The sequence below is a fragment of the Dipodomys spectabilis genome, unplaced genomic scaffold (genome assembly GCF_019054845.1).
Source record: "Dipodomys spectabilis isolate Male_0828 unplaced genomic scaffold, ASM1905484v1 ptg000241l, whole genome shotgun sequence".
NCBI lineage: Eukaryota > Metazoa > Chordata > Mammalia > Rodentia > Heteromyidae > Dipodomys > Dipodomys spectabilis.
Window position 1 is genome coordinate 2,320,476 of NW_024870918.1, and position 72,089 is coordinate 2,392,564.

A 72,089-nucleotide genomic window follows, 5' to 3' on the forward strand; every position below is an offset into this window, starting at 1 on the left:
AAAATGTCTGCAAAAGTCCCTGACATTTATAGGTGCCCAGTTTTCACTTTCGATGCTTTGTCCCTCTGGTCATTTCGTACCGTGGTTGTTGTAACTGTTTGTTCTGCTGTTGAACATTCCATTCCAGCCCCTAATGGTTTAAGTAGTAGCTATTTGTCATTTTCCCAAGTCAACACTTCATGAGGCAATTCTGCAGATCTGGGCTCTTCTCTGGGCTTACTCCTACCTCTATAGTCAGCCTGTGAGCAGGCTAGGGCTCACTGGCCCAGCCTGGCCTTGAATGGGATGACTCATCTCTATTTCATGTGTCTGTCATGTCCTGCTAGCATGCTAGCCTGAGAGATTATTATTGTAGTGGCATGGGTTTAAGACAGGGAATGGAATCATCCGGGCAAGTACTTTTCCACATTTCTGCTTGCATCCTGGTTGCTACCATTCTGATGACTTGGGTAAGCTCTGAGTCAAAGGGGGTCTAAGGTTTCACGGGGGGGAGGGGACCAAAAAGTCACAGAGCCAAGACTGATGATATAAGGTGCCATTATTTGAGGCCACTGGTGATATTCATCTAGCACAATTTTGGTAAAGGCAAATCAGGGAAATAGTGCCAGAATGGTTGCCTCAAACAACCACAACAGTAACAAAAGAAACCACTTTTATTTTCTTACTGTTAAGAGTCTAGAAGACTAAAAGTAGGGAGGGAGGGTTGGGTTCTGATTCGACATCTCTTCCTCCTTTGCAAATAGCTGCTTTCTCTTCGCTCATGTTTCTACAAGCTCTTTTTTTTTTTGGATATTCACAGGGAAAGAGGAAGGAAGATAGGAGAGAGAAAGAAAGAGAGAGTTTAACCCCTTTTTTATAGCAATGAGTTGATCTACCCTAATGTCTTCATTTAATCTCAATCATCATTAATGGCTGTATCTCTGAATTCATTCCCATGGGGTAAGGGCTTCCACTTATGAATTTTGGAGGGGGACACTCTTTAGTCCTTATTGGGAACCATTGTACTGGACTATTGCTGAACATAATGAAATACCCTTCTCACTTCTGGCTGCTAGTATGGTTAATCGTCCAGGTATGACCGGGCCCCAGGAACTTCCCTTGCTCATTCCTTCAGCGTGGCAGCTCTGTAACTACGCTAGGTGGTTCAAACAGACCCTTGGCTCTCTTACCTCATGTGTTCTGAATATGTGAATTAAATGCTTATGTTGAAATGATGACCTTAAAGGTGGAAAGATTTTTGCAGCCTGTTATTTGGGGATATCAACTTCAAGAATCAAACAATCTGTGCTCACTTTGATTTTTATGTTATGATTAAAGGCAAAAAGCAAGCCAGTTTTCTCATGTCATCAAGAAATGCATTTCTACAGAGGCATGTATTTCTTATCTTCTTTACCAATAAGTGCATAGCTGATTAAGATTTGAACTACAATGCTTTTTTTGGTCTTAGTACAGCTATGAACTAAAACCTGCACTCTCCTAACTTGCATGTGTACTGTGACTTCTAGAACAGGCCATGTGAACTGAGGCCCACAAGCCAAATCCTGCCTACTTCCTGTTTTTGTTGATAAAGTTTTATTGGAACACAGCCCTGGGCATTTGCATATGCAATGTCTATAACTGCTTTGGGGCTACACACAGTGGAATTGAATAGAAACCATAAACTCTCCAAAGTCCCAAATATTTAGGAAACATTTGCTGACACCTAATCCATTGAAATCTATAAGTTTAAATCCTAGCTCTGCCATGTCCAGCTGGGTGATCTTAGGCAAGTTATCTGTTTTCTCTATGCCCAAAACCTTGCCAATACAAATTAACTGTGGTGAAGGCTCTCTCCTCAGTTTCTTTTCTAGGATTTGCAGCAATTGTATTGCTATGAGGAGCATGCTCAATGGGAGATACTAAACACTGGCCAGTGTCCCTTGGCAATAACCCATTTTAGAAAAATGTAGAAGAAACTCATGGTAAACTCTGGCAACATGTTTGACTTAATTTATAAACAACACTGGCAGATAATACTCCGCATAGGATTTACCAGTGTACTTTCTGTTCCTAAAAACAGAAGCCAAAGGAATTAAGTTTTATTTTTACGTCCAGTCATAGCCTACCAGGTTTTCACTTTACAGTGATCTACCCTTATCCCTTGTCTGACTGAGTCCCGAAGGGCTGTCTGGTTCATGGAGTCCAAACACAGCTAACTCATGGATTCAATTCCTGGTTTTATGGTCAACATGATTCTCTCCTGAAGTCACTGACTGTACCTTTTTGCCCTGGTCAGCTGTGGTGAATAGGCCCCAGGGGAGGATTAAGTAGTATTACACGTGGTTGGGAAATCATAAATAGTACAACCCAGTGGAAAATTTATCTGGGTGATGAGTGGTACATCAGTAGCATCATGTTCTAGGGGAAGTTTCTAATCCAAAAGAGAAGGGCAGTGCAGGTTACTCCTTGGTCTTCCTAGAGTTTATGTGAGGTCACTGGCAGTACCTCCTAAAGCAGTTAAGTCGTACAGTTATACAGCTAACCCTGAGAATAGTAGTCATAAAGCATAAACTAGGTGTTGAATGAGGAGTAGCAAGTGTGAATAGAGAAGTCCTTGTCTCCTCTGGTGGCCGTTAGAAGCCTCTTCACAGAATTTCAAAATGAAATACAAATAACCTTTGAGCATGTTTGGAAAGAATCACCAAGGATGGTCACCCAGGGACAGGGAAAGATTCCTTTGCCACAGTAAATCTGAACTCTATTTTCTTGTTTAGATATATAGTACTATTAGATTTTTTTGGAGCAGAGGAGTTGTATGTTCTTAGGAAAACTGAGTAGATATGACGATGATTTCCCCTTTATCGCTATGTTTATTCATGTATAGTATCCTCCATTATTCTGTCAGTCTAAGCTGATGTTTTTTTGTTTTTTGAAACTGATAAACCTCCTTTGACACATTATTGTCACTCAGAGTCGTCCATATTTTACCTTAGGATTCATTCTTGAGATGTGCATTCTATGAGTTTGGATAATTAAATATGATATCATGATATATAACCATCATTATAGTATCTAATGATAAATATTCCTTCTTTTCCTTTATCCCATGAAACCACTGATATTTTTGCCATCTCTATCATTTTACTTTTCCAGAAGGTCATAAAGCTGGAATCAGATGGATGTTCAGACTGGCTTCTTTCATTTAGTAATATTCATTTGAATATCCTCTCCGTCATTTCATAGATGGATAGATCATTTCTTTTCAGTGCTGAAGAATACTCTATTTTCTGGGTATATGGCAGTTGATTTATGTATTTACCTACTAAATGATACTGCAATTGCCTTGAAACATTGGTAATTGTGAAGAAAGTGGCTATCAATGTCGATGTGCATATTTCTATGTGGACAAATAAGTTTACAATTGCTTTGGGTAACTTGCAAGACACATAACTGCTGGATTTTATAATGTTATTATGTTTAATTCTGTAAGAAATGGCTAAACTGTCTTCTGAAGTTCTACTAGTGCATTCCCACCATCAATGAATGAGAGTTCCTGTTGCTTCATAGCCTTGATAGACCATTGACTATTTTTAATGCTCTAATAGGTATGCACTATTACTCATTTCAATTTATATTCATTTAATAATACATGGTTTGAAGAATTTTTAAATTAATTTCCATTTCCTGGAGTTCATTTCAATAAATATTATTTTATATGACCAGAAGCATGTAGGAATTATGTTCCTACCTTATGAGTGTTTTCCTTTGGTCTCACTTTGTGTGAATGCCTAGAATCTTCAAGAATTTTTTTCCCTATGCTTATTCACCATATGTTTATCTTCTCTGGTAAGGTGCTAAGGTATTTAAATCATTTAATAATTAAGTAGTTGCTGGTGCTGGTAACTCACGCTGTAATCCTAGCTACTCAGGAAGCCAAGATCTGAGGAGCATGGTTTGAAGCCTAGGCGGGGAAAGTCCCTGAGACTCTTATCTCCAATTAATACTAGAAAACCAGAAGTGGTGCTATGGCTCAAAGTGGTAGAATGCTAGCCTTGAGCAAAAAAGCTCAGGGACAGCACCCAGGCCCTGAGTTTGAGTCCCATACCACCCCCTTGCTCCCCCCAAAAATTAAGTTGTTTTTCATTGTTGAATTTTAAGATTTCTTTGTGTATTTTAGATAGTAGTTTTTATCACATATGCCTTTAGTAAGCATTTTTCTTTTGGCTTATACTTTACAATTTTACATTTTTGACACTATCTCACAGAGCAGAAATGCTTAGTTGTAATGAAGTTTGTCTTGTTAATTTTTTGGGGGGGGGGTCCGGTCATGGTGCCTGAGCTCTGGGCCTGGGCACTGTCCCTCAGCTCTTTAGCTCAAGGCTAGCACGCTACCACTTGAGCCATAGCACCATTCCCGGCTTTTTTTTTCTGCTTATAAGGTGCTGAGGAATCGAACCTAGGGCTTCTTGCATGCAAAGCAAGAGCTCTACCACTGAGCCACCTTCCCAGCCCTTATTTTTTTTATTGTGAAAATACAGTACAGAGGGGTTACAATTACAGGAGCAAGGTAATGAATACATTTCTTATCCATTATTTAATAGCTTATGCCTTTGGCATTTTAACTAAGAAGTTATTTCTAAACCTAAGGCTACACAGACTTTCTCCCATGTTATCCTGGAGGTGTTTTCTAGTTCTCCATCTTATTTAGTTTCCTGATTTGTTTGATTATTTTGGTGGTACTGGCAATCAAATAATAGTCTCACATATATTAGGCAAGTACCTTATCACTGAGCCACTTCTTTAGACCTTGAGTTCATTTTTATAAGAGAATAATTCTATGTGTAGACACAATTTTTTTCTTTTACTTTTTGCCTTTAAATTTCCACTTGCTCAGGCACAATTTATTGAAAAGTCTGTCTTTCTTCCACTGTGTTCACTTGGCTTCTTTCTCCAAGATACTTGTCTCTATGGACATGAATCTATTTTCAGATGCCTTTACTGCCTCTTTGATCTCTTTCTCTATTCTTTGCTAACATTACATTATCTTAAATCGTAGTAGGTTTTAACGTTAATAGTGTCAGGCCTTCAACTTTCTTCTGCTGCTTTTAATATTGTTATAAATATTAACTATACCTGTCTGAGATCAATATTAATGTTTAATATTGGTTATCCTTTTGTGTGTGTGCAGATAGTAGGGCTTGAAATCAAGGCCTTATGCTTTAACACAGCTTTCTTGCTCATGACTGGCCTTCTACTACTTGAACCATATCTCCATTCCAATTTTTTTTTTATTTTTGGTGATTAATTCGAGACTCAAACTTTTCTTCCTAGGCTGGCCTTGAATGACATTCCTCCAGGTCTCTTTTCTAGAACAGGTAGGATTATGTATGTGAACCACCAACACCTGGCTTCTTGTATCAATTATTCTTGGTCTTTCATTTCTTCATATAAACTTCAGAAACATTGGGTTTGTACTCACAAAATATCTCGCTGGTTTGATTAAAATTATGTTGATGTCATAGATGAATTTAGGAAGCATTTATAATTTGAAAGTATTGGGTCTAACTATCCATGGAACATCTTTCCAATGAATGAATTCTCTCTGATAATCATTGTGAGAAGATCTCTGGGAAGTACACATAGCTAAAGTACGAGGTACTTTAGAAAAATCCTCCTGGAGTTTTGTACAATTAAGCTACCTCCTCCCATACTCATTTTCATAAAGGTTTCTGCTGGTAGAGTTCTGCTCGGTTAAGATTGATTCTCAGTAGCCACATCCCTGTTCCCTCCTGTATGCTATGTGTGGTCACACTTCCTTGATAAATTTAAGAAGAGTTCTTGATTTGTCAGTTGGTTCAGTGTTTTATTTGCTAATAGAATGAAATGTCTGCTTCCAAGCTCCTTACATAATCAGCCAGAGCACAAGTGTCCAGTAGATTTTTAAAGAATTCCTATGGGTGGTTCTTGCACAAAATCCTCTAGTTATAACCATTTTGGGTTCCATCTTTGGATACTCTATTGGCAGCCCCTCTTTATTCTGTGAGAATTCTGTCAGTCCTCCCTTGCTAAGTTCTTGCAGTGTCTTTTACCTTTTGCTAGTTTTGTCCACATCTAGAGATCCTATTTTTTTTTGTTTGTCCCTCTTTTTTCTTTCTTCTTCTTTTTTTATTATTAATGTTTTTTTATTGTGAAAATACCATACAGAGGGGTTACGATTACATGAGCAATGAGTCTTATCTTAAGCATTGAGGCAACAATGCCTCCTCCTTTGTTTCCCCTTACATGTCCCTCTTTTTTCTATGAATTTTTTAAAATCATTAAAAAGCTTCTGTTCATGAAGTTCAAGTGAAGATGAGCTGGTTTTCCATTCCTGTCTTTTTTTTGCCTGATGACAAATGACTAGATAATGTGTCTTTTGAAAGGAAAAGGAGATGTAAAAGAACTCGTGTTTGTAGTTCTTGCTTACCTTGTCAGTATTATGATGATAACAACATATATTTTCATATGAAAGAACTATTTATCTATTGTTGGAAGTTTAGCAGAAGCAAGAAATATAATAAAGGGAAATGTAATTAGCATAGTCCTGCTACCAAGAATTATCTATCATTAATATTTCATTATATTTCTTTCTAGGTTCTTAATTCTCTTATTAACACGAGTGCACACATACAAGTTGTCTGTTGAAAGTTCTGTAATATTAAACTGTCCTCATCTAGAGAGCACTTAATAGATATTGTGCTAAGCATTTAATGGGCGCAAATTAATTTGATCATTACTAAAATACTATATGTCATGATATATAATTTCTCATGGTAAAAATAATGAAATAGGACCTAGAAAATAAAGTTACTTCACCAACATTAGTAGGAATAAAAACCCAAAGATAAGAATCTGCAATGTTCACTCTACACTAATTTGGCTAGTAAATTGTTCTATTAATGTTGAATTTTACCATTCAAATTGAGTTTATTAGTGAGCAGAGTGCTTTTAAAAATCTAATAAGTCACTAGATTCTGCTCAAATAATTAAATGTACACTAATTATTATTTAAGATGAGGAAACCTAAATTTCTTTACAAAGAGACTTTCTGCCTCACCCAAAATGAGACAGAGACCTATGACTTAGGCAACAGATAGAATTCTGTATCTTTGGTTCTCATTTTTTTAAATGTTCCAAAGGAATCAATAAACTTGTCACATAAGAAAGGGAGGTATCTAATTATGGACAAAGGATTCACATTGAACTTCCCTTTTCATCAAAAAGGGTGTTAGCTCCATTGCTATGTTTCTTCCTTCAACTTTCCCCAAGTTTTCTGAATGGTATAAAATGAACAGAAATTAAAGTTTGCAGCTGACTTGGCACCATCTGACCAATTCCACTTTTCCTTATAATATAAAGATGATTAAATGAATAAAGTGTTTTATTATTAGTCTAAATGTTACATTTAATCAGCATACCCTGTGTATATTTCTTCTTATGTCAGTGACTATATCTCTTAAAATAATATTCTACCAGTGCATTATCACAAACTCTATTGCCTATCCAACTAAAAAAATTAGTTTGCATGTCAAAATGTTCATCTTTGATCATTATAGATGTGTGGTTTTATTGGCTGTTTTTCCATGTAATGTAGCTTATATTTTTTAAAACCGCTCATAATTCTTGATGTTTGAGATGTGTTGACATTGGTTGTAAGCATGTAAATTCTGGTTTGTTGGTGAGCTTCAGGTAACACTGCTGCAGAATTTCTTCAAATCAAGGTGATTTGTTTCATGGGTTGCTGTAAAATGTCAATACTGAGGGCAGAAATAAATAAGCATCTGAATAGTCACCCTTTGAACAATAAGATAGCCAGCCTTTCTCTCAAATTCCATCTGACATCTGTCTCCTGAATCCTCATGTCATTCATTTTCTTTACTCTTCTTCACACATTCAACACTTTCTTCATTGAATTCATTCACTAAAACCTATTATGTAATAAGAGTTAAAGAGAAAAATCACATGCAGGTCTACTATGGAACTTACCCACTTAGCTATCATACTACTTAGAAATCAACAAACACTCATTCTTAATTCTGCTTCCCCCAACCAGAAATTAGTGATTCAGTGCTCAGATTTGGGCTCAGGTTCACAATGAACATAATAAACTTAATTATGTACATTGCTTTATGAATGAAATAGTTACCTTTGGATCAGAAGCCCAAGTGCTTCTTTTCGAGATAAACATAACATCTATACATCTAGGTTTACAACTTGATAGCTATAGTCCTTACAATGAACATTTCCTTATGTGTAAAGTGGGCTTGCATGCATAGCAGTTCTGGGGTTGTTGGAAGGACTGAATAAGCCAAAAACATATAAAAGGTGTGGTAGGCTTAATATCAGTTAATTATCATGACACATGTAAGAATGGAAAAGATAATAGTTTCTTATTGTAAGTAGAGGTAAATCAATGGTTCTCAACCAAGAGTGATTTCTTACTCTGCCACTCCCTAGAGGATATCTGGAAACATTTTTGTCATTGTATCAGTGATGATAGATTGTTGCTACTAGAATCTTGTAGGTAGAGACGGAGCTAAGTTTTCTATGTCTCTGTGTGAAGAATTATCCTTCTCAAAATATCAATAGGACCCAAACTACTTTTTTTAAAAGCACATGTTGCACTGTCATAGCTAAAGGGGAATTTGCCCTCTGAGCCATGCAAAGTTAAAGTAGCCTTCCTAATCATCGATGTAGTCTGAAAAAGGGAATAAGAATGTTCAGTTCACTTGACTTTGTGGCGATTAAATGAAAGACTATTCAATTTTTAGGATACACATAGCCCTGGATCAGTGGCCCATAGCTGTAATCCTAGCTACTCAGGGGGCTGAGATTGGAGGATTGCAGCTTAAAATCAGCTCAGACAAGAAAATCCAGGAGATGCTTATCTCCAATTAACCACCAAAAAGCTGGAAATGGAGCTATAGCTCAAAGTGGTAGAGCACTAATCCTGAGCATAAGCTCAGGGATAGTGCGAGGCCCTGAGTTCAAGCCCCAGGAATGGGGAGAGGAATGTCAGGAAACACACCATGTGATTACAGATTCTAAATCTGTTTTCTTCATTCTGTTTATTTTTTTCATCAAGTCCCTACTAATGAAGTTTTAGACACTCTACCTAATTGTTTCTGTCCCCCTATGAAAATTTTATGGAGTAACTATGTTGTCTGTTTATGTTGTTGGCTAAGGTGGTAATGATTTGAAGGGTGACAAATCACCTTGATAGATAAAATTTTGGCCCTCCAAGGATCATTTTTTTGTCCCTTTGTAGACATATGGCCAACATTGAAAATGCATATTTTACATAAGAGTGGACTGAACATAAACATTTCTTAAATTACTTATTCAGTTAAACATAGCTTTATATCCCCTATTTTACATTTGAAACCATATTGATACAGGAATAGGAGGTGCCAGAATACTGCTGTTGATATAAAGTGCTTGAACAAATGAAGGCCGATTTGCTGAAATTTGAAAATGCAAAAATAAAATATGACTGTGGTCAGTGAGGGTGGAAGTCTTCTCGAGAGGCAGCAAATCTGAATGTGGAGTTACCATCAGGAGAAGACGAAAGAAAAGGTTTGTATAAGGCATTAAGGCAGAAAAGTAACTGCTGAATAAGAAGCTAAAGGTGGTAATAGGAACTTTTTTTAATGGGTCAAGTGACTACAATAATCTTGGTAACTTCTGTGTTTGAAAATAAAAGCCTACATACAAGAAAATGTACAAAATTATAAAGCATGTCACCATACAACTCAGTGCCCATTGGAAACACAGAGCCTGTAGGTTAACTACTGGTGATCAAAGCACAAGTCTGGAATCTTTTCAAATTTATGTGTCCATTCTCTTTGTTCAATGCCCCCCCCCCACTTTATAATTATTATGAATCCTCAGCAGAAGGCTCCTATCTGAAATCTCCACCTTATCCTTTGGTGACACATCTTATCAGCTCAGCGTCCCAAACTCCTACCCGCTCTGGTGGCTTCTACTTCCTTGATTTCATTTCATGATTTGCACATCGATTTGATCTACCTACCCAGTGCACCATTGGCTATCTTTATACTTCTAATCCCTGTTAAATTCTTACTTCCCCACACAGACAATAAAGGGGTAGGACCCTTTATGGGTGAGGCTCAGGAGAGGTACCCACCAGCCCCTGTGGTCACAGTATAAGTAAGGCCAAGATCTAGGTCTTCAGACTCAAATTTTGATGTACTACCTACTCCTGAGGTCTGGGACTGTGTAAAACCGTCACCAATACATTATAGATCCTCAAGGGATCATCTTTCTTTTCCTTCTTTCTTCTTCTTGTTCCTCTTCCTCCTCCTCCTCCTCCTCCTCTTCCTCCTCCTCCTCCTCCTCCTCCCCCTCCACCTTCTCCCCTTCTTCCTCCTCTTCCTCCTCCTCCTTTCCCCCCTCCTTCTCCTTTTCCTCCCCTTCTTCCTCCTCTTTCTCCTCCTCCTCCATTTCTTCTTCCTCCTCTTCCTCCTCCGCCTTCCTCTTTTCCTTCCTTTTCTTTGTCGATGGATGGATCATGTCAAATAGATTTAAAACTTATCTACATCGAAATTTATATTTTGTTTATCTACATCAAAATTTATATTTTGTTTCCTGATTGTTAATATCTGAGACAGCTGGGAATACACCTTTTAATGTTTGACATTCTTTCTGAAAATGTTTTCTTATAGCTCTAAATGAGAGTTAATGTTGACTCCATACTGTTAATGTAACACATGTTGTTCCTAGATAGGACTATGAGATTTTAAGCATACGCTCTATGTGCAAAGGATTATCTATAAATAGAGATTTAGGCATCATGCTGATTGTTATACTTCCTAAAGGTAGAATGCTTTGCACCTTTTTTGATATTCATGACCCTTCCTGGCTCAGGAGCATGGTGGGCTCTTAACACATGCACACTGAAGCAAAGGAACCATTATTTCTATCCTTCTTCATGTGTTTCCTGCCAAGTACACAGCAATTTGCCTTTCTCTGGAAAGTAAGAATTGTGCTGGCTTGCTGCTCCTTGAACTCCTGTACCCTCTCACTCTGACTTGCAGATAATTGACCATGGTTGAACACCTGGCTGTCTCTGCACTGACTTTCTATTTTTAAGACCAAGCGACTAAGGACTCCTCTCTATGTGATCATATAAACACAAGAGCTGTTAGTTACAGAGCCATCTTGTGAATTCAAGAGTGGAAAAAGGCAGTCTTGCAAGACAAAAAGTTGAAGCCACTACACAGAGAAGAGATGAGAGAAAACGGAGAGAGAATTTCAAGGGATTTCAACCCACTCCCCAGTCTTGGTTGGATTTCTGTAGTTGATTCCACCAGACACCCTCATATGCTTTTTATAAATTTTATTTTATTGTAAAGATGCTGTACAGAGGGGTTACATTTACCTGAGTAAGGTAATGAGTACATTTCTTGTTGAGCACTGATATGCTCATATTCTTACAATCAATTCCCTTTAGGGTAGAAAGTCACTGAAGTTAGTTTTTCCACCAGTATATAAAATGTTCAGATTTCTCATTTTGTTGAAGGAAATTTTACAAGGCCAAAAAATTATATAAGGAGAAATAACCAGTGGTTCTTTAAAAATTATAAGCAGAACTGGGTGCTGGTGACTCATGCTTGTAATTCTAGCTACCTCAGAAGGCTGAGATCTGAAGATCTCAGTTCAAAGCTAGCTCAAGCAGGAATACCTGTGAAACTCTTATCTTCAATTAATCACTAAAAATACCAGAAGTGGAGCTATGGATCAAGTGGTAGAGTGCTAGCCTTGAGCAAAAAAACCCCCAAAAAACAAAAAACTCAGACAGTGCTCAGTTCCAGAATTCAAGCGCCAGGACTGGCTCAAAAAGATATAAAGAGTTGTTTCTTCCCACCCCCCACCCCCATCCCGTGCACAGTTTGTGACCTATGCATAGGTCCTTAGTTTGACCCTTAGTGTCAGTAAAAATATATATATATATATGAATATATATATGAATAATTTGGGAATCTTGCAGTATTAAGAATGGATTTTTAGGATTGCAGAATAATGCTGAGGGCTTCTGTACATGGTTGGTTTTGAATCTATACAAGTTCATTTGTCCTTGAAGATGAAATGGGAGCACAAAGAGAGAAAAGAAAGTATTTAAAGTTCGTTTTTCGACATAGCTTCTTGTACATCTCATTGTTGCAACGGGTCAATCTGTATCCCTATTTAAACAATTTGTTTTTTCCCTTCCGCTCCCCAAATTATACCAACATCAAATACAGTGAAAGCAGGGTTTATACTATGGGGGAGGGACATACAAAGCAACAAAAAAATCACGTGGTACCTTATAAATACGTTAGAAACAATAGCAAGAAGCTTATGTGTAACCCCTCTGTACAGTATTTTCACAATAAAAAACTTATTTAAAAAAAAGATAGGAAAATGCCAATACTTGTGTGAAAACCCTTTGACACACATCAACATACATTAAAAATTGAAACTAACTCGAATGCCATGTTCTTCGGATGAGAGAGGTCTATTTATATATAATGGCATCACTTAGGCCAAGACCTTCAAATAAATTCTGCTTCAAAACTGAAAAAGAAAAAAGAAAAAGAAAGAAAGTATTTAAAAGCCATTGACAACAGCCAACAATAAAGCAAACCCCCAAATAGTTAAAATAGGATAGATGGAAAAAGTTAAGTCATCATTTGGTGTGTCCTGAGGCTCACATTTGCTGTAGAACCCTTTGCCACACCCTGTATAGTTTTCCCTCTCATGGTCTTTTGAGTCTGGCTCCATTCACTCTAATAGCTCTGGAGCCATTATTCCTCATTATTCCTCATGTAACATTGGCTTTCTGTAAGTAGACTACTCTTACCTACTCTTGCCACCAGTGATTTTCTTCACTGTGTCTAGCATGACCCTCTGAAATTCCTAGCTGGTTCTATCATCCCTTCTAAATAAAACTTTCAGTGGCTTACTTTGTTTTTGACAGAATGGTCTGTAAATTAAAAAAAAAAAGTCTAAAACCCAGAAAATAGCAAATCATGCAAATCATGTCATTACCATGAGTTATTCACACAAAATCAACTAGTAACTTAGTACTTTGAAAAACTTTGTTGAATATTTCAGTGAAGAAAATTGCCTGAATTAAAATCCAGTTTATTTCCAAAGAGTTTTGCAAATGCCGTCCGTGCAGCAAGAACAAACAAGAATTCCAATAACACATTTTTCAAGAATTCATTTCCATCTCCCCTTTCACTCTGGAGGTGGCCTTTTATTTGCAGCTGTTGGATGTAACTAGTGAACCGAATACTTGAAACCAATTTGCTGGTTTGTGAGGAGGTTATTGATTCTCACAGCATGCACACACTTAGAAAATTTCATTGTTTAAGTCTATATGTGAGTGATTCTTGCCTCATAATACTTTAAGTTCGGGCAGACTGGATAAAGTATATGGACTCTGCTAGCTTTATTTAGACAAACTGAAAGATATTTAACTGGTCTGAGCATTGCTTTGAGTTAAAAAATAAACACATGTGTTCAGTTCTCAGGAAATGTCTAGCTATGTAAAGGATGTTTTCAAAAAATAAACCTGGGCTTTGCTTTGACAAAGAGTGTTGGGAAAGGAATTTTTGTGCATCTTGAACAGCACGAAGGGAGATAATGAAGATGATTGATAAAACACTAAATTAAGGAGATATATTCTGGATCCTGTTTAAAATGATCACTGCTTGACATTTTGGTGATTCATGGTTTTTAGAATTGCAAATGTATTCTTTGACTATTAGCATTATGATTTTATGACCCAAATTTGTAATCCTGAAGTAAAAGGCAGCTTCCACTACTGCAGAAGAAAAGGATAATAGAAAAGGATTCAAGTCACATACATTCACTGAAGGATCTTCTGCATTTGTAATTTTACTTTTTACTAAATAATAAAAGTCCCACTAAATAATTAATGTTCAAGTTTTTGGTGGATATAAATAAACAAAAACTCAACACATGTGGGGGGGGTCAATAATTTTCCTGAGTATTGTTTAAGAATATATGTAAGATGAAGCTGGGCACCAATGGCTCATCACTGTAACCCTAGCCACTCAGGAGACTGAGATCTGAGGATCATGGTTTGAAGCCAGCTGGTGAAGGAAAGTCCATGAGACTCTTCTCTCCAATTCCCAAGCAAAAAGCCAAAGTAAAGATGTGGCTCTAGTTGTAGAGTGCTAACCTTGAGAAGAAAAGCTAAAGGACAGAACTCAAGTTCAAGTTCTAGTATTGGTGCATGCGTGTGCACGTGTGCACACATGCACTCACACACACACACAGAAATATATGTTAGATGATGGCTGAGCATGTAGTTCAGTGCTAGAAGGGAGAGTGCTCCCTAACTATGTCCATGTGTCAGGCCCTGGGTTTGATCTCTAACACCAACAAGCTAGAAAAGAAAGAAAATATGCTAGGTGATGAAAGAATATATCATTTATTCTCTTTTCAGACTTGGAAATGTGGGTCCCACTCCACTCTAACTGATCACCTCCTCACTCTTTCCATAGAAATATTATTATTAGTCCTGGGAAGGTTCACTCCAGCAGGAAGTCTTCCATTTTGAACCAATTTGAGCAATATGGTTAATGGGAGGAAATCATTTATTGTTCCCAATGACTGTTCATAAAACGATCATTTTGAGTGAGTTGGCTAATAAATCCACATCTCAAGAGAGGACTTTAATTTGTGACAAGCAGAGTTTCTTTTTGCTTAATGGGGAGAAATATCCCCTACCCATACCTAGATTGGTTCATGGTAGGAAATAGGCTCTGTGGGCATACATTTACTATACAGAGAGGCATTTTTTAAAAAGGAAATAAAACTCCTTAGGGTCTCATCTTAGAAGTAATCATTGGGGAAGAGAATCAAGGTACTGTTTTACTTAAACATCTGCATCACTTGCTCTTGTTTATGTTTAAATTTTTATTACTTTTTGACAAATAAATTATTTGTATTTCAGGTCTCATAGTTAAGAGGAAAAAAAAAAACTATCATATGAACCAAGAGAAAGTTAACTGGAAAACAGATGACTCCAGAATCACTCCAAAGGCATATATAAGAGATGGGAATGAACAAATGTCTTAGTGCACAGGGCAAGAGGCAAACAAGCCTTGCATAGCCAGGTAGCTAGCAGTATAAGAAATGTCTGATTTTCTATTACAAATATGGGCACGAGGAAACCTCCCAAGCACAGAAGTCCAGATTACAAATTATGTGTTATCGTTGTCAGAGCTTGTGTCAGTCCCTCTAGCTGAATAAATCATGAAGTTAATTGTCATATCTCCAAAGTGTTCTTGTGTTAGTTATTTGAAGTTTGAGATCCTTTGGTTGAATTTCTTGAGGAAAACTTCAGAGTCAACAGTAACACAAAGCCTGAGACATTGAGAGTTCTCCCTCCTTCTCTCCCCCTCCCCTCTTAAATGCCAGTCCTGGGGCTTGAACTCAAGGGCCTATATACTGTCCCTGAGCTTTTGTGCTCAAAGCTAGTCATCTACCACTTGAGCCACAGCTTTACTTCTGGCTTCTCTCTCTCTCTCTCTCTCTCTCTCTCTCTCTCTCTCTCTTTCTCTCTCTCTCTCTGTAGTTAATTGGAGGTAAGAGTCTTACAGACTTTCCCATCAGGGCTGGCTTTGAACTGAGATCTTTACCTTTCAATCTCCTGAGTAGCTAAGATTACAGGCATGAGTTACTAGTTCCCAGGTGAGAGTTCTCATCTTCAATGTCAGGGTCACCTCAGAATTTGACCTTAAGCTCTACAGTCTAGAGCATGTTACCTGAAAATGAAACTCTGAGATATAAGAATAAGAATTATTACTATGCTGAATAGTCATTACTCTGAAGGAAGATAGGGATTATGCCCCCTCCCCCCTCCCCAACACACACACACACACACACACACAGAGGGGAGGAACTCAATTGAGTGGGGGTGAGGGCAACCCGGTCACAGATATTTCTACCATGTTAACTGATACTCTACACCCCTGCAGCTACTGTTGGCTCTGCTTCTCCCCATAGCCCCATGGAGTATCATTGATTGTATCAGGAGGAGAGAAGACTCATCAGAGATCAGGGGAAAGTGGCTTCCAGCCCTCGCCGAATAAGAGATGTGTGAGGTGAAGGCTGGATTGAAGGGAGAAAAGAGGGCAGCCAGTGGTGGTGAAGAGGAGGGAGGGGGAGACAGAGGGCTCCGATGCTGGTGGTCCTTCTCTCTCTCAGAAAGATTCTACACCTCACTGCCCAGGTGGGACTGTGATCGATCACAGAAAGCCCGTGGGCTTGGGGTTACCACTGCTTCCAGGCAGAGCCCAAAGTGACTGCTAAACCTAGAAGGAAAGTTTCTGAGAGAGACACACGGGGGATCCAGCACTGCGTGCAAGTGTTAGAGTCTTCTATGTTCCAAAGTGCCACATGAGAAGAAATGATGAAAGGTGACCTGCCAGGTTTGCTGGGAGCCTTATGGCTGAAAAGCCTGGTCATCTAACCTCTGGTGCCAACAGATATGAAAGAGGTTGTCAGGATTGAATGAGTCTGGAGCTCCAGAGTCGAGACCATTTAGGAGGAAAGACATCTCAGTCAAGTCTGGGGAAGAGATAGCATGACACAAGGGAATGAGATTGGCCTCTCTCCCCTGGTCCTGGTATTATGTAAACTAGGGGCAAAGAAAAGAAGAAGAATGCAGAATGGGGTGCCAGATACTATGATTCTGACACTGAAGGTAAGCCCTGATGGGTAAGTCATTAAGGAATGATATACTTACATTTCTTGTGCAATTGACTCCATAGACTGAGAAGTAAATCCCCAAAGTAAAACCATTCAGCCAATCAATGAATTAAGAAGTCAAAACAAACTAAGCATGTCTGATGAAGCCATGTGTCTCCTCCTTTTTGGCATGGAGGAAACTATCCTCTATCCTAGCACGAATCTTGATCACCATTCTGTAGTTAGATGATGTGCCACCTCCCAGCTTCTTGGTAAACCTCATTTATCTACCCTAGGTTGGTAAATACTGGCTGTGTGGCTACCATTTCCCCTCATTTACTTCTTGAAATGATATCTGCAAGATTAGATGTGATTTCCATTTTACCAGTAAGACAATTTAGGCTCCATGAAGTTTCATTTGAGGGACTCAGATTTATTGTCATGGATCAACTTTATGAAAATTAGTCTGACTTCTTATGAAGAAAGCCAGGTTCTTTCTTTCCCAAACAACATTTTCCTTTTGTCAGCACTTATGTTTGTGGTACTAGGATTTGAAGTCAGGGCTTTGTGCTTGTTGGGCAAATACATGCTCTGCCAGTTGAGTCTGTGTTTCACTTTTTCTTGTGTGTTCATTGAACGGTCCTTTGCTTAAACGTCTCCTCTTTTGCACGTGGCTCCTCTTCTCTGTTCTTCTTGACATCTTGTCCGTTGTCCAAGGAATAATTTAAATTTCACCTGCTTCCGGACATTTCCCTAGCTTTCCTCATTATTTTTTATTTATCTACCTTCCTTCCCCTTCGGCACGCTCACATTCATTAGAGCCCTTTGAATGGCAGGTGCTTGGTTAAGTTTTTGTCAGTTGCTGAGTTGTGAACTCCAGAAGTGTTCTGTCTTGTATATCTGGAGCAGCTCCCATGAATAGAGCATCTGGCTTGGCAGGTAATTTGGCACCTGGTATTCTTATATAATAATACATTAGGACATGTTTGTTAAGATAAATTGAACCTGAAGTTCTAAAACACATAGTATGAGACAGATGGTTAAAACAATATTTTTTCTTTGGGGTTTTTTTAAGTTAATTGGAGATAAGAGTCTCAGGGACTTTCTTGCCCCCCTGGCTTCAAACTGCAATCCACAGATCTCAGCCTTCTGAATAGCTAGGATTGTTGGCATTAGCTACTGATGCTGTGCAAAAGAATGCTTCAATGATCAAACTTTGTGATCTTTAATTGAGAATGTTTAACCAAATGTCTTTTTCTCCATGCTTCCTCCTACAAGTTCTGTTTTGTTTTTAAGCAAATAAAACACTTTAAAGAACAGTTCAGTGAAAATTCATGGAATGACCATCTACCTTCTATTGTATTTATGTGTATTTATGTTGTCATACCTATCCACTAATGGATTTCTTTTTTTTCTTCTTCTTCTTTTTTTTTTGTCAGTCGTTGTGCTTAAGCTCAGGGCTTGGATGCTGTCCCTGAGCTCTTTCGCTCAAGGATAGTGCTCTACCACTTTGAACTACAGTTGCACTTGTGGTTTTCTGTTGGTAATTGGAGATAAGTGTCTCACAGACTTTCCTGCCCAGGCTGGGTTTGAACCATGATCCACAGAGTAGCTGGGATTACAGAGTTCAGCCACCAGAGTCCAGCAGTTCTTCTTCTGGCCTCTCTGACCTCCAAACAACCAATGCTTGAGAGACTTTTGTGATCTGATCTGAGATTAATTCCTATGTTCTGCCTCTACTTCCTGTGTGGCTTTGACAATGTTATTTAACCTATGTCTGTTTCCCTCTCTGCAAAAGTTGAGATAGACAAGAATGTCTGCTTCACAGAGTGTGGTGAAAATTAAATGATATAATGTCTATAAAGGGCCTGACACACACTGTGTTCAGCAAATGGTCCTAAGAAGAAAAGGACAGCATAAAGAAGTCACCTATCAGCAATGATTTGTGTTTCTAGTGATCCTGCATTTCATCTCTGTTTTAGGGCCCAAAGGAAAAGAAATTAACAAGAGACAATCAAGCTTGAGACTTTTCCTTGGTTCTGCACAAAAGATCCCTGGATTGAGGACATGGGCCAGAGTCTATCTCCTCTTTGTGTGAAAGATGCCGTGCAGAATTCCTTGGCTCAGTTAAAAATCCATAGAGCTAATGGAAGGACTTTAATCATCTACTTTTACCTGGATAAAACAGGTGATCTAATCTTTGTTAAACATTCAGAAGAACTTGGTTACCACAGAGAGGATTAGGAGCAAATATCAAAGCTCTCTGCAGCCATAAAACCCAACTTCTAAGACTTTGAAAGAAGGGACTTGCATACCTTCTGACTACAAACCCTGATTGCTGCAATTCTCTACTGTAAGGAACAGTGTGTTTCTCATGGAACCATCTTTTAATTAGGCTTTTAGTCATATTGAACCTGTAATGTCTCTCAGAATCATGGATAAAAGATGCCGCTAGATCTCCTTCTCTGTGGCTTCAGAACAAGTGCTCTCTGGACATTTGAGGGTTAGGTAAAGGAAATCACATCCCCCTCTCCTCCTGCTTGAATTTTCACCATGCCCAGTCATTACCCTGTCCATTATACCTCTTCGTTAATCATCTCGATTATAGGATGGTGTGAACATTGTGTTTTGACTGCAGTTTTGGTTCATCTATAACAGTAATTGTGGAACACTAAGAATTGGACATCTTAATTTCAAATTTGTGGAAGTGTATGCCAATAGAGTTGCTCCCAAATGAGCTGGAAAATGCCCAGTTTCCAGCTCTTCCTGATGCTTTGCAAAATGGATGCATGCCATATTGCTCCCTGCAACTCTAAAATACAAATGAGTGCTTCGCTCTAGACCCGCGCTTTAACCTGAGAGTCAGCATTGCTGGGTCTTTGGCATAGCCCACTGGATTCTACATTTTAATATTGCCACAAATGATTGTACTTAAAAATCCAGGATTAAGAACTGTCACTTTTTTTTTTTTTTTTTTGTCGGTATGGAGCTTGAACTCGGCCTGGGCACTGTCCATCAGCTCTTCAGCTAAGACTAGCGCTCTATCACTTGAGCCACAACACCACTTCCAGTTTTCTGGTGGTTTATTGGAGTCTCAATGTCTTTCCTGAAAGGGCTGGCTTTGAACCAGGATCCTCAGCTCTCAGCCTCCTAAGTAGCTAGGATTACAGGCATGAGCCACCGATGCCTAGCAGAACTGTCTCTTGATGCTGAAAAGCTGAATCATTCTTCTTAATAACAATGGTGAATGTTGAAGCCTGTCTTCTTTTTGAGTTACAAAATCTTGACTGAAATTTTCATCCTTTTCTTCTCAGTTGGTGGCCATAAAATGCAAAGCTAAATGAAATGAAATGATTCCAAAATAGAGTAGGTTGAGCATAAAATAGAAACTAGTGGCAGCACAGTAGTGCCCTTGTGATGACTCAGATTAAAGAATTACTAAGAGAATTTATTTCTGCTAGGTGGAAAAGCACTATTGGGATTAATAAGAAAAGGGTATAGCTCAGGATCAACAGGCAGACATGCAAAGGGACATACTGTATTTTAGCAATTTTAATAATCCTTATTTCACATTTTACATCCCAGATATGGGCTGGCCTGGTGCCAGTAGCACATAATTATCATTGCTCACATTATGCAAATTTTCTTTGCTAGTCACGATAGTCTCACTGGGTTTAACCCTTCATATTTCAGTCAAAAAACTATTTATAGGTTATTTACAGAAAAATTAAATACTGGTTATTATCTGAGAATCTTACTATTGTCACCTGTAATACTGTAAAAGCTTTTTGATTATGGGTTGCTTGGAAGAAGCTTCTGGAGATTTCGAACAAGTGCTGCATTGTTAATGGTCTTGATGACACTGATACTAACATCATATTAAAAATGGGACCAAATATGCCAGTTCTAAATTGAAAAGTGACTCAGGAGAGCTGGGTTCTATAAATAGAAAGGAGTTTAGGGTAGAGTGTAATTGTAATTTTTTTTTGTCTCTTGCTAATCAGTAATATCATGCTTTTTTTAAACTAAAGCTCTTACCAGCCTGTCTCAGTACTTTACAAGTGCAGACATTTTTGGTATTTGTGTTGGTATTTCCAAAGGAGAATATTAAAGTTTTTCAATTCTAAATAATGCTCTCTTCTTCATAGTTAACCAGGCAGAACTGAAAAACATAGGTAAAACTTGAGTGGGGGACTAGGAAATCACCAATTTATATGGCTAATTCATATGACTCAGCTTCTGAGACCTGTAAAAAGAGATAAACCATCAGATACTTAAAGAAATAGCATACTCTTAAGAAAAATGGCTAGCTTTCATTAAAAGGGATTGTTTTTACTTATTAGACATTTTTGAAGAAGTAATTAGGCAAATACACAGAGACTGATGTGGCTTTCAATAGTATTCTCATTTTCTTTTTCCTTTTTGTTTTTGGTGCCAGTCCTGGGGCTTGAACTCAGGGTCTGGATGCTCTCCCTGAGTTTATGTGTTCAATGTTAGTGTTCTACCACTTGAGCCACAGCTTACTTCTGGCATTTTTTTGTGGTGATTAATTGGAGACAAAAGTCTCATGACTTTCCTGCCTAGGCTGGGTTTGAACTGGGATCCTCAGATCTCAGCCTCCTGGGTAGCTAGAATTACAGGCATGAGCCACTGGTGCCCACCAATCAATATTCTTTTATAAGGTCCATCCAGGGAACATTAAAACAAAGGAGTCATTATTGAGTTGGAACTGCGTGGCAGGGAAAGGGAAATCTGTCTGGTGGCATTATAACATTGCCTTCCTCCTAGAGTTCTCTGGGAAGCATTCCTTTTCCCTAAAGCTGGATACTGGGTAGCATAACTTAGTAATACACAAGCCCATCCTTTTCCCACATACTACCTTTGGATATTTGAAGAAAGCTTTCAAATAAATCTTAGGCTGTTTTCTCCATAGCAAACAGCCCTTTCTTTAAAGATTTACCACTTAGAGCACTGGCTGTGAGCACAAAAGCTCATGGATAGTGCTCAGGCCCTGAGCTCAAGCCCTAGGACTGGCATACATGTGAAAAATAAATTAACTGTTCTGGGCTGAAACTTTCAGGTGTATTGGGAAGAAAATAATGAGTGAAATGAAGTGTGTCTGTGCATGTGTATGTTGAGAAGGACTTTGTCGGGGAGGCTGGTCCCATAGAGACACATTGCAGAAACACAGTTTAAACCGTCCATGTTCATCTTACTTGCAATTGATCTACAAAATCTAACTTCAAAAACAGGGCTCTAGAAATGCAGCCATTACACCCCATGTCCGGCCTGTAAAAACTGAGCTATGTAACAAGCATATAGATGGGAAAGGAAGAACGTGACATTGATCAAGACACTGTATTCATCACCTGACTTAGGGAATTGGAACCTCTTTGCACAACTACTTAATACTAAAACGGTGCTCTAGAATAAAAAAAGATTTACCACTATCTTTTCTTTGAGATTCTTCCTCTTTCTTGAGTCTCTAAATATCTTGTGGTGTATCTCTATTCTTTATAACCAGTCAATGTCAGTGCAGTTTGTTCAGCAATCTTAGTTTTTACCTTTGTTCTAAGTTTAGCTATCACTAATAGTCTTTCCTAAAAAACACTCATGATTAGAATTATATCTTATTTAGTCAAACTCGTCATTGAATATAGTATCTAAGGGCAGGCTGACTAGCAAATATTAGAGCAGAACTAACACCATCTGGCTTTACAAGTGCAACCAAGTACAGGCATCAGTGATTTAGGCCAGATATCACCCTTTGGTCTTACGTTAGGCTTGAAGCAGAGGACCATCCTCAGATCTCTCCCATTGAGTAATGCCAAGAAGCACCATCTTCCACAGTGGTCCTTGTGCTGGTGATTCCTTGTCCTTTGTCCCTGCTAACTTTCATCACACTAAGGTTCAATCCATCATCCTATCTTGTCATCCCAAAATGTTGACTGACTTTATCAGATTTTATAATCTTGTTTTTCTGTATCATCAAAAATATGGATTTAAAATATGGCACAGAATAGGCTCGTGGCTCTTCGCCTCTTTCCAGTTTGACCTCCAAAGGCATCGAAGAGGTCGTTTGACCTCACCCACTCAATTGCAGTATCACTTAGGCTGTTTATTTCTGCTTGGTTTTTTTCTTTTTGCATGAAAATTGTCTTGGCAGAACTTAGCAAATGGCCTTTGAAATGTCAGCTGTCTGATGTGGATGCCTTTTCTTGATCTAAACACCTAGATCCTGGATATAAATAAATAAGAAAAAAGAAAAGAAGAGTAAGTAAATTAAAAAAAAAAAAACTGATCAGTCTGATGTGATTTTGCAGTGATTCTCTGCTTTTCTCTCTTTTTTTAAGCTTCCCATGGGATCTTGGAAATATTGGGCACATGATATAGGTGAGTACTCTCTTTCTCTCTCTCTGTATGTATACTCTCACACACACACACACACACACACACACACACACACACACACACACACACACACACACACTCAGGGCCTAGGGCTTAGGCCTCTGGGCCTGAGTACTGTCCCTGAGCTTTTTTTTAAATTAGAGGCTAGTATTCTACCACCTGAGCCACAGCTCCACTTCTAGCTTTGGTGGTTACCAGAGATACAAGCTTCATGAACGTTCCTGCCCACGGTGACCTCAAACCACAATCCTCAGATCTCGGCCTCCCAAGTAGCTAGAATTACAAGCATGAGCCACCAGTGCCTGGCCAATTAATGTATTTTTGATCCAACACAATATACCTGTGGAAAACATGCAAAGATCTTTCTCGTGGCTCTTTTTTTAATGGGAGAAAAATGTCTATTTCTTTATACCTGTCAAGGACATCTGCTTTGGGAAGCTCCACACACAGATTAGGTCCATGCCAGAGTATCAATTGACTATTTGCTAATCATGTAAATATTATTGCTGGAGTAAAAACATGATTGAGGCTAGAAGTGGGAACCAAATGCACAAAGTGCCAGCTTTTTAATGTAAGTAATTAATTAGACATCATCTTCAGGTCTGGTGATTGGTCCCAGGATGTTAATCAAGTCAAATATCACCAGCTGCTGAAGAGAGAGGCAACTCTTTCAGGAAATGTTCTCTACACCAAATGGAAGATGGATGAGGTATAGAAATGGATTTTTCTAGGCTCCTGCAACCGAGGACCCTGATAGGAAACTTATGGGAAAATATTAGGTGGGTATAGTCATAAGAGATCTGAGTGTGGTCAGAGTGAAGTTTTGGGGGAAAAGGAAAAAAACAAAACCCTAGATTTGGAAGTCAGACAGAGCTGAATTCAACCCCTGATTCACAGCCAGGGATCAGAACTTTCCAGTTCTCTGCTCCCCAGCCCTTACAGTCCTAGGAAAATCAGATTTAGACACATAGGTGATGATGCCTATGTGGCAGGGTTTTGTTAAGATGAGAGAGCTCAGAAGCACACGCAGGGCCTGCTTCAGCCTTCAGAAAGCACAGTGCATGGCAGGTGGAGAGTTAGCATCCGTGCTGGCAGTGAGTGATTGATTAGGGTCTGATCTCCACTAGGCTGCTGCCTTGCCCTCTTTCATTTTGGGACAAACCCTTAACCTTTCAGAACATTCTGTCCCTGTCTCTGAAGACACAGAAGTGAAGTTCATGAGGCTCCAGGGTCGCCTGTCATTCTGACAGAGATGGGAAATCAGGACAGCTTTGTCATTAGTGCAGTGAGACATGATCAAAGTCCAGTGCCGAGAGGGAGGGCGAGGTAGTTAGTCATCACTGGCCGTGTCTCCCAGGGAATCCATTTTCTCCATCCCAATCCTCGCCTTCCCCAAAAGCCGACCGGAGGCCACCTAAAGTGAGCCAGCATTTCCTCCTGTCCTAACCACTAGGCTTCCTGGCAGTCATTAGGGGTGGGGCCAGCAATGAGGAGTATGTTTATTCAGAAAAGGGAGAAAAGGACACCTTGAAGGAAAAGTAACTTTTGCAAGGTGAGGGAGACCAGTCTTCAACAGTCGTGCTATTTAAAATAGCCTTTCTTTTTCCTTTTTTCCTAAGTGCCAAATCATCTCTTGTTCATGAAAGCTTTGGCGCTACACTAGTCGAAAGACTGCCACTTCCCCATTGTGTGTCTCTTCTTTCAGTCGTTTATATATAAAAAGAATGACCTCATACCCCCACCGCCTGCTCTTCTGAGTATCTTCACCCCTTCCTCATCAATGCTATTGAAGTTTGCTGATTTGCACCACTAGTAATATGCTTTGATGACTAGATGACTAGAATGAGATGCTTACTAATAAGGACATGTACAAGACTTATTAAGGGGGCAGGAAGAACATTGCTTATATTTTTGCTTCTTTTTTTTAGTTTTTTTTTGTATATTATAGAATATGTAAAAAGTTGTCTGGAAGTAGAGATTCCTGAATTGGAATGATGGTGCCCTGGATCAGAATTTTCCAATAATCTGCTCCTCAGCCCTTATAGGCTGGCACCAACCTCTGTCCGGCTAGGTGGCTGCTTTATATCTGTATTTCACAGTCACATTCCAGGCTAGAATAAGGCAGGGAGGGACATGATGGACACATGGTTTTCTCCTGTTAAGGCTTTGCTTTGTATTCAAGAGGAGGTGTCTCATTTTTGTTGGTCCCAAAGCCGAGGAAGTTAAGAAATTGCAACTATTTAGCTTTTCATCCTCTTTGACAAGGAAAGGAACAGATGTGGGCAATTGTGAATGATTTGAGGGTAGGCAAGCCATGGTCCCTTATCTAAGAAAATGTACACATACCCACACATACCAGACGCAACTTACCAGGCTATTTCAGGGGGTTTTGTCCTAGGTGTATGGGGGTACATGCACCGTATAAGGTCAAATTCAGATCTACCACTTGAATGGATGTTCTGTTCCACACAAAGAGGGAACAGGAGAAGAAGAGAAAAAAGCCATTGAAAAGATATGAATGAACCGCTTCATAGAGAAAGCAGAGTGGCCTGAGTATTATAAATAGATGTTACAGAATCTGTTTCTTTAAAAAATGTGCTAGGTGCCTGTGGCTCAGCCTGTCATCCTAGCTACTCAGGAGGCTGAGATCTGAGGATCACGGTTCAAAGCCAGCCTGGGCAGGAAAATCCATGGACTCTTATCTCCAATAAACCACCAGAAAACCAGAAGTGGCACTGTGGCTCAAGTCATGTAGCACTTGCCTTGAACTGAAGAGCTCAAAGACAGTACCCAGGCCCAGAGTTCAAGCCCCACAACAACAAAAAGAAAAGAAAAGAAAAGGAAAGAAAGAAGGAAAGAAGGAAGGAAGGAAGGAAGGAAGAAAGAAAGAAAGAAAAAGAAAAGGAAGAGAAAGAAAGAAATCAAAGGAAATATAAGGATAGAAGAATATAGTTCAGTGTAGAGTTCATGCCTGATACTCACCAGGCTCTGTGTTACAGTATGGGAACAGCCCAAGTATCATGGAAGGATCTGAAGCTAAAGGGCGTTGACTAACTCCTGCAAGACTGGAAATGAGCTTTTTGCTTTTCATGGTGGGAGAAGAGGGGAGATCAGGAAAGGAGCGCAGTGAAGAGCTAGGCAGAGTTCCCTTCCCTTCTGCAGAGCAATGGGACAGCCACTAAAAAAATTCAAGGAGATTTTGCAACCTGAGAGACTTACAATCTGAGAGAGAGAGAATAATCTTAGTTTTATTTAAACAAACAAACACTGCCCCCAAGGTAGTAAATTAGGAACTGTAAATAATGTCTAGAGACATTTGTTTTCCTGAACTGGCAGTTAGTCTGCCACAGGTTTGAAGGAAGCAATGACAATGTTTGTGAACACATGAGCTGCCAATAACATAGGTACAAGCAGCAAGATAATTAGTACACCACAGGATCCATCTTACAGACCCATGGCCAACTTTCTCCAGCTGACAAAAAAAATCACAGCTCTCCTAGAATGTCGAGTCAGTTGGTAATTGGAGAAGCAAAAGGGTTTTCAGAGGGCTGATGCTTGTGCTGGGTGTATTTTATCTCTTGGGTTCTTGGAAAATAAGGGGTTGTATTTATTTATTTTTATTTTGTTTTGAAAACAAAATCTGAAAGGCACAGATGAATTCAGTGACTTTTCCATAGAAACCAACACCTGATTTTGAAACCCATTTATATTCTGAATCATTTTATAGAAGTGATACAACTAATTAATTTTTATGAAGCCTTTCAAATGTCAAGCATTGCAGATCCAAAGTGCTCAAAGAAGTAAGTAATTAAAGTAAACTTAAGATGTTTACTTGCATCTTCATTTCCATTATGAACTTATCTAGGGGTTGGTAGCTCTCTGTGAAAAACAGCACTGATTTCTTTTTTTTTTGGGGGGGGGGGTCCGGTAGTGGGGCCTGAACTCTGGATGCTGTCCCTCAGCTCTTCAGCTCAAAGCTAGCACTCTACCACTTGAGCCACTTGAGCCACAGTGCCACTTCCGGCTTTTTTTTTTTGGCTTATGTGGTGCTGAGGAATCGAACTCAGGGCCTGGAGCATGCAAGGCAAGCACTCTACCACTGAGCTACATTCCCAGCCCCAACAGCACTGATTTCTGATAAGGCATTTACTATCTTTCCTGTTATAAAAATGATACAACCTTGTCAGGCACCAGTGGCTCATGACTGTAATCCTAGCTACTCAGAAGACTGGGATCTGAGGGTTATGGTTTGGAGGCAGCCCTGGCAGGAAAGTTCATGAGACTTTTTATCTCCAACTACCCACCAAAGAAACCGAAGCAGAGCCATGGCTCAAGTACTCTAATGAGTGCTAGCCTTGAGCAGAAAAACTCAGAGATGGCACACAGGCCCTGAGTTCAAGCCCCAGGACCGACAAAAAAAAACAACAACAACTCCAATCCAACTCATAAATGATGACAGATAATCCTCCCTCCTATCTATCCTTGAACAAGCAGAATAACTTACATGAAAGAGAAGAAAGGAGTTGACTGGCAATGCTTATGGTCTATTTATTATTGGTTGTGCCATTCGGGAAGATACTGCTAAGATAGTGAAGCTACTTTTATTATTTTCGAAGAGTTAAGGCGTATGCTCATGACATTTATAGCTGTCGCCTTTTAAAAAAAGGATTTGTAGACTCTGAAAAAAAATTGGAATGTGATTTCTTTAGCTGTTGACTCTTAAATAATTTCCTGGAAAGACACATGGCTAAGTGCAAAGATGGCTCCTGTTGATTGCTTTGTATGCACTGAACTATGTTTTGTTGTTGTTATTGTTTTAGGCATATTGAGGACTGAACCCAGAGCTTAAAGCCATGCTAGGCAGGCACTCAACCAGCTAAATTTATCCCCAGCCTTAAACTCTATGTCCTATTGTTTATTATAATGTCAACACTGTTACTTGTCACCAAGAAGCTTGATTCTTCGAGAGTCATTGTCATTATGCATTATTTAAGAACACAGGAAATTCACACTCTAGGAAGACATCCCATCTCCTCAAACCAATGAAGAAAAGACAGATACTTCAGTAGAAAATGTGAAAAGTATTAAGGGTTCAACTTCCAAGAAGAGAAAATTCAAGAAGGCAGTAAGAATAGGGAGAGATGCGTAAATTCATTGTTGCCAGAAAAATACAAAATAAATGAACAATAGTATATCATCTTCCATGTACTGGATTAAAAAAAAAACCAGGAAGCTCAGTAGTGTCAAGTGTTTGTTGATGGGGTTATAGACTTGTGTAGATTTTAGTGGTAAAAGAAAATGAGCTCTAGGTTTACGTTCTGAGACAGCAAGCCTAATCTATTCCCATGTGCACAGGTGACAAAGGAGATAGATGTCCCAGCTTGCTTTGGACAGTGATAGCGAAAAGCTAGTGTCCTGGAATAATGATTAATATCACCTGTTATATTAATATCACTCCCAAGGGTGTTTACCTTCTGTATGATAATGGTCATTAGAGCACATTTGTGATGGGAGAGGGTAAGTGGTAGGTTGAGGACCCACGAAGCCAATACATTTGGTTTCCTGCTCTTCAGCAAAGGGAAATAAAAAACTGGATGTACTCATAGGTGTTTTGACCACATAGTTGTTCAAAACAGTGCTGGATGGTAAAATGGATTGAAGTGCCTTTTAAGATTTGCAGAGTTAAGGCCCATGCACATAAAACTATATGTTCCATAAGAACACTTACTATCAGAAGGTTGGAATGGCTTCCTTGGGGAGCTCTGGAATAGGATGGGGGCTAAACAGGGAGAAAAACAAAATAAGAGGGGTCTTTCTGGACCAGAGAAACTAGTGAACCATTGAGAAGTTTGATTAATTCATCCTCAGGACCTGAAATCAAAAGTAAGAGTTCTATCAAAATAAATGAAACTAAAGAATTTTTTTAAAAAAGATGTTTCAAAAAGTAAACCACAGCTTTCTTTGGAAAGTAATATTAATGTTTTTATTATGTTTACAGTTCTAAAATGCCACCTTTCAGTCTGCTTAAATAAATACCTTGTATAGAATGAAGGAAATATTTAATAACATTATGTATTATCATCGTATACGATAAATATTTAAATAAGAAGCTAAACAGAATAAATGTAGAGTTAGGTAGCTAAGGCAATGCCAGCCAGGGTAGGGTTAATATCTAAAATCCACATCTGAACTCGTATGGACTTGCCAGAGATAGGTCTCACATTTGATATTTAATTGTCCACAAGACAACACAGAGAAAGAACCTTCACACGTGAAGTTCTCATTGTTTGGAGAAAGAACCATCACAAAACCATGCCAAGTACTAAAAAGCAGCATATATTTCCCATTATGAACTCAGAGAGAAATTTATCCCTTGGGCTCATATAAGGAGGGCACTGTGTAACGGAACAGCGACCTAGAAAACTAATTTCTGCAGATAGACTCATTCCAAAGCCATGTTGAGAAGCAAAACGTTAATTTACTCTAATAGACTTTCGAGCTCCTAGGAAATGACCAGGTTTCAGTTTCAGATCATTTCAGAAAACCTTTCTTAGTGAGCAATAAAACCTGTCTTCCACAGGTATTTTGAGCTGTCCCCATGAATTTTGAATGATTGGGCTGGACAAGACCGCTTGAATCAATGAAAGGAGGGAGAAAATCTTTCCAGATTCCAGACATGCCATTGTCTCCATGCTCCTAAGGAAAGGTGGAAGATAAGAGAAAGTGTTAGTCCATCTCTTCCTGAAACAATTAAATTTTTATTGATGAAAAGCTAAACAGAATAATTGTTGTAGGGAATCACAGAAGGTAAATCTACTATGTGGAAATAGATGTTGCCCTAAAAATTAAATCTAGTAGGAATATGTGTGGAAGAAATCTACCCTGAAAATATCTGGCAGGGGGGCATTGAGGTTGGGGTGGAAGTATTGGTGTGTGTGTGTGTGTGTGTGTGTGTGTGTGAGTGTGTGTGTGTGTGTGTGTGTATGTGTGTGTGTATGAATATGTGTGGTTGAGGTATGGGAGGAGAGATTTCTGGTAATATCTAATATTCTAGTTTATTCTGATTTTCGATCCAGGGTAGTATTTCAAGTTCTTTGAAGCCTGGTTTAAATAACCCCTTCGCACCGTCCAATTACACTTGATTTTATAGTCACTAAGCAACCCCTGCTTATTAATTCAGTTTCTGAGAGCCTGAGAAAAGGAAGGGTGGTGGATTGATGCCAGAGGGGCTGTAATTACCTCCTTCCCTTAATCCAGGCCTTATTCAGTATGACTACGTGCAACTACATCCCTTCAATGAACGTGGAGATGACAGTGTGCCTGTTCTGAGCCTAGCTCTAAGGAGATTTTGAGTGTTCCAATCTCTTTTCTTCCTCTCTCTCTTCTCTCTCTTTAGCTTTCTCTCTGCTCCACCCATTAAATTCTATACAACCACTATGGAAATACTCACAGGCCAACTTGCTTAATGATGATACACAAGGTCCATTTACATAGTTACTCCTGCTGATTGCCAGACAACACCAGACCTTTTAGATCAGCTGGCTTGTAGCACCTACACCAACTGACCATAAGAGCCTGAGGACTCCAGGAGAGATCAAGCTCGACTTGGCCAAGATCAGAAGTTCCCTGCTGAGCTTTGATGTGTGAACAAAATCAAGTAGTTAACTTGTTTGATGTCTCTGAGTTGATGCCTAGTTGCTACTCAGAAATAGCTAATGAATATAGAAGATAGCCTAAGATGAATATCAAGACTAATAAAAAAATATTCCACCCCTATAAATGAAAAATACAAATAAAAATATTAACATCAAACATTGGCCCTGTAGTTTGCAATTTAGGGTCTAATAATCCAGTTAACATGGAAATCAGACCCAAGACCAGTGACTTTTGAAACACTTCCTTTTTTTTTAATAAGTGTTTTTATTGTGAAAATACCATACAGAGGGGTTACAATTACATGAGCAAGGTAATGAGTACATTTCTTTACTTCTATCTGGGATTCCCAGAATAATACAAAAAGGAAACACAGAGGCTCTCAAACATCTGGAAGAATGTCATTCCAGGATCCCCACAGAAAGAAATGATAAATGCTGAAGGTGATGGAAATGCTAAGTAGCCTAATTTGACCATAACCTGTTGAATATGTATGTTGGACTATCAATAACTAATACTATTTGTATGTATTTATATCTATTGATGTATCAATCAATAAATCTAATTTATGTGTTGGGCCATAAATATGCCCAATGTTTGTGTCAATTAAATTGCTTACAGATATCTCATAAAAGTTGTGAAATTTCCACCATCCATTCCCCATGTCCCCCTAGATCACATGGCAGAGGATTGTCTTCTCCTACGGTACCTTTAATTACCGAGGAATTGCTTTGCACTTGCTGCTATGAGCTCTTCCCCATTCCTCTCTCAGATTGATGTTTTCCACTCTGTTGGTTTGTCTCATCACTGTTCCCTGGGGGAATGACAGGGACTTGTGCACAGGAGTACCTGCCGTAGAAAAGCGGGGAAATCCCAACTTCTAATTGGATTCTACAAGTGTTTCTGTGACCAGCTTTGACCACCTTGGCCTTTTCATTTTTCTTGAGTTTTGTTGTCAGTTTTATTGGGAAGAATTTGGTTGGGCCTGGGCTCTCTCTCTAGTGAGTCTTTGGCATCTGTTCTGTTGTGACTGAGTCTCATTATTGCTAGCACGGCTGTGCTGGCACGTCTTATGGAAGCAGGAATGGAAGCCCCCGGGATTCACTAATGACACCAGGGAAGAGGCCGTTGGTGAAAATGTGCCTGTCTGTGTCCCACAAGGAATGAATAATGCACTTCCTTTAAATACAGTGCCAGATTTCTTGGGGTGTCTAAATAAGAAAGTAAGCCGGATTTAGCAGAGAGCTTATAAAATATCCAGGAACTTTATCAAATTAAAATTTTGTCCATGTTCATTTCTTGTTAAGAAATTGAGGTGTGCGTTATGGCGAACGATTCCTGGAATGGGAATAGAGAAGCTGGGTTTGAGGCACACTCGGGGAACAGGCAGGCTCTGCCAAGCTCTCTGCATGCCTTCTGGCAAGTTAGGTAGCTCTTCTGAGACTTTGAAAAGTCAAAATGGTATTAAATTTGTCATGAGGATTAAGTAAATTAAATGTATATAATTCTTAGCATGGAATTTGTCACACACACACACACACACACACACACATACACCTGATAAATGTTGGCTGTTTTCGCTCTCTTCATTTCTTCTGCCTTTAGGTTTAATTGTTATTTGCTTGTTTGCTTTATTACATATATGTATATGTCTACACACACACACACACACACACACACACACACACAGACACCCCAATTGGAATATGTGAAAGGGACACAGACAATTGTTCCCATAGCAATGCATCCATACAGAATTGAGTAAATTGTTGAATAAACAAATGGAGGAGGAAAGGCAACTTTTCTGTGGAAAGCCATTCCAAGTAATGCATGACATACTCTGTTCACAAAGAATGGGAATGCGATTCTCTTGCTTAGGTGTAAGTTAGACCACATCCCATCCATCCTTGCACAGTGCAGACCATGAGAAGAGGAGTAAAACTGTGCTGGAGAATCCTGGTGGACTTATTACTTTAGCCAGGTGATCAAGGTCAAGGTCGGCAGTGATGTGCCCTTGAGTGGAAGTGAGAAGAATGGCCCTCTACTACTGCAATCTTCCTCCTAAAGCACACAAACCCAGTTTACTCACACGGAGAACACTAGGTAAATCCCAACTACCAGACGATCTATAAAATATCCAAACAGTGCTAGCATGCACAAAAACTCAAGGTCATTTAAAACAAGAACAATCTGAGCAACTCTTTTGGCTAAGAGGAACCCGAGGAGACATGATATCTAAATATATTGGGGCATCCTGGATGAGACCTGGAAGAAAAGTAAAAGGAAAATGGGGGAAATCTGAGGAAATACACATACATTAAGGAAGAACCACAGTTAATATCAGCGCATTATTATTGGCTCATTAATAACAAATGAACTGTACTAATACAAGATATATTAATAATAGAGGAAATTGGGCATCCATATGATCTTTGTAATTTTTTAATAAACCTAAAATTACTCTAAAATAAAATATTTATTTTAAAAGTGTTCAATGCCTAGGTGCCATCCTGCAGACTCTGATTTAATTGGATTAAGATATGGCCTAATCTTCCAGACTGTCACAACTCCCATAGTGATTCTAATTTGTATCTAGCAAGCTCCTACTCTGCCAGGAAAGGTTTCTACTTGTGTTTAATTTTAACAAATGTTCTGATTCATCCCTGATTTTAAAAAAAAGTAGCAATATGACTTAATAATTTCTGTTGCTTGAATGTGGAAGTTTATTGCCAGTGATATAAAACATGAGAATAATATTTCCCATTAATTAAAAAAATCTTGTACAGATCTTAAAATTCCAAGAAAATATCTGAGTAAATAGACAGTGAAGGTAGATTATGCCCTTTAAATCTGCATGTGGTGGGAATACCTTTATTTTCCCTCTACTATGCTATTCCATGAGAATTCAGAGATAGGGCATCCCCTAAATTTTAAAGGTAAAAGGTTTGGTTTAATTAGATAGTGGAATTAGTCTCTGGGGTTTGATCATGGCAAATGAGATAAAAGCATTACGTATGGAACACCTGCAGCTCCAAGGTTCAGGAACCATGACCTGCAGCCATTCTTCTATTTGTCTTCCCCAGGGAAGCTAGCAGCTGGGCTCCTGAGGCTCTGATACTAGAGATGACTGGTTACAGAGGCCAGAGAGGAAGGGACCCGCTGACCCCAGCGCTCAGATGAACTTAATGAAGAGAGGAGGTAGGGAGATGAAGAGGCTGTATTTCCTTCCTGACAATTATAGCACTTGGTTTGGAAATGGCGAGACTACATTTTTATATTTATACTCTTTGCTAAGAGCCCTTACAGGCCAGGAGCTTGCTTTCATACAGAGCATGGTGTGCAAACCAAAGCAATTTCCCTATTGCTTGTTTTCCCCTCAGACAATCAGTAGTAGGATTTCTTGCATTTTGCTTACGCACCCAGGAGTATTAAGCTACTAGAAAACATTTGTTGATTGAGTCATATGCTATTCTAGGTGCTATTGTGTACATATGGAAAGTATGCTATGTACATATGGAAATACAATAAACTTCATTAAAAATGTACCCAAAAAACTATAACAAAAAAGAAAGAGAGCAGATTGTTGGTGGCTCACACCTATAGTTACTTAGTGACTGAGGTCTGGAGGCTTGTGATTCAAGGCCAGCCTGGGTAGAAAAGTTTACTAGAATCCACTTCCATAATAATTGGCAGAAAGCAGGGCTGGAAATGTGGCTCAAGTGGTAGAGTGTCAGTCTACCACGCATGAAGCCATGAGTTCAAATCCTGATACTAACAAATAAAAAGGTTTTTAAAAGTGGCTATAACTGGGCTAGGAAGGTGGCTCAGTGGTAGAGCACTTGCCTTGCATGCTTGAGGCCCTGGGTTTGATTCCTCAGCACCACATAAACAGAAAAAGCTGGAAGTGGTGCTGTGGTTCAAGTGGTAGAGCGCTAACCTTGGGCTGAAGAGCTGAGGGACAGCACCCAGACCCAGGGTTCAGGCCCCAAGACCGACAGAAAAATAAAAAATAAATAAAAAATAAATAAAATGGTTGTAATCAAGAAGTCTAGTAACAACAGATGCTAGAGAAGATGTGGCCAAAAGGGAATGCTACTGCACTGTTGGTGGGAGTGTAAACTTGTTCAACTACTCTGGAAAGTATGGAGGTTCCTCAAAATACTACACATAGAGTTCCCCTATGACCTAGCGATCCCACTTCTGGGTATTTACTCAAATAATCACAAATAAGACCACACTAAAGCTACCAACACAGCTATGTTTATCACAACATTATTTACCATAGCTAAGATATGGAACCAACACAGATGCCCCTCAGTAGATGGATCAAGAAAATGTGAGATATCTATATCTATATCTATATAGATATCTATATAGATATAGATATATATATATATGAATTCTATCTTCCATCAGAAAGAATGACACTGCCCCATTTGTTAGGAAATGACAAGACTTGGAAAAAAATCACATTAAGTGACGTAAGCCAGACCCAGAGAAATATAGGTCCCATGGTTTCCCTTATGTGCAATAATTAGTATAATCTAGGATAGTCTTGGCAAGTGAGCAGACTAGCTCAATAGCTATGTACACATGACTGTAAAAGATGATGCTAAGTGAAATGAACTCTAAGACATGGACACAAGAGATTTTTCTTTGTTGTTGTTGTTTTTAATGTACTATGTGATTTTTTTGTTTCTTTTGAATATTCTTTCCCCTATAGTATATCCTCTGTTGTCACTGTATTTGATTTTGGTACCCTGGTATTGTATATATATTTATTTGAATTAGGGGAAAGAAGGGGAACAACAAAAAGGTGAGACAAAAAACAAGGGGGAACCAATGTAAAAGCTACATACACAAGACAATATGTTGGAAATGATCTATACAACTTGGTGGGGGAAGGCAGAGTAGGAGAAAAATGAGGGAAGGGGATAACAAGTTTGACAAGAAATGCACTTATTACCTTACTCATGTAACTGTAACCCCTCTGTACATCACCTTGATAATAAAAAATACTTGCAGCTTTATTCATCGAATAAATATTCACTAAAGAACATATCATTCACCAGGCATCTAGAGATTAATCTAGAGATTAAAACAAAAGCTAAATAAGATTTGATCGGTTTTTCTTTCTTATTCTGTTTTTCTTTTGAGTGGTACTAGGATTTGAATTCTGGGCAGGTGCTTGACTATTTTTCTCCTATGATGTGACAACTTGGCTTTGGGATATGGCGAGTCTCATACCATTGAGAACTATTCCTTCTGGAGTTATAATATATAACATATAATGTTAGAAAAATGTCCATTTTCTCCAGAAAATGCCCCAGCTTCCTCTTCCTTTTAAGCAGTGAGGAGACTAGAGGATATAGTCAATCAGTAAGTCAGATTCCATCTCTAGCAAGTCTTAGAGTAGGTCTGCTCTAAGTCTACTTGGGCCTGGACTATCAGAGGTATAGCATGCTCTAAGATTCTAGGAGACGGTAGGTTAATCTTTAGATTATCTGGCCAGAGGGAAGAAGTCCTTGACTGCATAGATCTTAGGCTTTAAAAAATTCACTTATATCACGAGAAGAATGAAGAAGGAGCTCTAGAATGACCTACTGAAGTGTGAATTATTTATTCATAGGCACATGTTATGTTATGTCTCAGACATGGTGGTACATAATTTTTAAGGCATTTAGTCCTAGACATAGTTTCTTTTAGAACCTTTGAAATTTTCTGAGAGGAGTGGGGCTTTTTTTGTTTTTGTTTTGTTTTGTTTTGTTTTGGGATGGGTTGAACGAGGCTTACTTAGATTACTTTAGGATAAGGCTATTCTCTAGAGTAACCTGATTACAGGGCTAGAGAGCATTACTAACTTCTGCCCGCCATGTTTATCTCCCGGGGAAGCACGTGGGCTGAAGACAGTTCACTTCTCCAATGGCCAATGATGTGTAAATCGCCCAAACAGAATGAAGCTTCCCTAAAAACTAAGGGAGCGTCCTGGTTGACAAACATATTGACACAGTGGTAGGGTGGCATGCTCAGAGAGAGGAAGAATTCTCTAGGTCTCCCCTGCCCCATACTTGGCCCTACAGAGCTTGCCGATATAGCTATTTCTGGGTTTTATTGCTTATAGTAAAACTGTACTTAAGAGTTAAGAACATTTCTGTGTGCTCTAAGTCATTCATGTAAATTACTGGAGCTTTAGGGGGTAGAAGAAAACTTCTAAATGTATGGGAGGTTGGAGAAAATACAGATGTCTGACGACTTTCTTTGCAATCGGTGGCTCAAATGAGGGCAACTGCCCTTTGCTTGTGGGGTCACCAGTAACTGAGTATTGCCCATTTGGCATTGAATTGTTGACTAATTCATTGGTGTTAGCTAGTCAGGGAATTGGTTAATGTTGAAATGATGGAGCTGAGGATAAAGTGGTGAGCAAAAGTCAGACATGTTTCTCTCCCAAACTTTGCAGATACTTCAGTGTGAGTGTTGGTGTGGTTTACTGTGCCATATATAATTCAGTCACCCTTCCAGGTCTATTGACCTTGGTCTTCAGAGATGGACACTGTGGAACATATCAAAAACACTATGCTTTTTATCTTAGTTGAACACAAAGCAAAGGGATGCCTTAGCAGAAAAATTAAAGAGAAGGAGGCAAATGAAGTTTCTCCTTTCACATTTTGTCAATTCCTCCTTCCTCTTGTCTCTTTTCACCTGAGAGTGTTGAAAGTGCTTTAAAATTCGTGTGGTTCTATTACAATATATAGGCACCCTTAACAAAAATCTTCCTTAGTAAATAGATCCTCTTTGAGTGTTCCGTCTCTTTGGAATTCTAATACAAGCACTGTCTGTGTGAATGTTGGATTGATGTTTGCCAAGCATGTTGATTTTTGTTTGAGTCTAGTTGATACTGAGCCAGCTGTTCAGCTGCTGAAGAAGGTCACCCTGGCCTGCGGTGATAAAATCATATTGTAGAGTAGAATGCTCATCTTTCTCTTTTCTTTGGCAGAGGACTGTGCACTCAATGAGGTGCACAGAAGAGGAGCTGGAACATCACTTCTGTTTTATAGCATTTAAAATTGCACTTTTGGTTGCCAAAAATGTACCTCTTTCTCATTACGATGCTGGCATTAATTGTATATTCTAGGGCTTTGTAGATGCATTAATGGTCTGGGTTTATACCAAGATGATACATGTCGACCAGAGGCTAATAAATGTTGCAGAAGTCATCATTGATAACTGTTTTATTGGTGAGCTGGGACAGGATAGACCCACACAGAAGCTGACTAATTAGTTGACTCTAAAACATGTTCTCTTTCGTGATAATCCCTTTGGTTAGTGACAGCCCAGAAGCCAGGAAAGAAATGGTCTATTCATTGTGTATTTTGCAGAGGTTCAGCCATGGGGAATCATATCATGACATTTGCACTTCTTGTTAATAATTCTATCTAAGCACCATCCTAATACTTCTAACACATCCTAATACATACTAATACTTGGTTTAAGCCATTTTTTTCTGAATGATGGATTTCTTTTACAAAAAATATGAACTCAGAAGTTTGTAGCTTTCCATAAGTCACTCTGAGCCACCTTTTCTCCTTATTTTTCTTTCTAAACTTATTAGTGAACTATACCCTAGGATGACAAGAGAGCATAATCAAATCGGGTGTCTATTATCTGTTGATTTGTAGATAAAAGGAAGAGTTCTCCTTGGAAGATCTCAGGACAATTAGTGAAAGGTGACCTTCATCCTTGATCATTAATCTTCAGAGGTTAAAGAGGTTTCAAAGGCCATCTACTATCTACTGCTCTAGATGAGCCAATTGGAGTTCTGAAACACTATAAGTTTTGCCCAACAAAATTGCTATGTTCATTTGTCATGGTTTCTCAAAGAAAGTTCTATAAAACGGAGTGATTGAAACAGCATTTACTGTCTCACCAATCTGGAACCTAGAAGTCCAACATCGTAATAGGAGGTTAGGTTTCTCCTGAGAGAAGGGTTTTTTTCTCTTAAGTTTTCTCTTTGGCTCATTGATAGCTGTCTTCTCCAGGAGCCTGCTTACATTGTCTTCCATCCATTCATGTCAGTGACAAATTCCCCCTCATTATATTAGATTAGTACATAGTATAATGATTTCATTTTAATGTGGTTACTTCTGTAAAAATTGTATCCAAATAAAGTGATATTCTGCAGTCCTGGGGTTAAGACATTAACAGGAATTGTGTGTGGGTGCAGTCTGACTATACCATCAGCTATCTAAAGACTGAATGACATTTGTGTAATGAGCCTTATTAATAGTGCCTGGGAATATTTATCTTGGGGATAGATATGTTTTTTAAATTGTTACATAGTTGATAATGTTGAACTTTTGGAGATGGATTTCTCTAAAACTTATTTCATGAGCCATAGGTTCTAGTAACAAATTATGATGCAAAATATGTTCATTAGTTATTTTCCTCTTTGACTTGGGCCTCTTTACCTCTGGAAGGGGGAAAATGACTCAGGAAAGAGAAAGTCCTGTACATCAGGCTTCCTCAAAACGATTGGAATCTGGGGGCTGGGAAGGTGGCTCAGTGGTAGAGCGCTTGCCTTGCATACCTGAGGCTCTGGGTTCGATTCCCCAGCACCACATAAGCAAAAAGGAAGAAAGCCGGAAGTGGTTCAAGTGGTAGAGCGCTAGCCTTGAGCTGAAGAGCTGAGAGACAGTGCCCAGGCCCAGAGTTCAGGCCCCATGACCGGACCCCCCTCAAAAAGAAGATTGGAATCTGGATGTTTAATTTTTCTAGAGTCATGTTACCTGTTAGAAGTGCTTAAAGCAACTAAAGTTTAGGAGGCAGCTGAATCGATACCATATATCTGGGAGATATGTTTGCACACTGGTAGGAAGTATATTTTGATATGATATGATTTGATATTATGACATCCAATGGTCTTCCATGAAGGTGAATCTAAATAAGACAAATATATTTTTAGTTCATGTATCGACCTGGTCATTTAAGATCAGTGTAGCCTGGTCATTCTTTCATCAATTCAAACTGCTTCACTTGAATTAGACCAGAATAAAATTATTAATGTCTTAACCTCTTCAATTATTATCTCCATTCTCTCTCTTCTCACATGACCAAAGATGCTGGTGTTGAAGGTGAGTGACAGGATCATGGGAGAAAAAGCATAAATAGTCCAAGTCTAGTGTCAAAATCTCTGAGACCAAAGGTAGTGTCTGTGCTGAATAACTCAGCCGCTAGGGCTCAGGGGTGGTCTCCACTAGCCGGCTGCACTCCCTAGGGAACAGTTAAATTTGGACATGACTTACGTCACAGAACCCATATCAGAGAACCCACATTACAGACTATGATCCTTGGTACTTGAAGAGCTGGAAGAAGGGTGTGTGCCGTTCCCTCCCCTCTTTCGGCACAGCTTCTTATAACCTATCTTTTGGACTGCTGAACTTTTCGTATATGCCAAGGAATAACCTCACTAGAGCTTAAATAACGTTAAAAAATGCCACATACGTTGGGCACTGGTGGCTCAGGCCTGTAATCCTAGGTACTCAGGAGGCTGAGATCTGAGGATTGTGGTTCAAAGCCAGCCTGGGAAGGAAAGTCGGTGAGACTCTTAACTACAATTAACTATGGCACACACACACACACACACACACACACACACACACACACACACACACACACACACACACACACACCCAGAAAGCCACATATTACTTCTTTCTCTTAGATACTCTTCAGGCATCCTGGAATATTAAAAAATCTCTACAATGTCTGGCAATGAGGAAGCTATTCATCTTTAACCAGGCAATTCCAAAAGTTTTCTCATTATGGCACCTATAAAACCTGCAAGGTGCAGGTAACTTATTTTGAGAAATTCTGCTTAAAATTCATACAGACCTGAGAGCTGTGTATTGAAAAAGAATTTTAGACCAGGGTCGTAAATGAGCTAGAGCTCTACAGAGATCTGCATGAGTAATAGGTAATCATATAAGTGATAAACCCTAAAATCTGCCACAAAATATTCCTGAGGCTGTCAGCGGAGATGGAATTCTAAAGTGGGCTGGCTGGGTCTTTCGTGGTCTTGGCTGAGTGAGGGAGTGTGGATGACTCCAAGTTGGTGTGTATTGGAGGTCTGGTAGGCCTAGCTGGAAGCCTAGTATGTGCTCTGCGCTGGTCATTCAGCAGTTGTGTGGTACTAGTTGGTTGGTGGTACTAGTTGGTTGGTGGTACTAGTTGGTGGGGTCTACTGCCCAGTCCCCAGCCCTCTGTCACACACAGGCCATCAATGCCCAGCAAAGCCTCCCTTCTGGTCTGAGACCATACAGACACCCTCAGAAGGTGAGGAGAGGTGAGGTGCTATCAAGCTGATGACATAATGTCTGCACTGTTCAGATCACCTCGAGGAGGAGAGAGAATAGGACAGAGACTCAGGGCTATGAGGGAGGCGGAATGATGCTCTTACCTCAGATAGAAACAGTGCAGGGAGCCTTGCACCATGCAAGATATTCGAAGGTGGGCGCTCTCAACACAAAGAGCCTTTGGTCTGAAACAACAGAAAGTACCCTTTGCTAGCTTAAAGAAAAGAAAGGAAAAGAAAAGACTCTAGAAAGGGCTGATAATTAAACCTAAAATGGGATTGAAATAATTCAAACGTCATCTCAAGAAGGTTTAGAAACACGATCACGCGAGGGACCTGCTTTGAAAACTTAGATTCTGTGCATTTCAATTGTAATTTTGGAAAAGAATGTTTTGGGTTTCTTTTTGTCCCAATCCTGAGGCTTGAACTGCTGTCCCTGAGCTAGTTTTCCACCTTAAAACTAGTGCTCTACCGCGTGAGCCACAGCTCTACTTCCAGCATTTTGGTGCTTAATTGCTTGTGTCGTTCAGCGATTGCTGTGTTGCACTAGTTGGTGTGACAGCTTTCTGTCTCACACAGCCCATCAATGCCCAACACAGCCTCCCTCTCACTGGAATGAACACATGTTACTTGGAGATGCAGCAGCTATCTCGGAACACGCATGACACAAGAGCTATACGCTATATGCTAAGGACAGAGAACACAACAGAGAAGAAGCCAAGGTCCCATATGGCTGAGCTATCTACCACACAAAGACTGGACCGTATGCCTCCTGATTTGTTCTTATTGAGAAAACTAACTGATTTGTTTTTGAATCACCATATACTTTAATAGGTTGTAATTACTGTGTTGGTTTTTTTTTTTTTTACTTCTAACCAGTGAAAGTTATGTAGAAAAAACATGGGGGGCTGGGAAGGTGGCTCAGTGGTAGAGCGCTTGCCTTGCATGCCTGAGGCCCTGGGTTCGATTCCCCAGTACCACATAAGCAAAAAGAAAAAAAAGCCGGAAGTGATGCTGTGGCTCAAGTGGTAGAGCACTAGCCTTGAGCTGAAGAGCTGAGGGACAGTGCCCAGGCCCAGGGTTCAGGCCCCACGACCGGACCCCAAAAAAAACAAACAAAAAAACATGGATGCCAGGACACAGGTGCTGTAAGTTTGATGGTCTCAGTCCTCCATTAAGAAAGGAAAAAGGTGTACTGGGAACCACATATGGCCAATAGAACTGGTCATGTAACCCAATGATAAGCCAAAAGTTGACTGACTAGCATTCAGGGAAGGCTTTGGTTTTCCTTATGAAAAATGACTACAGGCTCGCTTGACATCTCAACGCTACCATAGAGCACAAAGAGACACCAATCGCACCTACCTCTCTTAGGTACAGTCAAGGAACTACTTACCTCTACTGATTTTTTTTTTTTTTACTGATTCCCTATTTATCTGACAATTTCCTAGGTCCTGATAAAAGATTGATGAAGACAGAGTTATTGGCTCCCCTGAAGTCAAGAGTCTAACACAGCCTTGTGGCTATCATGTTGGGGGAGGCTGAGTACATGCAAGGTCTAAGACATTGGAAGTTGAATGAGACTTGAGTGGCAGAGGAAGTCAACTGAGCCAAAGAATTAAGCCATGCACAAGGGAAGGACCAGTGCAGAGTTAACAGAATGAATCACCAATGGGTGTCCCACTGTAAGGGGACTTGGGCGGCTACACACCACCCATGCTTATCTCACTAGTGACGCAGCTCACCGGCCTTATGACAGATCCTGAGGCTGTTGACTCAGCCGTGTGTTGTGGAGAGTGGATTTTTCCAGTCATCTGCTACAGTCCATCAGAGCCCAGAGGTAGGCATGGTTGGGGTGTGATCTGTCTAATGTCCTCTGAGACTGGAGCACCTGATCGCTTTCTTCCTGTCTGTTTGGATCCAAACAGTTCTCAGCCACCGCTCTCCAGGGGACTGGCTCTTACCTGAGCCGTCAGGGCTGGCTTCCTTTGGAATGGAGATTGTCCTGGCGTGGAGAGGGATTGGCAGAGCACTCAGCTGGCACACAGCGACTGCCAGACCACAAGCTAGTGCCGTGTGGGCATGTCTCATGCCGTGAGTCACCCATGGAGAGACCAACGCTGAGCGCAGGGAGCCAGAATGTAGTTCAGAGCCTGTGGGGCTCACAGCCTGCCATAGCTGGTCACACTGGGCATCGTTTTCAAGTGATACTTATCAGTGAGGCAGTCATATGAGATCACATGGCCAGAACCTCTCTGAAAGGTCATGCTGTCTTGCATTCCTCATGTATCTGGAATTACCCAGAACAAAGGTGTTGGAATGTCATTACCTCCCCCAACCCCCCCAACACACACACACACACACACACACACACACACACACACACACACACACTTCTAGGAGGACGCTTGCTAAGTTCGATATGCATCCAGCAATGGTAGGAAACTTAGTTCTCATTTCTCTAGCACTTGAACTTGGCAGGGGTTAGAACCGTTGTCATTCTACCTGGGTGTAATTGCAATTGGTGGCACATCAGGATTGCTCACCTTTGGAAGGTGAAAGGTACCACAGCTCATGCAGAAAACTCCTAATTCCTAGACCTGGGACCCCAAAACACAAAATGGCAGAATTGGCGGTTTGGGACAGTTAGTGGTTATCCTCTTCTAGATGGGGGTTTTAAAAGGAGAGAAAATCCTGACCCAGATGAGTGATCGTGGTACAAAGGAAGGCTCTCGAAGATCCACCAGGGTTTTTCACAAGCCATTTAGGGACTGATGGAAGGAAACAGGAAGGTCCTCGTCTGTCTACAGGGCGTATCATCAAAATTCTTAACACCCATGTTGAGATGCTTGGTATCTGTTTTTATCATTACAATCTCTTTTTTTTTCCTGAACATCAGAAAGGCTGTAAAGAGGGTTCCAATGGAATGTGTACATCTACATGTCCAGTGCATCCTGTCCAGTAACCTTCTTCTATCATTCCTTGTTTCCTCCTCCACAGACTCATTTACATTTCCCAGTTACTACACACACTGAGGTATGTACCTTGACTGTATGTGTCCCCTGTTCCCTTTTACCTTCATCCACCCCTCTCTTATGAACACTCTTCCCAGCGTGTTTCAGCTTTTTTATGTTCATTGTGTTAAGCTGTTAATTGTTGGAAATGATGACTGTGGAGTTTCGCTACTGTATATCCCAAGCTTTCGTCAGCTGAAACACGTACTTGAGTATATGCCTCCGTGTGCCTTTACATGGGAGGTTGTATTTTAGATCTAAGATCAACATATGGAAGAAAATATATGCCCTTTATCTTTCTGAGCTTAGCTTTGTTTTCTCTTTCTAGACAAGAAAAATGAGACCAGGAACGTTAAGTCCATTTAGTTAGTAAATAACAATACTAGAATCAGGCTTCAGCTTATGACTTCAACTGAGTATCATTTCCGAGTCTATCTCCTAGAGGCTGATGGAATAGCAAAAGGTTAGCTGTACCATAGAAAAGACAGGAAACAGAGGAGCCTCTATTCCATCCCTGGAAGTCTCTATTCCATCCCTGAATCCAATATTCTGGGTTGCTAAGAACTCCAGTAAAGGGATTCTGACATTTAGTGATGTACTCTCACTACCTCTGGCCTATGGATACTCTCTGGAGATCTGTAGTTGAGGCCCGAGCCACATAGCTACTAACATAACGATACTTTGTCATCTCAGTAGCTGTTGGCACTTATTTTAAATATTATCCCTTGGCTTTAACATGACACTTAAAAGGTCAGTGTTGTGTGAAGAAACTGGCTAACATCTAAATTCTGGTTCTACCACTTATTCTAGAAAACCTGAAATATGTTATCTACCCATGCTGTGCTCAGTTTTTATCTGTGAAATGAGGCTGGTAATAGACCCCACCAGAGAAGGTGCTAAGGAATAAAGGAGGTAACACACTTAGAAGAGCAAGCATTCAATTCATGTTAGTGACTGCGGCCTTTGCTTGCTTGCTTGCTTCCTTCCTTCTTTCCTCCCTCCCTTCCTTCACCTCCTATCCCTCTTTCCCTACTTCCTTTCTCACTTTCTTGGGTTCTTCTGTCTGCTTTTGTTGTGTTCTTGCTTTGTGTGTGCCAGAATTCAAGGACTAGGTGTTGTCTTTAGCTCTTTCCTTCGGGCTGGTTCTTTACCACTTGAACCACAGCTCCACTTCCAGCCTTTGGATGACTAATCAGAGATAAGAATCTCATTAACTTTCCCTTCCTTGGCTGGTTTCAAACCATAATCCTCAGCTCTCAGCCTCCATAGTGTTAGGATTATAGGTGTGAGCCACCAGTGCCCAGCTGCTATGTTTGCTCTTGATTTGTCACAGATCTGAGTTCTCCTGAGCACTACAAAAAGAATATGATGATAATTCATGGCAATATGAGGGCTTTCCAAGGTGGGAAGTATCTAAAAGATACAATCATGTCATTTTCTCCAGCAACTAATCCTCTTTGGCCCTTAGACCTCCAGGGTTATCTTAATTTTCTGCCAACCACCCCACTTCCAAGAGCAGAATGTCTTAGCTTGACTACCTAAAAAGCAGACACTGACCTAAAGGTTGTGGTGAACTACTTAGTTTGAAAGAAGAAATATAGGAGCAAGCATCTTATGTAACTTGAAGAGTATGAAAGGAGCCAGTAATAAACCACAGCCTTGAACTTTTCCAAAGCGCCATAAATCTCACAGTGTTAAGATTTTTCAGTCCTTATAAATATTTGTCCTCTTGTTTTTATCTTAAAGAAGACTAGGAGGGAAAAGGTTAATAAATCCTTTCCTAGTAGATTAAAGGCCACAAAATGCAACTGTTTCAAGTACTAAAATAAAATGTGTGCTTGTCTTACCTTTTCTCAGTGTTATTCTGATTAAAATTGTTTGCTTTCCGTGAGTTTGTCTATATTCGCACTCAAAAATGGTTCTCCTCCTTCTGTTCCTTCTGTGTGTCTTTCTGTCTCTGTTTTTCTCTATCTCAATGTCTTTCTCTGCTTGTATCTCTGTCTCTCTCCCACTCTGTCAAGTTTTTGGTATGTAGATCATTTCTCTACCAAATGTGACTTAATATTTTGTTTCAATGCTCAAAGCAAAGCAGGAAAACAGAGCGTGTTGACAAACTGCAGAGGAACAGCTTGGCCTTCACAGAACTACCTATGTACTTTGTGCTATTTTTGGCCAAAGCAGATGTGGCCTTGATAGACTGTGGAGAAAATTATCTCTCAGGTAAGTGAATAAAATTAGGACCGAAATAATATAAATCCTGCCATTTGCAAATAGACTCTGAGCTGGGAGCAAAGAAGAAGGCCTGCACTTGGAATCTAACAGTATATTGCCCTGGATGTTTACTCCAGGAAGATCAGCAATCCACCATTTGGCTTCAGGTCAGTTTCTATGACTTAAAATATGTATTAATCAACAACAAAAAACAGGATAATAACACATCACATGTCATCATTTTATTTGGGGCTGTCCTATCATTTTGACAGGAATACTTTAGAGAAGTTCTGTGGGTTTTTTGGTTGTTGTTTTTTGTTTTTGTATGAGCTTGAACTCAGGGCCTGGCCACTGTCTCTGAGCTCTTTTGCTCAGGGCCACAGCTCCACCAGTTTGAGCCACAGCTCCACTTCCAGATTGATATTTAATGGGATGTAAGAGTCTCATGGACTTTCTGGGCCCAGCTAGCTTTGAATCATGATCTCAGTTTCCTAAGTAACTAGGATAATAGGCATGGTACAACAGTGCCCGCCCAGCTTTGTGGGTTTTGTTTGTTTGTTTGTTTGTTTGTTGTTTTTTTAATACTCTCTTCCATTCATCTTATCTCAGACAAACATTTCTTCAATTTCCTTTCACACTGTGTCTGTATACATATTTACAATATGCTAACTTGTCTTAACACTTGCTATAAAGGCAAATATACTTTTCATATTACTTTGTGACCTGCCCTTTTTGAATTGCACATTAGACTTCAGCAATTTAGTTTTGGATTCATTCAATGAAACTACTTTGTGGAATAATTTATCAAGAACAGGTCATCATATATTTATTTCCTTTCTAGTTAGAAGCACAAGTCACTTCATATATTTTTTATTGTAAAGATACTATACCACAGCTTACTTCGAATTTTTCAGTATTCATAAACAATGCTGCAGAGTATTCTTGTATATTTTTTTGCCTAACATACCAAAACTTATATATAAATCTTTCTCAAAATAATACCTTAGTTTTCTATTTAATTATAATCCAGTTTAGTCTAGCCTATTTCATCCTCTCCCATCCCCCCCCCCCAAATACTAATTGCAACTTTCTAAAATGAGTCATTGCACAGATTGTTCTGGAACGCATGTCTGAATGTAGAATAAGTGGCTCATAGGTTGTGCCCATTCTATTCGAACTGATGAGTCTGTATTTCTGCAATTGCTCAGTTTACCTTATTAAAGCATTTAAATTGATGGTTGAACTTATTCTCATTCTATGTATTTGTAGAATGTGGATCTCCAGAATATTTAGTGTGCCTTTATGTAGCTGAAAATAGGCAAGCTGTTTTAAACTATCTGGGCTTCTGTTTTCCATTTGTCACAAGAAGATATATACAGAGAGAGAGAGAGAGACAGAGAAGGAGAGGGAAGGAGAAAGGAGAGGGTGGGCAAGGAAGGGAGAGGGAGGGAGAAGAAAGGAGAAGGAGGGAGAGTGGGGTGAGGGGAGGGGAGGAAGGAGAGCAAGCAAACGAGAGAGAAAGAGACACAGAGAGATTATTACATCCTTTATAAATGTATTCCTCTGCAGCCCAGGGTCATGGGAAAAGCCTTAGGTTCTGCCACAGTGTATGGGAGTTGGGGAAGGGAGGAGGGACAGGGAAAGGGTAGTTGGGCCTTTCACCCAAGAAAGCCATCTTAACGTTGTGCCATTAAGTGTTCATGAGATTTAATGGGGAAAAAAAAATGTTTGTGCGTCTTGACGACGTTCATAACCTATGGGTTTGGATGGTTTCCAGGCTCTTTTTCAGATCTAAACTTGAATGGAAATAACTTTTGAGTCTCTTCACTACTTGAAATTCCACCCATGGTTACAGAAAGTGATGGGCATATGATGTGGGAAGGTGGCTCAGTGGTAGAGCGCTTGCCTTGCATGCCTGAGGCCCTGGGTTCGATTCCTCAGCACCACATAAGCAAAAAAAGAAAAAAGCCGAAAGTGGCACTGTGGCTCAAGTGGTAGAGCGCTAGCCTTGAGCTGAAGAGCTGAGGGACAGAACCCAGGCCCAGAGTTCAGGCCCCACGACCGACCAAAGAAAAAGTAAGAAAGTGATGGGCACAGGGGACATGCAGCTAAGGGACTGGTGCTGGAGATGGCCTCCCAGGGCGACCTTGGTGTGGCAGAAGCTGACTTGGTAGGACACTCTGAGAGTCCTGGGAAGCAGTGAGTGAGGAGGACTCTTAGGCTAGAGCTGAGACACTTCATGGTGGCCATTTCTCTTCCAGCATAGGCACTCTTCATCTTTCTGACTAAGGGCCTAATGGAAACTTCTTCAGGAATGTATTTCTACCCAGCACACTTATACATGCTCATGATAAAGTGCCTTTGCTCAGTAGGGCACTTGGTTAAGACAAAAAAAAAACTCACAGAAATTTATTATTATTATTATTACTAGAAGTGGTGATTGAACTTAGGGCCGGGGCATTGTCTCTGAGCTTTTGTGCTAAAGGCTAGTGTTCTACCACTTGATCCATAGCTCTACTTCTGGCTTGTTGTTGTTGTTGGTTCGTTGTAGATAAGAGTCTCAAGTTGACTTTGAACTGCGATCCCATGATCGTAGCCTTCTAAGTAGCCAGGATTAGAGGCCTGAGCCACCAGTGCCTGGCAGAAATGAAATTTTCTGATCAATATTCAACTCCTTGTGTTTTATTTTTGCTCCTCCAAGTACAGTAAGAGCATAAAAAACTTGGCTAGTAACTTGGTAGCAAAGTGAATTAGAGGTGGGCATGGGTTAATTTGTGTGTGTGTGTGTGTGTGTGTGTGTGTGTGTGAGTGCTGGGGCTTGAACTACTTGAAATTAGAGCCTTATGATCATGCTCAGTTTTTCCCTTCCCAACTGCTATTCTACCAGGTAAGCCACATCACCAGTCTAGCTTTGTGTTGATCAAATGGAGATGAAGGATCTTGGTCTTTTCTCCCTGCTGCCTTAGAACTACTGAGATGCTCTAGGTTTCAGCCTCCTGAGTGCATAGAATTACAGGCATGAGCCGCCAGCACCTGGCTGTGTTAGTGAATTGATATAGAAGCCTAGCTCGTTCTGCAATTCCCTTCGCTTCTCCAGCTCCCTGGGGTCTGGATCACTGACTCCTCTCAGGTTTTAGTCCTTCCCTTCAATTTGTCCTGCTTGTATTTCATTTCCCTTAATCAAGGTTTCTATCACGTCACTTCCATACTCGAAACCCTCAAGGGATCTTTATTTCCCAACCACATCAAATCTAAACTCAGCTGCCTGCTTTCAAAGCTTCTCCTAATCTATTCTTTCCTTACATCTCCCACTTTGTTTCCCTTGCCAGATACCATTCTGGTGCCTGTGGTTTGGAGATAATGAAATTTTTGCACACCAAATAAAATAAAATCAAATCGAAATCATTTTTTTTTCCTTAGGCACATTTCATTCCAATTCCTTTAAACAAAAGCACATACCAGCATCAACAATTATTGCTTCCTTTCTCTACAGCCATGTGAAGGAGAATGTGTGACCGCCAAGGGCTCAGGAGAGGAAAATAGTTTATATCCCATTCTTCCTCAATAGTCAGGGAGAAGATGAGGCTTGGAGAAAGTTGGCTGTCTGGATCCATTTGGAAAATGCTCTGCCATCTTGGTAAGTCAGGAGAAGTCAAAGGACATAGAAACAAGTACGAAAGATATTCAATCTAAAATTTGCACTGAGTGGTTCTAACTTTTGCCCAGAGAAAATTTTGCAGCTTGAAAATCCAGCAATGTTATGTATTGAAGGGGATCATTTCAGATCTGTGAAGGTAGTTTGTTTTCAAATTATGTTTATTGTACTGTGTATGTGTTTACCTTGGGTTCCATTTTTAAAAAAGTAAGGAATCTCATCATTTCTTCTGCTGAGTAATTACATGATTTGAGGCATTTTTCTTTATCCATTAAATTAAGGTGTTAATAGTACTTAGTGTGCCAAACTATGTATGTGGCAAACATGCATTTATTTCAACCGTGTAGACGCCTAAGATAGAATATTAGGTGTTATTATTGAGCATACGCTCAATATGAGCATACAGTCTTTGCTATTGATTTGAGCAGTTGCTAAAGTTCTGCCTTTTCTCTAAATAACTCTAAACCAGTTCAATTCAGTAAATACTGAATGAGGACTCACATCTTGACTTTCTCCTCATTAGCTTGAAGAACCTTTATCTCTTTATTTTGCCTGATTGCTCTGAGTAGACGTTTCTGTATTATGTTGGATAAAAGTTCCAAATGCCCATTCTTGTCTTGATCCAGAGTTTAGTACTAAAGCTTTTGAGCTTTTCCCCATTCAGTTGGGGTCTTGTTATGAATATAGACTTTCTTGTGTTGAGATACATTCCTCCTATAAGTAATTTGTTCAGAGTTTCTAACCATGAAGGGATATTGAATTTAATCAAATGCTTTTTCTGTATCAAATGAGATGATCTATGATTCTTTTTTATCTTTTGTAATACTGATGTGGTGCACCACGTTTATTGATTTGCTTATGTTGACACATTGCATCCTGCAATGAATTCTGCTTGATTGCAGTGAATAACGCTTTGGATTTGCTATTGGTCTTAGTTTACTAGCACCTTGATAAAGAGCTTTGCAGCTATATTTACCAAAAATATTAATCAGTTGCTTTTCTTTTTGTTCTCTGTATCTTTGGTTTTAGTATCAGAGTACTGCTGGTCTCATAGAATGAGTTTAGAAGAATTTTTTCCTCACACACACACACACACACACACACACACACACACACACACACACACACATACATACTATATGTGTATATATATATCATACAACAATTGATTTTTTGAAAAAAAGAGCTCTTAGCTAAACCAATATATATATATATATATATATACACACACATATATATATATAATATAGTACATATATATGTATATATGTGTATATACATGTATATATATGTATATACACACACACACACACATACACACACACACACACACACACACACACACACACATATATATATACATAACCAGATATAGAACCAGGTCCTGGAGCTTGAACTCAGGTCCTGTGCACTGTCCCTGAGCTTCTTTGCTCAAGACTAGCATTCTTCCTCTTGAGATACAGCTCCGCTTCTGGCTTTTTGGTGGTTAATAGGAGATAAAAGTCTCATGGGCTTTCTGCCTAGGCTGGCTTCACGCAGATCTCAGCTTCCTGAGTAGCTAGGATTCCAGGTGTGAGTCACCAGTGTTCAGCTTCCTCTTCAACTTTTAAGAATAAATTTTAAAAGATGATAGTAGTTTTCCAAATAAGATTCAGCTGTGGAACCATCTGGTCCTGGGCTTTTCTGGGTGATTCTTTACTATTGAATGAATCTCATAAGTCATTATTGAACATTCAGGTTTTGTGTTTCTTCATGATTCATTCTAGACAAGATGTTTATGTCCCAGAATTTGTCCATTTTTTTTTTTAGTTATCAAATTTCTCGGTATATAGGGTTTCTTTTTTATCATAGGGTTTCTTTTTTATCTTTTATATTTCTGTGATGTCAATTGAATTTGCTTTTTGTCTCTGATTTTGAATCTTTTCTCTTACTTTTTGTTATTTGGTCTAGCTTAGAGTACATTACTTCAAACAAATCAATTATTATTCAGTATTGGTTTTAGTCTTTTTTTATTAATTTCTTCTTTAATCTTTATTATCTCTTACCTTCTACTAATTTTTTGTTTCATTCGTTCTTATTTTTCTAGTTTTTTAAAGTGCAATAATGGATTGTTCATATCTTTCTACTTTTACAATGTAACTATAAATTTGCATTTCAGTAATTCTTTTGGTATATCAGATAGATTTTGCTATGTTGTATTTTCATTTTCACTTGCTTCACAAAGAGTTTTTTTTTTAATTCTCTCTCAATTTTTTGTTTCATTGCTTGTTTTCCAGATTATGTTGTTTTATTCTAGTTTCTTGTTTTTGTGTTATTGATTTCTTGCTTTATTATGTTGTAGAAAATATACTTATGGCTTTTAATAATTGGTTGCAATCTGTATGTTGAACAGATATCTGCACGTCAATGTTTATTGACCAGTCACACTAACCAAGAAATAGCAACAACTTAGCTTTCTGTCAAACAATGAATGGGTAATGAAAATGTGGAATGCGTACAGCTACAAAAGGGTGAAATCCTTTTATTCGTCACAACATAGATAGGCTTGGACATAATGGTAAGATAGATAAGGCAGGCACAGAAAGACAAATATAGGATTTTAAAGGAGAATCTGAAAAAGAAAAAAATATATCTTATAGAAGTTGGGAAGTGACTGCCAGGGTGCAGGAGAGATTTAAGGGGAAAAAAGAGATGGGAAAATGTTGGTCAATGAGCAGCAAGATATACGTAGGATAAATAAATTCTGTGTTCTGTTGCAGAGTAGAATGCCTATAGATCATGATGCTGTGCTGTATATTTCAAAATAACTAGAAGTTGGGCACTGGTGGCTCACACCTATAATCCTGGCTACTCAAGAGGCTGAGATCTGAGGATGGGGGTTCAAAGCCAGCACAGGCAGGAAAGTCTGTGAGACTCTTTGTTTTTGCATACAGCAACATAATTTATTATATAGTCTTGGAGACTGACCTTATTAACATCTTCTTGAATTTTTTTTATTTTATTTTGTTGTAAAGGTGCTGTACAGAGGGATTAGTTATATGAGTAAGGTAATGAGTACATTTCTTATTTACTCACTCCTTTGTTTTTCTCCCACTTTCCCTCTCCCCTCATCTGTCCCCTGCAAAAGTTGTTCAGTTCATTTCCAACCTAGTGTCTTGTGAGTATCGCTGTTGCATTGGTTCACCTTTGTCCTTTGTCTCACAGTTTTGTTATTCTCTCTTTCTTTCCCAAATTAGATAAACATATATGCAAGACACAGGGGACCAGAATCAAAAACAGTGACTACCAGGGATAAACCAAAGGGAAAGAGAAAAAAACCCAACAACTTGATATTATAGTATATTGATGACAACATGGTCAACAACAACAACAAAAATACCCCTCTTGTTTCTATAACTTGGAGTTCATTTCAATTAGCATCATTTTACATGGTCATATGTACACATCCATTGAGCTACTGTGATCCTCTACTAGGACTTTCCTAGACATATAGTAATTATTACAAATGAGGGAAACCATGGAGCCTAAGTTTCTTTGGGTCTGGCTTACATCGCTTAATATGATTGAGACTCTTATCCTACCAAAAATACTGGATGTGGCTTTGTGGCTCAGGTGGTAGAGTACTAGCCTTGAGCAAAAAGATATTGAGGGACAGTCCCTGAGTTCAAGCCCCAGGACTGGCGCTCTCTCTCTCTCTCTCTCTCTCTCTCTCTCTCTCTCTCTCTCTCTCTCTCTCTCTCACACACACACACACACACACACACACACACTAGCTAGAAGAAATGTTTTTTGAATGTTTGTAACCACAAACTGGTAATCTATTTGAGAATATAAATATGTTTTCTCTGGTTTGGATAGTAACTGATGAGTACATCTGTTGAAATGCAGCATGATACTCCAGAAACATGTGCAATGATTTGACAATACTTGGATTTGAACTCTAGCCCCCACTTTTGCTAGATACTCTTCCCACTGAGTCGTATATCCAGCCCTGACTTTTGCTTGATATTTTTAGGACAGGGTCTGGATTTCCACCAGGCACATCTGGGTATACACCAGTGCTATCCACCTATTAGACTTCTTGGTAGCTAGGATGCCAGGTGTGTGTCACTGTGTCCACGATCCTCTTCATTGAGAAGAATGCTTTCTTCCTGGGACTGTGATCCCCAGTGTCTCAACCTAGTAGGTTGAGTTCCAGATGTGAGTCACTGGCACCTGGCAACGATTTTCTATGTCAAAAAAGAAATCAACTGGGCACTGGTGGCTCACACCTATAATCCTAGCTGCTCAGAAGGCTGAGATCTGAGGATCTGGGTAGGAAAGTTGATGACACTCTTATCTCCAATAAATGCCATATGATAATCCTTCCCTTCTGTAGAGTGTGTATTTGTATGTTATGACTTTTGCCATCTTATTTCCTCTCAGATGAGACAGAGAGCCAACTGTGTTTAACAAGGGCCACAGCAGAACGAAATCTTGCGAGGAAGCTAAGGTTCCCAATCACTTTTTACTTTATTTAAATAGTCAGTATTTTATTTGGACTTTCACAGTCCTCTGTGAAGCCTCTGGGATCATAATGCATGTGTTTGCTCCCCACATGTACAATCCTCGGGGTTTTATACCTTAGCTTAGCTGAAGGTGTTGTATATAGCAGGGGAAGCTGCTACAGTGAAGCAGGGCAGATCCTGTGGAAAAGCAGAAATTTCCAGAGATGGGGTTATACTCTTGAATTCTGATGGAAGTGGGGCATTTTCCAGAGTGTGAGGTAGAATTTGAGGCTCTCCAAGCACAGATAATGGGCCAAGAAACACTCCACCATTCTTGAAGCCCACCCATATCTTGCCCCAGACAGAAAATCTATCCAGTGGCTCTTCTGACTTGGTCAGCAGGAGAGTCAGTGGGGCTCTTACTCTCTTTCACTTCAGTGAAAGTCTCTCGTGGGCAGTTATACTCACATCTACATGCTAGGTGTGTTATGTAGTGCCTTAATAGGTCAGGTTGATTATAGAGAAGTCTCCCTACCCAGCTTGGTAGCTTGTGTTCCTTCTTTTAGTCTTGGATTGGAAAGTCAAGACATACCACTCCCCATCCCTCACCTTCGAGGTCCAGGAATGTAGATCCCTAATGAGCTCCTTTAGTGAATGTCTCTCATGAGCAATGGAACTGGGTGTGCCCCTCCGTTGCATGACTCTGGATAGAGAGACACAACCCTGGTCAGTTTCTGTTTTTATCCAGTGTCCTGGGCTGTGATGGCTGGCCTCTGTGCAAATATTTTGTTTACAGCATGACTCACATAGTGGCTCTTGCCAGAGAAGAGGAAAAAAATAAAGGAAAAGATTAGCATCATTTTATACTGTCATATGTACACAGCTTTTGAGCTATTGTGATCCTCTACTAGGACTATCCTAGATATATACTAATTATTACAAATCAAGGGAAACCATGTTTCTTTGGGTCTGGCTTACTTCACTTAATGTGATTTTTTTCCCCCAAGTCTTTCCATTTCCTTACAAACAAGGCAATGTCATTTTTTTGATGGAAGCAGAAAATTCCACTGTGTATAGATGCCACATTTTCTTGATCCATTCATCTACTGAAGGGCATCTGGGTTGGTTTCATATCTTAGCTATGGTAAATAATGCTGTAAAGAACATGGTTGTGCTGGTAGCTTTAGTGTGGCTTTGTTTATGTTCGTTTGGTGTTTTCTTTTTAACTTTATTTTTATATACTATGTGGATTCTTTCTTTTTTTCTTTTGTTTCCCCCCCCCCCCACTTTGGTTTATCCCCTGATGTCACTGTTTTTTTATCTTTGTGCCCTGTGTCTTGTATATAGATTTATCTGATTTAGGATAGGGAAGGAGAATAACAAAATGGTGAGAAAAAGGACCAAGGGTAAACCAATGCAACAGCGATACTCACAAGACACTTTGTTGGAAATGAACTTTACAACTTGGGGTGGAGGGAGTCAGGGGGAAGAGAAAGTAGGAGAAAAAATGAAGGAGGGGGTAATAATGTTCAACAAGAAATGTATTCATTACCTTACTTATGTAACGGTAACTCCTCTATACCACCATTACAATAAAATTAAATTTTAAAATTAAAAAAGGAAAAGAAAACTGCTCTGAGATGGTGGAAGGAAGGAACAGAACATGTCCTACTTCTGCTATGAGGTAGTCTGGGGCTGTGTCAGATCAAGGTTTTTTCCTTTGTGTGTGTGTGTGTGTGTGTGTGTGTGTGTGTGTGTGTGTGTGTGCCAGTCCTGTGGCTTGAATTCAGGACCTGGGTACTTACTGTCCCTGAGTTCCTCAAGGCTGTCACTCTAGCACTTGAGTGTGAGTCACAGCTTCATTTCTAGCTGTTGTAGTGCTTCATTGGAGTTAAAAGTCTCATAAACTTTGCTGCTTCAACTGGCTTCCAGCAGTGATCCATAGATCTCAGCTTTCTGAGTAGCTAGAATTGAAGGCCTGAGCCACCAGTACTTCACTTTTTCTTGTTTGTTTTTATGGGTTTTTTTGTTTGTTTTAGGGACTTAAGTTCACATTATTTTCTCTAACCTCTCTCCAACTATACTTTCACTGGCATATTCCCCCAGTTTACTAACTTGCCTGTTTTTTGGTTTTGTTTCTGAAACCATGTTCTTGCTGTTTAAGTTCTGTCTAATGGAGACACTGAAAAATGGTGTCAGCAACCAACTATCTTCCCTAAGGTTGCCAGTGTAGTTTTCTATATACAGTAGGAGCTTTGGGAACTGGCTTGTTAGAGCTTTGGACTCTCATTGCTGTAGGGTATGTACATGGAAGGCTCCTGTTGGCCCAGAAGTATTAACAATACTTATTGATGGAGTCTACTTTTGTAACAAAAATGACTGCCTAGAAATGAAAGGAGGAGAGTTTTTGTCCTACATGAGATTTTGATACATGAATTGATTTTCTAACACAACCAAGCTTTGAAATGGCAAGAGATTTTCATAGACGTGATTCTAATTTCACTTTCTCTGATTTCTATAGGTGGAAGGTGAAGCTTTATCGCAACTTTCCTGCCTATTTTCAATTCTTTTGACCCTGACAATGCCTGAAGAATGGCAGCTGCATTTTCAGTAGTGGAAATGATTGATAGGACTCCGAAGCAATGAATCACAGAGTAGCTACTCTGTCAGTGGTGAGGTCTGACTTTTGCAAAAACCCCACTCATATTTATAAAACTAATGAGCTTTTTTTTTCATACAAACAGACAAAAGATTTGTTATACTTCTTGGAATTTCAGAAATGAAAAGGATATTCAACCAAATACTGTTCATTTTTGCTAGGTACCAGTGGCTCACTGGTATGAGGCTCATTGGCTCTATAATCCTAGCTGAAATGGGAGAATCATGGTTCAAAGCCAGACAGGGCAGGGAAGTCCATGAGAGTCTTAGCTTCAATTAATCACTAAAACAGCATGAGGTAAAGCTGTCACTCAAGTGGTAGAGCACTAGCCCTTAGCAAAAGAGCTTAGGGACAACACCCAGGCCCTGAGTTCAAGCCCCAGGACTGGCACCAAAAGAGAGATGCGGGGGAGGATTACTAATCTGTTTCATTTCCTTTGTTTCCTCTCCATCTTACCAGACTAGCCCGACAGAATTACTTGGAACCTACAAAAATAAATTAACTGAGAAGATCAACCTGCTTTGAAAGGACACTGGTATTTTAAGCAGAGATGGAATTTGGGGAAATGCCATTTGGACATCTATCGTCTTATAAATCATAGTTGTCAGTGAGCTGAAACTCAGAGCATGTCATAACATTAAACAATACCTATTGTTTTACTCTTGAGGACTCTCTTTGTCTTCCCACCAGATTATTACTGCACTTTCTTGGCTCTTTGGGGCCTAAAGGGTATAAGGTGCTTTTATTTTCTGTGAAGTCCGTTAATCTTGGAGTGACAATTTTGCAGCTATAATCTTCATGACAGACTTTAAAGCCTGGATTTTGCTCCTGGTTAGATTTCATGCCACTTAACTTCTTCTCTCTCACTCACCAACATTCACTATTGTTGCTGAAAATAAAAAAGTTTTTTTTTTTATCATGTGTAGGTTCCACCAAAGAAATAAAAAGCTTTTTATCATGTGTAAGTTCCACCAAAAAGTTCAACCTTTGCCTGTGTTCAATGCTGAACTTTTGGTGGAATTTACACATAGTCCATAAATATGTATTATATATGTATATATATATATATATATATATATATATATTACTGTGTATGTCAACTTCTGGAAAATTGTTACTACTTCTAATGTTGCAAAAAGAGGGAATGGGAGGGGTGGAAAAGATGATAATGATTGATGGCAGGGCTTATATGTTTCCTGGCATGATTCACTGGTCACTGGGGAACTGGTTCTTCTAATGTATCACACGCTTCAGTTAGGTCATCGGTGCTGATTACTAAAATGGAAGGTAACCCAGTTTTTCAAATAAAGAAATGCCTGGAAACAAAGAACAGATCACAGCTACGTTTTGAAAGCATGCCCATTAATAAAACTGGAAGGTCACATTCTTTACAGGTGTGGATCAATCGGAACACTATTTGAGCTGTGATTGGAGCATTCATTCATTTACTCAATGAATATTTATTATAAGTTTTCCAGGTAGTAGACCATGTTATAGGTGCTGGAGATGTATTAATGAGGAAATGAAACGCTGTCACTCCTGGTACATGTTTAATATTTGACTTTCCAGGAATAAAAACTCTGACTATTATTAGCATTTGCCAGTTTGGGTGGCATAAATACTCACATCAGAGGGAGTCTGAAGCTCTCCGGATTCTACAGGATTAGAAGATCTTGACCTAATCAGCATTTACAAACCAGTTTGAGCTGGCACTAGCATATCATTGGTCCTTGATGTTCAAGAGCTTACCGTCAATTGGAGGAATACATGTTTTAAAATTAATTAAAGTTAATTTTAAATTAAAATGGGATAAGGGTATTTAGAAGTGGAATATGGCATTATGGTAGAGTAAAATAAAGGAACATAAACTAGATCTCAGGGTCAGCTAGTATTTCAGATCAGTACAAAAGGAGATTACCAGATTAAGAGGACAACATTTTAGACAGAAGTTATAGCTCATGCAAAGGCTTTGTGGTAGAAGGGAAGTTGGTATATTTGATGGAAATTAAAGGCTGTATGACTGAAAGCTGAGAGAAAGAGGAGCCTGTAATGAGCTCAAGTATGAGCCATGTATGGTTTCTAAACCAAGATAAGAATGTAGATTTTTATCCTAAAAGTAAGACAGTTCCATTGAGAATGGTTTTCTTTGTTTTTGTTTGTTTGTTTTTGTTTTGTTTTGTTTTTTACTTGTGGGACTTGAAGTCAGGGCCTTCACACTGTTCCTGAGCTTTTTTAAAAAATTATTATTCGAGGCTAACACTCTACCACTTTGAGCCACAGCTCCACCTTTGGTTTTCTGATGGTTAACTGGAGGTAATAATCTCATAGACTTTCCTGCTTCGGCTGGCTTTGAATTGGGATCCTCAGATCTCAGCCTTTTGAGTAGAAAGGATTACAGGCACAAGCTACCAATGCCCAGCCCATTGAGAAGTTTTAAACCTGGGAGGAAAGTGGTGAGATTATATTTTGAAAAGATCGCTCAGCCACAGCACAGAGATGTTGGTATTTACCCAGATAGGAAGCTGAGATCCAATAAGTACTTATTCCAATATTCTGTGTAAAACATGCTTAATATTTGCATTAGTGGTTGAACAATAAAACAATGAAAAAGAATGGAGAGATTTTAAAGATATTCATGAACTTAAATTAAGGATAGTCAATTAAGGGTAGAGTCTAATATATTACCAGATCTGACTGAAGTTCTCACAACCAGTCACATAATGATACCACAGAGAAAATATAAGAACAAAAGTGTGTGTGTGTGTGTGTGTGTGTGTATGTGTGTGTGTGTGTTAGTAGGATGGATCATAAATCTTAGGTTTGATGAGTTAGAACTGTTCATTTCTAACATAGTGTCAAGTGGGTATCATTGCATTAGTTCATCCTTTGTCCTGCTATTTCTGATTCCCTTTCCCTTCCATGAATCAGATAAACTTATATACAAGATAAAGGGTACAGAAGGGTAAAACAGAGAAGAAAATAAAAGGATGTAACTACATACAGAACATAAGAACCTCTTTTATTTGAGCTATTGAGTTTCCTGTTGAGAATATCATAGAGAGCCGGGCACCAGTGGCTCACACCTGTAATTCTAGCTACTCCAGAGGCTGAGATCTGAGGATCATGGTTCAAAGCCAGCCTGGGCAGGAAAGTCCATGAGGCTCTTATCGCCAATAAACCACCAGAAAACCGGATGTGGTGTTGTGGCTCAAGTGGTAAAGCACTCACCTTGAGCTGAACAGCCGAGTTAAAGCCCCATGACCGACCGAAAAAAAAAATGACTATCATAGATATATTCTAGTTATTACAAATGAGGGAAACTTTTCTTTTGGGTCTGGCAGACATCTTTCCTTATTCAATACTTTAAACTGATTTTTCTTAGAGGTGTTTGAGACTGTTGATACCACTCAATGGCAAAAGGTTTGCCTAGCACGTGCATGGCCTTGGGTCTGATGTTTGGCACTGCATAAATAAGTAATAAATAAACATTTTTTAAAAAGATTTTTATGATGTCTTTTTCATCCATAGAAGAGGTTAATAATTCATCTCTCTAGCTTTGACAAGATTTGAGGAGTATTAAATTTATATTCCTTCTGAGTTTATTTGTGACATTCTTTTTCCTTAGAGATTTATATGAGCTTTAATAGGCAATGCATTAAATGAAAAAAAATGCAGTAAAATAGCATTGTGCTCAGCACACAGTAAGAGCTCAGAAAACTCAACCATTGTTATCATATTATCATCTTCATTTCTGGGTCACAATTGCTTAATTTTCATTATCTTGCAGCCTATACTACCAAGTTTGTTGAAAGAAAACTCTAAGACATCTTCTTTGGATGTGTGTGTGTGCATGCAGATACGTAAAAGAAATATCTAAGACATGTTCTTTGTGTGTGTCTGTGTATGTGCGTGTGCATGCATGTGCAAAGATATATATAGATGAGTAGAGCAAGGAGTGAAAAGATGCACATTAGATTTGATATGGTGACTTTAGAAAAAAATAAGTGATTAAAAGAGGATTAGGACATTTTTTATAGGTCATGGGGTTAAACGTTGGGCCTGGATGCTGTCCCTGAGCTCTTCAGCTCAAGAGTGCTCTACCACTGGAGCCACAGACTTCCTACCCAGCCTGGCTTTGAATCATGATCCTCAGATCTCAGCCTCCTGACTAGCTAGGATTACAGGTTTGAGCCACTGGCACCTAGCTTAGGACTTTTTTTAAACTAAAAGTTTACATTCTCAGCCAGGCACCAATGGCTCACGCTTGTAAACCTAACTGCTCAAGAGGCTAAGATCTGTGGATTGTAATTTGAAGCCAGCTCAGAGAGAAAGTCTGCAAGACTCTTTTATTTCCAAAAAAAAAACTACAGAAAAACATCCAGAAGTAGAGGTTTGGCTCAAGTGGTAGAGTGCTAGCCTTGAGCATGAAAGTTCAAAGGATAGCACTCAGGCCCTGAGTTCAAGGCACAGGACCATCATACACACACACACACACACACACACACACACACACACAGATTGAATTCTCATGGGTATGTCTTCCTTTCATAAATTTAAAAAAAATCACATGGCACAAGTGAAACTGGTCAGTGACCCAGAGCATAGCAATTATTATGTGCAAGTCAGATAACCTAACATGAATCATTGTAGACATAATCACTGCTAAATGGTTGTTAAATTGCTTTTCTTGTTAAAAGTGACTTTAATGGCTGACAGAAGAGCAAATAGAAGCAAGAAACTCGATATGTTTTCCAGTGGCTACATAACAAATCATCCACCAGAGTAACTTAAAACAACGATGCCATTTGTTTTGGTTATAGATTTCAGTTTGGCCCCACAGCAGAGTGAGAACATTTTGTTTCTCTTCTACTTGACATTGGGAGGGGGCGGGGGGGGGGGGATGGATGGAAGGCGGAAGGTTGGCATCATCTTTAGAGAGTCCACAGGCCTGAATCTGGAGGTTGATGTTGACTGTTGGCTGGAGATTGAGCTGCAACACCCTTCCATGTGGCTGCCTATCCCCCTCACAATATGATTGCTGGGTTTCAAAGATAAGATCCCAAGAGAGACCCAAATAGGAGCTCTATTACCTTTTAGGATCTAATTTTTCAAGTAACCAAACATCACTTCTTCTACATCTTATGGTCAAAGAAAGAAAAAAAATTGAGCAGATCTATCCTCTCTCTCTCTCTCTCTCTCTCTCTCTCTCTCTCTCTCTCTTTACAGTACTGGTATACGATTGAGCCAGCATCCTCCCGGCCTTCTCCACCCAATGTAACCTTGTTTCCTTTTAGGAGAGGATCTACCTCCTTCCTTTCCCAGCTATCCACCAGATTGTCCATCTACCATCTATCTACTTTAGGCTTTCAGTGGTAAATAGACCTCCAGATGCCCCCCACAACTAGCTTTACTTCCATAGAAATGGAGTCCTACAGATAACCTGGGATGAGAGGTGCATACCACTGTGCCTTGCTATGGGTTGAGAAGAGTCTTGTAAACTCTACTACTGGGACTGGCCTCAAAGACTGATCCTCCCATTCTCAGCCTCTTGAGTAACTAGAATTACATGTGTGAGTCATCAGCACCTAATTGGACTGTTCGGATGGGTGACTAACAATTTCTCTAAGAGCATAGAAAATCAGAGATAATAATGTGGCCAAATATAACCTCCTCCAATAAGATTTTTTTGTTGATAACCATCTAGGTCCTAAATCTGTGGTGAAAATATGCAGATTTAGGCAGAAAATACGGAAATTTAGACTGAGAGAAGCTCAGACTCCACAGCTCATTGTAAGAATTTTAACTTCTCGTTTTTTACCACAACCACATTCGTGCATTATGAAGGTTTCAGATTCTTATGTGGCAAATCAAAGTATTTTTAATTTAATTTATATATATAATATGTAAAATTTTATGGGATATGATGTGACATTTCAATACATGCACGTGTGTCCAAATCAGATTAAATATATCCATTTCTTCAAATAATTATCATTTTTATATCATTTTAAAAAAACCATAGCCGAGCACCTATAGCTCTTGCCTGTAATCTTAGATACTCAGGAGGCTGAGATCTGAGGATCGCAGTTCAAAGCCAGCCTGGGCAGGAAACTCCATGAGACTCTTATCTCCAATAAAAACCACTAGAAAACTGGAAGTGTCACTGTGGCTCAAGTGGTAGAGCCTTTGCCATGAGCTGAAGAGCACAGGCACAGTGCCCAGGCCCAGAGGTCAAGCCCCATGAGAAAACATAAACTTGTGGAAAACTATAAAATTATAGGAAACTATAAAATCATTCTAGAAATGTGCCGTTTAGGAATTTAGGAATGTGCAGTTCACTAGCATCCGATAGAGTGTTGTCTTATGGTGCAATAACACACCAGAACCTCTTATTCCTGTCAAATTATAACTTGGCATTTATTAATCAACCTCTTCCCATCTGTCCCTCCCCAAAGCAAAGAATTTTGATATCTAGCATTACCTTTCTAATGCCTAACACAATCATGGCTTTGAAATTCGTTTTTGTATATACTGTAAAATTTATCTTAACACTCCAAGGAAGAGGAAATTCTGTCTACCTTTGCCTGGTCTGACACAGAGAGCTGGTGGGTTTGTGCTGTTGTGTTTTGTTTCCAAGGATTACAAATGCAGAACACAGAAGGGAATTCATGAAAATGAATGCTTTACAGTGGATTTCAAATAGTCTTCTTAATGCACATAGCTGTCCTTCTCATCTACCCGCTTCGCTTTATAGAAGCCTGTGCTAGGCTTAATCTGCAGTTGGAGAATCAGGTGCATTTCTCATATTATTTATTTATTAGGTTTGAATCAACTCATCCATTTACATTCCTGCTGTCTTTGTTTCCAACTGGAGTATGTGTGCATACACTATTATTAACAGGGGACTAATCAACACACATTTATTGATTACCCATAGAGCTGTGCTTAGAGGATTGTCAGAAACCATCCCGTTAATGGAGTCCACTAGATTTAAATCTCCTTTTATTTTATGATATAAACTGTTAGCCCCAAATAAGCTATAAATTACATCTGCAGGGATTCTAATTTTATAAAACACTATTAATAATGTACATTTTGCTTTCTCTGAATCTACCCTATAAACCTAAAGTCACCATAGAACAGAAGCTGGGAAGGTGGTTCAGTGGTAAAGCGCTTACCTTGCATGCATGAGGCCCTGGGTTTGATTCCTCAGCACCAACATAAGCAGAAAAAGCCAGAAGTGGTGCTGTGGATCAAGTGGTAGAGCGCTAGCCTTGAGCTGAAGAGCTGAGGGACAATGCCCAGGCCCAGAGTTCAGGCCCCACTACCGAAAAAACAAACAAACAAACCAAAACAAAAAACCTAAGCTATCTTGACACCACTATCATTTAAAACAAATTTACCAAGTAAAACAACATCTTTTTGAAAACTCTAAAAAAGTTGTTTTTAAATACTTCTTTTAGAATGTGAACACGGCTTCCATCATGGCTGCAGAAATCAGCTGCACTGAATTTTCACAGCTTTACTGTCAAGTAGTTTTTTCTTTAGACTGAAGGTAAACATGATGCCGTGCTTTGCTAAGTCAATATTTTATTCTTTTGAAACGTATTAGGCTTGAAAGGTTTCATGATTTTTCTCCTCCCAATATACCTATGGTGCTAAAATAGCAAAATGAGTACCTGGGGCAGCTGTCAATGCTTTCTGATTCCGACAGCACAGATGAAATGTGAATGTTTTGTGTCTGGATGTGTACATTCACAGACTTACACTTGTCAAGATTGCCTACTGGTGTGTCCCAAGCTTAGATACTTCACTATAACATTGACTAATAAGGCGGTCATCTTGACTGTTCTTCAGCCCTCCTGATGGACCTTTCATGAATTCCAGAATCTAGAGTTCCAAACCCTCAAGGTGCTGACTCATAAGCCAAGTGTGAAGCCAAGAAATCTGTTTTGTTTTGTTTTTTCAAAAGTCCCAACTCTGATTCTGGGTATCTGCCCAGTGTGAGAACAACTGATCTAGAACACTTGCTAAACCTTTTAAAACAATTTTTGTGGTGTAAGATGTTCTGCCTTGATAAAAGATTTATAGCTCAGGATAAAGTGCTATGAAGTTTGAATTCCTATCTTTATTATAAGAGACATTCAGGTTTATATTAAGCTTTTGCATATTAGTCCATTTTTATAGGAAAAAAAACCAGTTTCAGGTTTTAAAAAATGAAGGAGCAAATTCCACTTCCTAAATCTCATTATTATTCCTTTCTTAGCTTTGTGTTTTGACTGAAATGTATTGTATATGTACGTATGTTTATATAAAATGATAATAATTATAATTATCATGACGATAATGATGATGATCTACACAGACTATTTTTTAAAGATGATTTTTAAACTTTTTTTTCTTTTTCATTTTTTTTATTGTGAAAATACCGTACAAAGAGGTTACAATTACATGGGCAAGGTAATAAGTACATTTCCTATCAAGCATTGTTGCCTCCTCCTTTGTTTCCACTTCCCATCCCTTCCCATCCACTCCCTCCCCCTCCCGAGATTTCCCAGACCTCTCACACTACAGGTAGAATAAATGAACACCTCCCAGCAATTACTATGGATAGACGTAGTGAATGGGCTGTACTTCACAGTAGTGGTGCTACAACGGATAAATAAAATTCCCCAAGAAGGGAAGATAAGAGCTATTCCCACATAGAAGAAATTGAATAAAGAAAGGCCCTGTGACCTTGGCACAGTGAAGGGTGGGTGAAGAGCTGGGTGCAGCCAGGGTGCGCGATATATACAGGAGACATTGATGGGTTGATCTTCTAGTCCTCAGTGGAGGGAGCGACAAATTCTGTGTTGATTCTATGCCTAGTCATCTGTAGTAGTCAGAGTCTGGTTGTTGAGTGTTTGTGTGTGTGTGTGTGTGTGTGTGTGTGTGTGTGTGTGTGTGTCTGTCTGTCTGTCTGTCTGTCTGTCTGTCTGTCTGTGTGTCTGTGTGCGCATATACATGCTCATGACGGTCCTGGGGCTTGAACTCAAGGCCTGGCCACTGTCCCTGAGCCTTTTGCACTCTACCACTTGAGCCACAGCTCCACTTCTGGGGGGTTTTTTTTGGTGCTTAATTAGAGAGATAAGAGTCTTATGGACTTTTCTGCCCATGCTGGCTTCAAACCACAATCCTCAGATTTCAGTTTCCTGAGTTGCTAGGATCACAGGCCTGAGCTACTGGCACCTAGCAACAGATGCTTTTTGAGGAAATGAGTTAAGATGGATTCTGGGCCTGATTCTGGCTTTGGGTTATGTAGAGTACGCTGTAAGAACAGAGTGAGGGCATACAGTACCAATGCACATAATGTATTCCAACTTGTGTAAATGTACACATTCTTTTTTACTGGAATTGGCCATACATGTATTCTTGATTTTAATGTTGTCTTTCACTAACTCCCTTAATTTGGTGTACGCACTTAAGCCTGTGTCTTGCTCTTCTAGGTCGTCACTGTGATGTCTTGAGATATACACTGAGATCCTTGATTGCATTCAGGGTTGAGCCTTTGACAAGGGCATTTTGCTTCTGGCCATCATTTTAATACAAAGATAAGTCTTTGGTTAGAAACTAGTGAAGTGTAGAAAACATGAAATGCAACCTCTATCATTCACTTCAGAGTTTCTGAATCAGTGATCAAGGGGGGATTGATGATGAACTGTTCTGCTATCTTCAGCACTTAAGGCTGAAAGCTAAGGCTCCAGAAGCAGGTGTTTCTGCCAAAGAAACAGTACTAAAATAGAAATTAGATCCTATTTCAGTTTTTACCGAGAGAGCTCATACCAATTAACAAAGCAATCACATTATAATAAATGTATATGTTGGTTGGTCTAGTAATTTTTCAATTTACTAGTTTCAGAAATAAAAGCCAAACATTTTAAGTGCTGGAAGGAAATTTAAAAAGACTTTTTTACATCTTCAAAATTATAATTTATTTTAAATCTCCTTTTGTGGTTGCCATTATAAGATATCTATATGTAGAAATATGAATTGAATGAAATAAATATAGCTATATGTAGAAATATGAATTAAACGAAATAAATAGTCTGAAGATTTTGCTTAAGGATTTTATTTTTTGTAAATTTGTATTGTTATTATAAACTTGATATACAGAGGGGTTACAGTTACATGAGTCAGGTGAAGAGTACATTTCTTTTTTTGGACAATGTCACCTCTTCCCTCGCTCTCTCCCACTGTTTCCTTCCCCACCCACAAGTTGTGTAGTTCATTTTCAACATCGTGTCTAGTGAGTACCACTGCTGCATTTGTTCACCCTTTATCCCTCCATTTCTGTGCTCCCCAAAAAACCCTTCAAAGACAGGTAAATGAACAAATAAGACAAAAAGAAAACTAAAACAACAACAACAAAGAAAAAAAACTCTTGCTTCCATTTCCTGGAGTTCATTTCGATAACTATTATTTTATATGATCAGAAGCACACAGATACCGATTTTATGTATAACTAGCTTTCTTTCGACTGTAAGGCTTTCTCGGGGCCACATCTTGAAATCAAGATTGAGTCACTGACATTTGTGTGAATATTCCTAGGAGCATTTCCTGCCTGTTCCATTTCCCACCTCCCCTTCCCCCTACTCCCCCCCCCCCCCCCCCCCCCCCCGACTCCTCCTACCCATACCCCTAGCACTAAAGGCTGTCATCAGGTCCAGGCCATTTCTGGGCCGATTGGAATGGACGGACTGTGGGATATGAGTGCACAGAGGACAGATGACCCTCAGAGACTTTGCCAAGATGAAGGAATGAGCATAGTGTCTGGCTAAACAGAAAGAGAATTCCTGTGAACATTTCCAGACCACTGTCTCCCTCTTCCCTTTCCATTTGGATGTGTCTCTGTTGTATACCCGACAGCTGGGATCCGAGATGACGTTTCTGCAACATCTAAAACAGCATGAAAAATGGTGCCAAGTGCCTGGAAATCACTTTATCACCAACATGTTCAAATTGCTTTATTTAACTTAGCTGGCAAGGTCAATTAGTCATTGGTGCTGGAGGGGACAGTTTTCTTTTTGCTTAGGGATTAGATTGATTTGAATTGGAGAATATTCAAGAGAGGGGACAACTTTAAAGCTTGTTCGGCTGAGCCCAAGCTTTGGCTATGAAGCTCCATCTTCCTTGCTTTCTGTCCAGAGTTCACTCTGGTAAATTCCTCACCCTAATCGTTATGAGTGGTTTTTAGGCACTTCCTGCCTGTTGCTTTTGACCTTAAAATAGCAGCAGTTAAGCCAACTTAAATTTTCCTGGTTACCCTAGACAGATGTTTTTACAGGAGATACTGGAAGTTCAACAGATGGCAGTTCAAACTCAGTTCTACCACGTACCTTGTACCAGGGAGAAGCCCAGGTACTGATCAAGCAGTTCAGCTCAGGAGAACATGTATGAATGAGTTGCCTGATCCTAAGATGCTGTGTGGTAGGGCGCTCCCTAGTTTGGGGACAGAGCACTTTGTTCAGGCAAGCCTTTCACAGGAATTCCCATTCAAGCAGAGATCTGCAGAATTACTAGTTAGGCAGTTAGGGGTAATTAGGAGCACCTCAACTTTCTTATACAATGAAGACACATCCGCCTTGTTAAGTTACAGTAAGAAACAGAGATAAGGAATGTGACACATTAGGATTTTGCCTGGACATCAGTACAAGGCCAGAAAACATGAATTAGATAAGTACCAGTACCACCCTAGACAATGGAGGTCCAAAGTGAATAGGGTACTCTCCATCTATCCATACCCTCTCCGTCTAAGTGGCCAGGAGTCTAGTTGTAGGTTCCTGTGTATCTCTGCTATTGCTCTTGTAGGGTATTTGTCTCTCTAGAGATATTAAAACCATCAGCTGCATGAGATTAAAAATAATGCTTCTTTCTGCTCACTGTTCTCTCTTTGATGCTCAGCAGTTCTCGGTACCTGTGGACCTTCATTGTTTTTGTTTCTTTGTTTTGTTTTTTCCTCTGGCATCAGCAGATACAGTTGGTATGCTACCATTTCTTCTTCTAAAATTTCTAGTTGATTGCCTGACTTTGAACTGCTGGCACCTAGATGTATTTTACCTGGAAGTTTTCTCTACTTTGTGAAACTCAACTCACAGGAAAGGAAGAGAATTCTGGGAGTGCTGGGAAATTAAGCTCTCCACCTTAGCTACTCTCCGGTGGTATGTCTAGGTTTTCTCCAGGGGGCATCTAATTATTCATCCATAGTAAAGAAACAAAAAACCTGATTGATAATCTTCCATCCACTGACTGCTTTTCCTATTTTTATCTCCTCCATTTCCTTCCTAGTGAAGCCTGGAACTTTCTTTCTCTCAAACAAATCCCCAGTTACACCAGAATCCTAGCCTCAGGGTCTTCTTAAGTGAAAATATTCACTCAGCATCTAAACCCATATCTATATTTAGGTAATGTTGCTCCTACAATGGGACCCATACCTATTGAGTCACCCTTGAATCCCTCCAGCTCTCCTTGCAGCAGGGCAGGCCTGTATTTCCACAGCAGACCTGTCCATCCCAGCCTGTACACTGGAAGGTAATGATGGGAAGGTGCAGGGAAGGCTAGGAGCTGGGTTTTGTAGAGAGCTGGTAGCAGAAACAATGATTTGATTGGCAGCTTCCATTTGGTTGCTCTTGTGGGATAGCCTGGCCACTATTGTAGCAGTTTCATGGAAAAATTCTGTCTTGAACTCTTTCCAGTGGTTCTCCTTCCTTATCTTTGAGCCTGTTGTTTGTTTTTTTTTTAATTTTTGGTTGTGGGATTTATTTTTGTTCTCCTGAGGATTCTGTCAGCTCTCCAACATCTTTTGCAATCAATTCATTTCTTGCCAAAATATCAGGATTCGTTTCTGTGGCTCATAACAAAAGATGCTATTTGTGTCCATCAAGATGGAGCCAGGAAAATAAAACCCTCTTTAGGGAATTAACACAGGATAGTTGGTTAGAAGGGTGACAGAAAAGCTGGGAAGCTAGACGAGGAGCACGTAGGCAAAACAGAGATTAGTAACAGCTGGACGATATGATCTTCCCTCCCGCTGCAGTCTCTTGGGACTAGAGAGGAACAGTGAAGGAAGGGTGGTGTGAATCATTGTCTGAAGGGTGGTGTGAATCACAGTGGAGTCTGCCTGGACAGGATTCTACGTAGCCTGAAGCTAAAGAAAGGGAGGGGTCCTCAGAACACACATAGCTCTGAAAGGCAGTGGATAGGCACATATAATAGGGGTGCAGCACATACTTCCAGCTGGATGAATGAAGAGAAAAAGGGAGGAAGTTCCAACTTGTAAATGACTGAGAAATGAAAGGAGAAGCTGACAGAGATATAGGAGGAAAACAGAGGAAAACTGTCTTCCTGAAGAACAAGTGTTCTGGAAGTCATGGCTCAAAAGCCATTAAATATGCTAGGCTGGATTTCTACCACCTAGACCTGTGAATTATTCATTGGTGCTTATCCAAGAGCTTTGGGTATCATAGCTTCTAATTTAGGTGATTCCCGGGACAACTCAGGTTATTAAGTTAGGGTATCAGCACTTGCCAATTTTAGCTGGGCAAGGCAAGAAGCAATGAATAAAGAAGATGTTTAAATACTTCCCAAGACAGGGCAATGTGTGTCGCAGCAGGAATCTTAATTGATAAACACCTGATAAGGGCATTCACTCCCACAGCTGGAATTTATGGACTCTCCACCACTTGCAGGGATAACCAGATGCACTGTCTTTGTAGGCAGCTTAAGAGAAAATTAAGATCTGTGTTTGGAGTTAATCAGAAGAAAGATGGTATAAGGGGGAAGAACAGAGATATTTTTCTTTCTTAATTTACTCTTACCTGTTTTATTAGATTCGCAAATAGAATTGTATTTATGGTAGATAATGTGATATTTTCAAATATGCCTGTCTTGTGGAATGATTAAGTCTAGCTAATTAATATGTAACTTGCTTCAATATGTAGTGTGTGTGTGTGTGTGTGTGTGTGTGTGCGAGAGAGAGAGAGAGAGAGAGAGAGAGAGAGAGAGAGAGAGAGAGATGGGACATGAAATATCTACTCTCTTATTTACAGTCAAATGTACAAAGTATTGTTAATTGTAGTCACCATCTGTGCAATGGATCTCTTAGACTTATATGTTCTAATGGAGATTTTCTATCCCTTAACCAATATCTCCCCAATGCTTCCTACTCCTACCAGACCCTAGTGTGCACCATTTCACTCTCTGCTTCTGTTGATTTTTATTTTTTTTAAGATTCTGTGTTATAAATGAGATATTTGTCTTTTCGTGTCTGGCTTATTTGCCTTAGCATTATATCATTTACATTGTGGCAAATGACAGGATTTCCTTCTTTGTTATGATGAATACTACTCTGTTGTGTATTTGTGTACTTATATTTCCTTTCCTTTCCTTTCTTCCTGCCTTTCTCCCTTCCTTCCTTCCTTCCTTCCTTCTTTTCTGTTCTTTTCTTGCTTTTGTGATGGCTAGTTGCTTTCTTGACTAACACTCTACCACTTAAACCATACCTCCAGGCCAGCTTCATGCTGGTTATTTTAGAGATACAGTCCCTCAGACTTCCCTGCCATGGCTGCCTTCACACTGTGTTCCTCTAGATCTCAGCCTGCATGGCGAGGCTAACAGGTGTGAGTCACTAGGATCCTGCCATTCATATTTTCTTTATCTATCTACCAACATGTAGTTGGTTTTTATCTCTTTGCTATTGTGACTAATGCTGCAAGGGATATGGAAGTACAGATGTTCATAGACTTATGAACATAGATTTAAGGTTCAGAAAGACCTTGTGCTTACATTAGTTTTATTGCTCATTAACTTTGTGATTTAGGTTATATTACAAATTTATTTTTAACTTCCTTATATTTACAGTGAGTATCAT

At 39.5% G+C, this 72,089-nt stretch overlaps 1 long non-coding RNA gene across 1 annotated transcript; it reads left to right on the forward strand.

Moving 5' to 3' along the window:
• Nucleotides 1–46,265: 46,265 nt before the first annotated feature.
• Nucleotides 46,266–57,734, forward strand: LOC122124700. Its single transcript, XR_006150611.1, has 3 exons — nt 46,266–46,550; nt 49,877–50,020; nt 57,644–57,734. It is a non-coding gene; the product is annotated as an uncharacterized LOC122124700 (long non-coding RNA).
• Nucleotides 57,735–72,089: the final 14,355 nt, after the last annotated feature.